Below are 53,408 nucleotides of genomic sequence, written 5' to 3' on the forward strand. Positions count from 1 at the left end.
TATAAATCTAGATTTTCTCTATGGTGCTAATATGCATGGGTGTTGAATTGTACCTGATACAAATTATATATAGGTATTGTCTAGTTGTACTAGGTATTGTTTGTATGAGTATCAATATATGCATATATATTTACACAGTTGTAATAGATACCGTTCTGTACCGTAAAAATTTCCTACAAATCAAATAGTACATGTAAACTATCAGAAGAACCGAGTTACTTGAATCTAGCTAGTTAAAAACGTACTAATTTCTTAAATAGAATGTTGTATTAAAATCTGATCTTACATATAAGAAAATGGTTTGAAGGTCACAAGTTCGATTCTTGTCAATACTCTCTTGGTCAAGTTTGTCGCACAATGGCTTCCTAGTGTGACTTATATCTCCTATGTAGTTTGTAGATCATTATACAAGAGCAATGTTTACTCAATGCGCATCTTCTCCCAAAAGGTTGATCCTCAACCTCAAGGGCCCCCACGTCCCAGTCTCACATAACATTTGGGAGGATGTAAATCACTGACGCATGGTCAAATACCGCTGCGCACAAGGAATCTGTCTATTGGGAGGATGTAAATCACTGACGCAAGGTCAAATACTGATGCGCACAAGGAATCTGTCTACTTTGGACATAATCCCCACACTGTCGTTGTTGAGGTTCAAACCTTGGTCTCTTATCTCAAATACTCAATGCACATCTTCAGATAGTAACCACCTACTTTGGACATAATCCCCACACTGTCGCTATTGAGGTTCGAACCTTGGTCTCTTATCTCAAATACTCAATGCACATCTTCAGATAGTAACCACGGGTTTCCTGATACCTAAAATAAAAAATGGTTTGATTACTTGACTTATAATACTTGTATGTAGGCAAGTAGGAATAGATTTTGGTTTCCCAAAATGAAATTGTAAGTAGGTATGGGTGTAGGGCATAGAGGTTTGAGGCTATGGCATGTCACCTTCAACATATCATCTTCCATATACAGAAAAAGAAGGCAACAGCCAAGAAAATTCATGTCTGGGCAAAATGAAGAACAGATAACATGCTCTGGCACACCAAAAAGCATAACCCCACAATCATAACTTTTTTTTTCCCTGCCAGTAGTGTTCTTTACTGGACTGTCCCCAATCTTCAATAATCCCATTCAAATCAAACCATAAACCAAAAAAGAAAAAAGGAAAAGAAAAAGAAAATAGTGTTTATTAATTGGATAAAATTTTCATTTTTCAATTGAGAAGGTGGTTAGTTCAATTGTTTAATGACTAATAACTGTTTGTAGGGTTTTTATCATTTATTTGATTCAAGAAAAAAGTTATTAGATTATAGGATAATTCATCAGACATAGAAGACTAAGTTGTATTTTAGAATATCAAACCAATTAAATATAGTCGGAAGGATCATAAGCCAAATCTATTTGGACTAGACCGGAAATCCAAGTTATGTCGATCTATGCCTACTCTACTATCATACTAACATGTCTTAAGCTCATGGCAGACATGTTGTGTCGCTTAACTGATATAAATTACTACTTGATTATCTATTTTTCAATACTATCAAAGCAAGTTGATGGGGCGGACTAATTGAAACTTGTCATTTGATGGGATGGACTTTAAAATCGGCCACATTGGCAGATCTAGAAAAAACTAACATGCCTCAAATAGGCAGAATCTTAAAAAATTAAGCATAATTAAAAATTAAAAATTAATTTTAAAAGCTGTATACTAACATAATTTAGATAATTTAAACAAACATTAATTTTTTATCTTAAAAAAAATATTACGGAGTAATATAATTTATTAAAGTCAATACTAAATTAATAACTAATAAGTTCAAATAAATAGATAATTCAAAGTTTAAAATTTCTAAACACACTTAATATTACAAATGATTTACACAATGTTGTTGGGTCATATATGTGAACTTCTATATGATATCACATATTTATGTCCCTTAATCATAAAACTTATAATACAATAACATATTGCGCTCCAAAAATTTCAGAAATATATATTTTTATCATGTATCATTTAATTGAACGGTTAAAAAAAAAAATTTATAATAATTAATTATCGATTATCATGATTATGTAAAGGAGTAAAAAGTATAATTACATAGTGTATAGTAACTCCATTATGGATGCATAATCAACTCCTTTTATCATGTATAAATACACGCTTGCATTCGTGTCCGCATGAGTAGTTTAGTGGGTCACAGTAATAAATTTTGAGAACAATGATCTAAAATTAAGTCTCACCCGTAACAGTGTGAAAGCAACAACGAGGCTCCTTATACGCAAATGCTCTATCAGACCCTTTGAGAGGTCGAAAATTCTTTGAAAGGTCGGAAATTCAACTTTTTCGGAATACCTATAAATACATGCTTGTTTTCAACCGTTGTGATTGGCTATTTTTTTAGTGTAACGTGTCGTTGACATGATTAAAATGACCAAAAAGCCCCTATCAACGGCTGTCTATCAAATGTCTGCTACTACCTACTTGTACCTTTTTCCATGCTGGAAAGCTCTCTGAGTCCCAGGACAGCAGTCGCCTCCGTGGGACGGACGATACGCCGTCGTTTGGCTCCCAGTTTATAAACAAAACGGCTCACCAACAAACATACATTCAGAATCTTCGGTTTCCGAGTCAACTCAACTCAACTCCCTCCCATTTCTATTCTATCTATCTCTCTTTCCGCCTTCTCTGACTGAGTCAACTCGTTCCCTTCTTATCTTTTACAATACACTCGGGAGTCGTCTCCGGGGATCGGGTATCAGGATAGGTTGTAGTGAAATTCAAGCTCAGTATAGCTCCAAGGTCATCGGATCTGAATTTTGTGCGGTTCCGGTTCCGTTCCCGGCGGCCGGTGAACTGAAAATGCGGAGGATTGTTTAGCGGTTTGGTAGTGGCTTATTCTGGGAGTTTGGTAGTTTTTTTATGGTGTATATAATTGTATAGTTAGTGAATTCAGCTCGCGAAGATGATGATATCAAGGGGGTTGTTTGGGTGGTCGCCGCCCCACATACAGCCGTTGACGCCTGTTTCGGAGGTGTCGGAGCCGCCGGAATCACCTTCGCCGTACTTGGAAGCCAGCGGCGATGTGGTCCCGGCTGAGATGGATGAGGAAATTGATGCTGAGACTGAGGAGATTGAACCCCCGCCGGCCGCCGTGCCGTTCTCGCAGCTGTTTGCATGTGCTGACCGCCTCGATTGGTTCCTCATGGCTATTGGATCTCTTTCCGCAGCTGCCCATGGCACGGCTCTGGTCATTTACTTGCATTACTTTGCTAAGATTATTCAGTTGCTAAAGCACAGTTCAGAGCCGCCTGATGAGTTGTTCCACAGATTTACTGAGGTACCTAGTGTTAAATGTTTTTGGTTTTATTAGTGATTTTGTAATTTTTTTTTTACATTGAAAAATTGAAATATCTAGGGGAGTTGAGGAGTTGTATTCTATAACCCATAGTAATTTCTATTTGGAGTAAAACTCTACTGCCTAGAAGGAAGATTGAGCCTTTCCTTGTTTGAAGCATTTATAGGGCTTAGATTATAGTAACATAATTGATCATTTGAATCTCATTTTAAGTACATGTTACTTGATATTGCATTGCTAATGTTGCAAAAATGATTGAAAAATTGCTTTTGGTTTTTGCCCTCCACATTACTGAGAGAGCCTGGGGTTGGTAGTTCAAAGAGATAAGGTTTCCTTTAATGAATTTTCTGAGGGTAGAAATAGGTCTATTTAGCTTAATTTTATTGGAAAACAATATGCTAAAGCAGAAGGGGCACTGATGTTATTTTCCTCAAATAATTTCTTCTAGACTTCTACTACTTGGGCTCTATTGACTTTGGTCTTCCATGGTTTTTCTGTTGCATGCTTCTTGAATCAATAAAATTCTGCAACACAAATAAAAATCATTATATATTTGGGATTACAGAATAGTTCCGAGTTTTCATTATTTGCATCTATTGCATTTATTATGAGGAAGGGGAGCTTGTACATTATGTATTTATATATTTATTTGTTTGTTTTGGGTAAAACTGTAAAAGACCTGATATCTCCAGAATCTCTGCGTAAGTATTTGTTTTATATTATAACAGGATTTTATTTGTACTTAAATCAATGTTTCATAATACTAAACCTCATAAATTTCATTGGATATTTTTGTGCCCTGCCTTTGGAGTTGTTGGCATAGAATTATAATAACCTTCAAGAAAGCAAAATGATCTGAAGTTTCAATTGCGTGATGAAAAAGTTAAAGAGGAAGGCTTTATCTTTTTACAGTATTTCCCCTAGTGTTTTGAACTTGTGAACATCTATTTATACACCTTTACAAGAAAGCACAGCCACAAACATATGCATGGAAGGGAGGGGAGGAATGAGGAAACAACCCCAATCAGCCTTGGCTATCTGTAATACTTCCTCTTAAGCTGGAACATAGATATTGACCATGCCTAGCTTGTTATAAATATACTCAACCCTACGCTAAGTTTTTTTTTTTTTTTTTTTTTTTTTTTTTTTTTTTTTGGTGGGTAAAAAGGTCCACTAGTTGATCTCCACTACGTACATATGAAGTAGAATTAGTCCTTGTTGAACCTTCTCTCTCACACAACATGAAAGTGTACTTCAATGTGCTTTGTATGTTCATGGAAAACAGGATTGTTTGAGATATTAATGGCAGCCTGATTACCAGACCACAAATTTGATGGAATGTTTATTTCCACAGCAATCTCCTTTAGTGTGTTGTGTATCCATGCTAGCTCCATGGGCTTTTGGTTTGGGTGAAGAAAAATTCTAAATATGAAACAAAAACTGAAGTGCCACTACTTCTTCTTCTTTTTTTTTTTTTTTTTTTTTTTTTTGGAGATGATGGCCCATGAAATTGAACAAATTAAGTAGTACTCAACTATTCCCATTCCCCAGTCTGTGAAACGGGGCAAATAGAGGGCAGATGGAGCTTGTTTTTGGCCTGATGGTTTTCTCAGTCTATTTGCTTCACCTTTATTTTCTTCCAAGTTTATTAATTACAGATGCTATTGATTATTCTGGTTGTCTATTATGCATTTTCTATCACTAACCAAAAAATATAATTTCTACAGCTTGCTTTGACCATTGTTTATATTGCTGCTGGAGTTTTTGTTGCTGGTTGGATTGGTAAGCCCAAGATTAAGTTTCATTCTCTCTTCGAGTACACAAATTTTCAAGTTTGTTGTTGCAACTATTAGTTATTGAAATAGTCTCTTTATGATAGAGGTATCGTGCTGGATTCTTACTGGAGAGCGACAAACTGCTGTAATAAGATCAAAATATGTTCAAGTATTACTGAACCAAGACATGAGCTTCTTTGATACATATGGAAACAACGGAGATATAGTGAGCCAAGTATTAAGTGATGTGCTGCTTATTCAATCAGCTTTAAGTGAAAAAGTATGCTCAACTTCTTTAGTCTGACTTATGCAATTCACTGTTTTTTGCCTTGGTTTCTTTATGGACATTTCTTAATGATCTCATCTTTGGCTCAAATATTTCAGGTGGGGAATTATATTCATAATATGGCTACATTTTTCAGTGGTCTTGTGATTGGAATTGTTAACTGTTGGCAAATAGCTCTTTTGACTTTAGCAACTGGCCCATTTATTGTTGCAGCAGGAGGAATATCAAATATATTTCTACACAGACTTGCAGAGAATATCCAAGATGCTTATGCTGAAGCTGCTAGTATTGCTGAACAGGTTAGATGTTTAAAAATTGTGCTTAGATATATTTAAGAATGCTAATTGACGTCTATTAAATAGGTAATAAGCTGAAAGAATATTGGGATTTACCCATTTTTCAAGATATTCATCAACTGTAATATGCCTTCATGTTGTAACTTAAAAATAAAAATAAAAAATTCATCGTTAAACAATAAGAGGGGTTTGGGCTGTAGTGTGGTGGTAAGCTACATTCTTTTCCAGAAAGTAGACTTTCAAATCCCACCACCCCAATCCCCCATCAGATGTACCAAAACAAAATTGTTTTAAAAATATACCATCTACTTTTAGGTGTTACCAAATTTACTACTCCATAATAAGACTGGACTTTATTTGTATCTTAGTCATGCTTAGGCAATGTAGGTTTCTAAATACTTAGTTGTCATGCTCGAGTGCTAATGATCCTGCTTGGCGGAAATCTGTTTATGTATTTGCAGGCTGTCTCTAATATTAGGACATTATATGCATTTACAAATGAAACATTGGCAAAATATTCATATGCAACGACTCTACAAGCTACACTTAGGTATGGTATATTAATAAGTCTTGTCCAAGGACTCGGACTCGGTTTTACATATGGGCTTGCAATTTGTTCTTGTGCCTTGCAACTCTGGGTTGGAAGGTTCCTGGTTACTAATGGAAAAGCTCACGGTGGTGAAATTGTTACTGCCCTATTTGCTGTTATCTTAAGTGGCCTGTAAGCATCACTTTCTCACTTCTTATCATTGTGTTTTCCTTTTTATTTTGACTTTAACTTTTGAAATATATAATTCTATTCTCTTACAGTGGGTTAAATCAAGCAGCTACAAACTTCTATTCATTTGAACAAGGGAGAATTGCTGCATATAGACTTTTCGAGATGATAAGCCGTTCATCCTCCAGTGTTAATAATGAAGGAATTACTCTTGCTTCTGTACAAGGAAACATCGAGTTCCGGAATGTGTACTTTAGCTACCTCTCCCGACCTGAAATTCCTATATTGAGTGGATTTTACCTCACTGTACCGGCAAAGAAGGCAGTTGCGCTTGTTGGCAGAAATGGCTCTGGTAAAAGTAGCATTATTCCACTTATGGAGCGGTTTTATGATCCTACATTAGGTATCATTCTCTGATTTGTTACTTGGTAATGATGCATTTATTCCTTATAGCTTTCTCCTTTTTACCTCCTAAATGTTTATGGTTTCTTCTATTCTTTTCCTCTGAAATTTTGTTCAGGAGAAGTACTTTTAGATGGGGAAAATATAAAAAATCTAAAGCTGGAATGGCTCAGAAGCCAAATTGGTTTAGTAACCCAGGAACCTGCCTTGCTAAGTCTCAGTATTAGAGAGAATATTGCTTATGGGAGGGATGCTTCTCTAGATCAGATTGAAGAAGCTGCTAAAATAGCACATGCTCATTCATTTATTAGCTCACTTGACAAAGGATATGACACTCAGGTATATTTGCATAGCAAGATGTCCATGTACTTTTAACTTTTAGATTCAACTAAGTGTTCTTATTATGTGTGTCAAAAAAAAAAAAGTGTTCTTATTATGAAATTCTTGCCCATTGCAGGTGGGAAGAGCTGGCCTCTCATTGACAGAAGAGCAAAAGATAAAACTTTCTGTTGCTAGGGCTGTGCTTTCAAATCCATCTATCCTCCTCCTTGATGAGGTTACTGGTGGCCTTGATTTTGAAGCTGAAAGATCAGTTCAGGAAGCTCTGGATCTCCTTATGTTAGGGCGATCAACTATCATCATAGCTAGACGGCTTAGTCTTATTAAGAATGCTGATTATATTGCCGTAATGGAGGAAGGTCAACTGGTTGAAATGGGAACACATGATGAATTGATAACATTGGATGGCCTCTATGCGGAACTTCTTAAATGTGAAGAAGCTGCAAAGCTTCCGCGCAGGTGCTGCATTTTTCTAGCTTAAACTTTATGCAATGATTAGTGTGGCTTGCAAAACTTTATTCTGTTGTCATAAATGAATTTAATATCCTGTAGAGGATGATGAGATGTCTTGCTGTTCCATTTTAACCAATGCTTTAAAACAGTTGATCATATGCCTATTTGTTGTCTTCATTCAGGATGCCAATGAGGAACTACCAGGAGGCTGCTGCTTTTCAAATTGAAAAAGATTCTCCTGCAAGTCACAGCTTCCAAGAGCCATCATCCCCTAGAATGATGAAGTCTCCATCTCTTCAAAGGACTTCTGGCCTCCATGCATTTTGTGCCTCGGATCTTCCGTTTAACTCACAAGAATCTCCTCACAATCGGAGTCCCCCACCAGAGCAAACGGCAGAAAATGGTGTGCCCTTAGATGGAGCAGACAAAGAACCATCTATGAAAAGGCAGGATAGCTTTGAAATGAGACTGCCGGAGCTACCCAAGATTGATGTCCAATCTGCCCATCGACAAACACCCACTTCTGATCCCGAATCACCTGTCTCTCCACTATTGACATCTGATCCAAAAAATGAGCGTTCTCATTCACAGACATTTAGTCGACCACTTAGTGAGTATGATGATGAACCTATGAAAACAAGAGAAGCAAAGGATATGCAGCATCGAGAGCCACCATCTTTCTGGAGGCTTGTAGAACTTAGCCTTACTGAATGGCTTTATGCTGTTTTAGGAAGCACTGGTGCTGCAATATTTGGTTCTTTTAATCCTCTGCTTGCTTACACCATTGCACTCATTATAACAGCTTATTATAGAATTGATGAGAAGCATCATACACATGAGAAACATCATATACGACATGAAGTTGACAAGTGGTGCTTAATCATTGCTTGCATGGGAATTGTAACTGTAGTTGCCAACTTTCTGCAGCACTTCTATTTTGGTATAATGGGAGAGAAAATGACAGAACGTGTTCGGAGAATGATGTTTTCTGGTAAATACTTCCCCTATACTAAACCTTTCTAGCTTATATTGTTTGTTTTACCCTTATTTAGATGTCTGTAACTGTGTTTTGATTCCTTGAAGTTCATTTATTGTGTTATGGATTCTTTATGGTTTTACCTTAACTGCTGCTCTTCTGTAAAATAAACAGCAATGCTCCGAAATGAAGTTGGATGGTTTGATGATGAGGAAAATAGTGCAGATAACCTGTCTATGCGATTGGCAAATGATGCTACATTTGTGCGTGCTGCATTCAGCAATCGTCTTTCTATATTCATACAAGACAGTGCAGCTGTAGTTGTTGCTGTTCTTATTGGTATCGTACTGGAGTGGCGGCTGGCACTTGTGGCTTTAGCAACTCTGCCTGTTCTCACCATTTCTGCTGTAGCACAGGTTTGTTTCAATTCCTAAAGACATTGCAACGCAATATGTTTTGCTACACTTAGGATGCCCCTTTCCATTTCCTGTAGGAATCATTCAATTAATGAATCAGAATTGATTTTAGCATTGAGAATTACTTGTATTTATTAGCATTGAGATGGGCACTGTATTTTTGAACTTTGAGCAAAAAGGCTGATCACAGCATGCTTACAACTTGCAGAAACTGTGGCTTGCTGGATTTTCAAAGGGAATACAGGAGATGCATAGGAAGGCTTCTCTGGTCCTGGAGGATGCAGTTAGAAATATCTACACGGTTGTAGCATTTTGTGCTGGAAATAAGGTGATGGAACTCTATAGGTTTCAGCTGTGGAAGATATTCAACAAGAGCTTCCTCCAGGGAATGGCAATTGGTTTTGGGTTTGGCTTATCACAGTTTCTGCTTTTTGGGTGCAATGCTCTTCTCCTTTGGTACACCGGTCTTTCTGTGAAGCATAGGCGCATGAATCTGCCAACGGCTATCAAGGAATATATAGTGTTTTCTTTTGCAACTTTTGCCCTTGTAGAGCCTTTTGGCTTGGCTCCCTATATCCTCAAAAGAAGAAAATCTCTGATATCAGTTTTCGAAATAATTGATCGGGTACCCAAGATTGATCCAGATGACAACTCAGCCTTGAAACCTCCAAATGTTTATGGAACCATCGAGTTAAAAAATGTTGATTTCTCTTATCCAACTAGGCCAGAAGTCCTGGTATTGAGCAATTTCAGCCTTAAAGTCAATGGAGGACAAACTGTAGCAGTGGTGGGTGTTTCAGGGTCTGGAAAGAGCACCATAATATCTTTGATTGAAAGGTTTTATGATCCAATAGCCGGTCAGGTTCTACTAGATGGTCGAGATCTAAAATCATACAACTTGAGATGGTTGAGGAATCACTTAGGTCTTGTTCAGCAGGAGCCAATCATGTTCTCAACCACCATCCGGGAAAACATCATATATGCAAGGCACAATGCTAGCGAAGCTGAAGTGAAAGAGGCAGCTAGAATAGCAAATGCTCATCATTTCATCAGCAGTTTGCCTCATGGTTATGAAACTCATGTTGGGATGAGGGGTGTGGATCTGACTCCAGGACAGAAACAAAGAATAGCTATAGCTCGTGTTGTTTTGAAGAACTCACCTGTCTACTTGCTGGACGAAGCAAGTTCATCTATTGAATCCGAGTCAAGCAGGGTGGTTCAGGAGGCTCTCGACACTCTAATAATGGGAAACAAGACGACCATTATGATTGCTCACCGAGCAGCAATGATGAAGCACGTCGACAACATTGTTGTACTCAATGGTGGGCGGATTGTAGAGGAAGGAACCCATGACTCGCTAATGGCAAAGAATGGTTTGTACGTGCGCTTGATGCAACCGCACTTTGGAAAAGGATTGCGCCCTCATAGACTTGTTTAGACCGGACTGTAAATTGTTGTCAGTGACAGACTGATAGTGATGGGCCTCTCCCATATCTCTGCAGAAGCTGCCCATTCCTTAAACTGCTGGGAAGTATGGTAAGTTCCAGTCCCCCAACACCATTACATATCTCATCCTCAGACTGGAAATAACAGACATAAATGATGGAGGCTGCTACCAGCCTACCACCTGTTCCAGATATGGCAGAAACACATATATGGGCAGTGTTGACTCGCTGGTAGTTTTGATCGATTGAGGTCGAGAAGGGGGGGTTTTGTAGCAATCGGTTAGCTGCACGAGAATAGGATTTCAGTATTAGAAGCGTATTATTCTTTGGGAGGCAGGAAGTGATATATGAAGGACAAAATCCTGTTTCTTGATGGTATATTGATTTGCTAATTACGGAGTGGATTGAGTTAGTGAGGCAATGCATGGCTGATAGTTCAATTTTCTTATATATTTTCATTCTTGTGGGTGTACTTGTTGGTGTGGGTAGTCAACTGGTTTCTTGACAGCCATAGTTGTGTACATTTTTATTAGTGTGTAGAAAGCTGGAAATACAAGTGAAGATGAAGGAAAGACATTCAGATATTGTAATCTTTCTGTACATAAATATGATTTGAGGTGATCTCTTTAATCCCATTTTGCCTTCAAATTGCAGCCACTTTGATTTATCACAACTAATTATATGATAATTATTAATACTCTTTATTATAAGAGTTAATTAAGATGGATCTACAATTAATTGCATTAATAAACTAATGTTTTTTATAAGCCTATTAAGATGGATTTATCATATCTACCAGGGGTGATTTGGTTTTATTTGATTAATTTATAATGGAATCAATTAATTTATATGTAATTAATGAATATGATTTTGTTGTCGAGTAATATCATTTTACATGTATATCGTTGAAAAAGTATGTTTGAACGGATACTATAATGTAATAGACTCAGTAGCATTAAAAAATACATCAGTTCTTATTTTGAAAAATTATTATTTTTTACTTACAATATTACATAATTTTTTTTTCTAGTTAAAAAGAAAACAATTTTTTTTCTATAATTGCAATTTGCAATACGGAGTATATATATTTTTAAAAATAATTCAAAATAGACAAATCACGTGCATTCACGCAATGGGTTATGAAAACAAGGCTCAAACCACGTGCTTACTTAGCTGACGCATGCACATTCACAGCTTTAAGCCTTTAATTTGCTTCTCTTTTTGTATTTTGATTCCCCCTTTTGCCCCCACCCCCTTCCCCCTTGTACGGTTGGTATATTACAACTTTCTATCACATAATTATTCATGTCATCATGAATAATATATATATATATATATATATATATATATATATATATATATATATATATATATATATATATATATAGATTTTGGATCCGGTGAGGTTAGCATTGGCAGGTGAGGTGGTGAGGCTCAATCTTGTACATTTATTTTCATATTTTGACGTCTCAGATTTAATGTGGTATATTGCCTTGTGCGCTGGTTTTTTGTACATGTAGGGTCATTAATGTCTTTTTCTTTGTATCTTTATTAGGCAGTATTAATTATTTACCTGATTTTATGGGCTTGTGCAAGTTAATTATGGTTCAAATCGGATGTTTTATTTTATTGCACTTTTAATTGCCGTCTATTCAACTTCTTGGCGTCTATATATTTTTAAATCAAACGGCAAAATATATTAATTAGAATCAAAGTCCAAAACAGGAACAACAAAAACAAACGGGACTCCAAAACAGTCCATACAGTCAGACTTAGACAAGGCTTCCCGAGCTAACAGATGGGCAACCTTGTTCGTAGACCGTTTAGCAAACAAAAAGCATAAATTGGTAAAAGCTTTAGCTAATTCTCTAACATCATTTAAAATAAGGTCAAACGAAGTTTGCAGCTTCTGAGTATGAATCGATGAGATAATCTTGCTGCAGTCTGTCTCAATTTGCACAGAATCCATGTTGATCTCCTTAAGCCATTTAAGATGCATTAATAAATAAAGAAATTTTGTACTTTTAAAAAAAATAAAAAATAAAAAATATGATTATTTATATTTTATTTCAATTTGAATAACATAATATTATTAATTAAGAGCAACCACAATGGTCATATATATATATATATATATATATATATATATATATATATATATTGTGTCAAATAGAAGAGAACGAAAGGGAAAAGATGGGGAGAAAAAGGAAATTTGAAAAAATAAAGACAAAAAAAGAGTTAATTTTATCATTTTTATGCGTTCAGTGTAATTAGTACGTGAAATATGATTAAGTATTTTTTTCCTTTCTTCAATTAACTTTACAAAAAAATTCACATTACTACAACATACTCATGTGACTCACCTAAAAATTTACAAAAAATTATCATTATAGTTGCTCTAATAGCCTTACTCAAGCTTTTGTATTCTAATGATGACAATAATCTATATCAAACATTCAAACCTAACACCAAAATTGATGTCTTACCTTTTTAATGTCATCATTTTTATTCTTTTCATGTCTTTCTTTCTTTGGTTTATAAAAAAACATAATCTAATTTTAATAATGTTTAATTTTTTTTAAATAATGTTTTTAATTAGAATTTAAGAAAAATACACACATAGGTTAACACTATATATATATATATATATATATATATATATATATATATATATATATATATATATAAAATAAATCACTCATTCACGAGTTTTATGATAGTTGTAATCTAAAGCTTGAATCTGGTCCTTCTTAAGGTAGAAGAGACCCGAGACATTCTATCGACATCTCCGCATGTAATTTTTATAATAATTTATTTACATGATGTATATGTAAACAATAATTTTTATTATATATCTCAATTTTTTATTTATCTTTTACTTTAGACGGAGTAACCAAATGAGTAAAGTATGATTCTTGTATTAAAAAAAAAAAGTCACGAATTCAATTTTGGTCAACACTCCCTCAAACCAACCTATCCTACGCATACTATGATTAGTTAAACATATTAAAAGCATTTGAATTTAGTAATTAATCGATCTTAGTATATCAAATGAGAAGATATTTTTACAAATAGGGAAGAACAATAGAAATTCATTTTCCCCAGTGTGATTTAATATTTGCAACAAATGGTCAACTTAGGAATCCAGGGTTGTCAGGCAGTTATTAATGTATGGCGAAGGGGACAGTTGTGTAGTGGCTGTGTTAGTTAGTGGTCGCGTTTCCCAAAGCTTCATTCTCAGCTACTCTTCACCTTTAAACTCACTCAATTTCTTCTCTCTCACCCATCCAAAATCTTGAAAATTTCGTTGCATTGCAGTGCAATCTCTCCCAAGTCCCACCCATTTGTGTTGTTTTATGTGTACGCGACAAAGAATTTACAGGAAAAAAGTGTTCTTTTTGTTACCCACAACTTCAAGAACACACTTCTCTTCACCTTTTTCCTCCATTTTCGCCCTTCCTCTCGATCTCCCCCACCGTTTTTTCTTGGATGACCGGCCAGGTATGAAAAGGGTTGTTGTGTCTCAGTTCTTACTTGCTGCCTTGATTCTTTGAGTGAGTGAAAGATAAAGATGGGTTGTTTAAATGGGTTGTGTTTTGCTTGGTGTTTGTGGTGTGGGCTTGGGGTTATATCAGTGGTTTGTGCTGCTTTTAGCCCTATTGATGGGTTCTTGATTAGCTGTGGGAAGAGTAGAGCAGTGGAGGTGGAGGATGGTAGGGTTTTTCAGCCTGATTTTGGGAATTCTAATGTGGGTTTGTCTGCAAAATCCCACATTGTGGTCTCAAATGGTGGGAAGGGCATGTCTGATCTTTATGATTCTGCTAGGGTTTTCACTGAAAGTTCTACTTACACCATTAGAACTAAGCAGGGTGGTAGGCATTGGCTAAGATTGCATTTTTTCCCTGTTGAGAACAGTGATTATGACTTGAAGTTAGCTGCTTTTTCTGTTGTGGCAAATGGGGTTACTCTGCTTCATAGATTTTCCTACTCTAAATTGCAAGAAAATGGCCCTGTAGTGAAGGAATATGTAGTTGAGATAGGTAGATTGAGTTCAGATAATTTGGAACTTATACTGTCTCCCTGGCCTGGCTCAATTGCATTTATCAATGGGATAGAAGTGGTGTCTGTGCCTAAGGGTCAGTTTGATTCTCGGGTTGTTCCAATTCCAGATGGCTCGCCCTCACCCTCGCCCTCTGTGATCCCGTCCTCGATTGCTCTCGAGACGGTTCACAGGGTGAATATGGGTGGCCCGAGTTTGACACCCAAAAACGATACGTTGTGGAGGGGTTGGCGATCGGATTATCCATTTCTTGTTAATCCGGCTGCTGCTGTGAACATGAGCACGAACCCTAGATCGGTCAGGTACCCTGCTGGGGTCTCGGTTGAGATTGCACCGAATTGGGTTTATGCCACAGCCCAAGAAATGGCAGATGCCCAAGTGGTTGACCCGAACTTCAACCTAACGTGGGCGTTTGGAGTTGATCCGGGATTCGCTTACTTCATAAGGATGCACTTCTGTGATATCGTCAGTGATGCTCTTGGTAAATTGGTTTTTAATGTTTATGTCAATGAATATATTGCTGTGGATTCTCTTGATATCTCGAGTAAGACAATGGAGTTGTCAGCAGCATACTTTATCGATTTTGTTGTCAATATTTCTGAGGGTTTGGATAAACTTTTCGTTAAAGTAGGCCCTTCGACTTCAGGGAGAGTCCAGGCCAATGCGATTCTTAATGGTTTAGAGATAATGAAGTTGAGCGATTCTAATCAATGCCTTGATGTTGGTTGTATTGGGATATCTCATAATTCGGTGGCATCTGAGCCTAAGAAGCCTGTGATGGTAGTGATTTTCGCCTGCTTAGGAAGCCTAGCGGTTTTGGTTCTCGTTTCGGTAGCTCTTTACCTCTATTCCCGAGGTTCCAAAACATCAGAGAAGGCTAAAGTGAACCAGGTTTCGTGGGTTTCATGGGTTTCGTTTCGTACAAATGTAGGAGTTTCGGAAACCAAAGTGTCAGCAGGGAGTTTTGCTTCCTCGTCGCCTTCTCCCTTGGGGCGCGTTTTCACCTTCTCTGAGATTCTTGGAGCCACGAAGAACCTCGACGAGAGTTTGGTCATAGGAGTGGGCGGTTTTGGCAAGGTTTACAAAGGAGTGCTTGAAAACGGGGTCACGGTTGCTGTAAAAAGAGGAAACCGGAAATCCCAGCAAGGACTAGTCGAGTTCAGGACAGAAATCGAGATGCTATCTAAGCTTCGCCATAGGCATCTCGTTTCCCTGATTGGCTACTGTGAAGAGCTGAACGAGATGATCCTCGTGTACGAGTTCATGGCGGGTGGACCGTTCAGGAAACACTTGTACGGGTCTGATCTTCCCCCGCTGTCCTGGAAACAAAGACTAGAAATCTGCATTGGTGCTGCTAAAGGGCTGCATTATCTTCACACCGGGGCATCAGAAACCATTATTCACCGAGATGTGAAGACAACTAACATCTTGCTAGACGAGAGCCTCAAGGCGAAAATGGCAGATTTCGGGCTGTCAAAATTCGGGCCAGCAATCGACCAAACTCACGTGAGCACAGCAGTGAAGGGAAGCTTTGGGTATCTCGACCCAGAGTACTATCGAAGGCAACAGCTCACCGAGAAGTCTGATGTTTACTCTTTCGGGGTCGTGCTCATGGAGGCTATGTGTGCTCGTCCCGCCATCAACCCCGCTCTCCCTCGAGAGCAAGTGAACATCGCGGAATGGGCAATGCAGTGGCAACAGAAGGGCCAGCTCGAGCTAATCATCGACCCCCATCTCGTAGGCAAAGTGAGCCTCGAGTCACTGAGGAAATGCGGGGAGACAGCTGAGAAATGCCTGGCGGAGTATGGGACCGAGAGGCCTTCCATGGGAGACGTTCTGTGGAATCTCGAGTATGCGCTTCAGTTGCAAGAGACGGCTTCTGGGCAATCCATTGACGACGAGAACAGCTCGAGTTACATCCCAGACATACCGTACTTGTTTCCTCGTACTGAATCTACTGATGAAATCGATGTTGTTAGCAATGGAGAATCATCTGATATATCCACTTCAACAGGAGTGTTCTCCCAGATCTTGAATCCAAAGGGAAGATGATGAGGAGGAGCAAAAGCTTATATGATCTCAGGACTTTTAACAGTTCTTGTCATCATTGAACAAATCAAATATTATTTTCTAGTTTTCAGAATAGGGATAGCAATTAAGTTTTATGGCAATATATATTCTCTCTTTTGTTTTGGTTATGACTGATATAACCAATATCTTGAATTGAAATTAAATTCTGAAATTACAAGTTGTAAGCCTATAATCGAAAGTTTATCTCATTCCTTTTTCTTTTTTTTGAGTGATAGAGGAAAATCTGTTGTCACTATTTGATGGTATGTACGGGATAAACCATGCCTTATGAAGTCCCTAGTTTAGTTCATAATCTCATAATTAATAGGCAGTATTAGAAAAAAGAGATCAATGTTTGAATCTCAACGACGTTAATGTAAGAATTATGCGCAAAATAGACAGATCCCTTGTGTGCACCGACATTTGACCATGTCTGCTGAGTCATTGAATCACTATCATTTACATCATTTCAAATGTTCTATTGAGCTTTTGGAGTTGGGGATTCAATCTTTTGGAGGAAGGAAATATAGTATGCAAGAATCAATATGACAATATCTACCTTGTGTATGGCCAAAAGAAAATAAAATGAAATAAAATAATTAGAATATGTGGCTAAGAATTTAACAAGACCACAAACTCTCAGGAGCAGCCCTAGTTTTGATGGGTCATTGTCAATATATACATCATACATTGTACAGAAATTCAATTGGTCGGTTACTAGCTGTCCAATAACCGGCGGCCGGCCGCCGGCCATACCCTACACCTCCCGCCGAATTCAAGTTTATGATTAGTTTACCTTCTCCAATTAGAAGAAGTTTCGTTATTCTTAAATAAACTCTTCAATTCAAATCTTGTAAATAGAGTAACATATTTCAGTGAGTTTAGACAAAGTTGTTCATAAATGAGCTAAATATCAACATTGTCAACCAAAGAGAGCCATATGATTGATCAGATTCCATGGGCCCACACAATCATATGGTCGGCGATCAAAGGTATGATCACCAATCATACAGCCACCCAGGGGAGGGGGGCCAGGGAAAATTTCAAATTTCCTCAAATGCTTCCAAAGATGTAATCTTTCATCTTTGGGATATAAATAGAGGGCTTCTTCTAAGCAAAGAGTTCATTCAAAGTCTAACACAAAGCTACTAAACTTTGGGCAACCTCTCCTTTCTATACACTATATTTTCATTACTTGTGTAGCTAAGAAGACCGTTGAAATGCCGATTCACCGGATTGCGATCGGAGCTCCGGCCGAGGCGAGCCACCCGGATGCCCTCAAGGCCGCCCTTGCCGAGTTCTTTTCCATGCTCATTTTTGTCTTTGCTGGTCAAGGCTCTGGCATGGCTTTCAGTAAGTTCTTTACTACTTCTTCTTGCCCAGAAACCAATTCAACTGTCCGTGAGGGTGTTTAGTAACTTTTCTAGACCAACATCTTGTATAGGCCGAATAAGTTACATTAGCAGTTTGCTTATAAGGGGTTGGATATTGATAAATTTAGAGTTTTGTTACCAGGTAAGTTGACAGATGGTGGAGCAGCAACTCCTGCAGGGTTGATAGCGGCGGCATTGGCCCACGCCTTGGCGCTTTTCGTGGCGGTGTCGGTTGGCGCCAACATCTCCGGCGGCCATGTGAACCCCGCCGTCACATTTGGGGCATTCTTGGGAGGCAACATCACTCTTCTGAGGGGGATCTTGTACTGGATAGCTCAGCTGCTTGGATCTGTTGTGGCTTGTCTCCTCCTGAAACTTGCCACTGGTGGACTGGTAAAGAAAACCCCAGAAATCCCTGCTAGCTCAGCTTTCTTGACAAATGCATTTAAGTCCTCCAACATAAACCAATTGAAGCATGTGCTAGTTGGATTCTACATTTATGTTTATATATATTATATGCTCAACACGACTCCTCACGTGTGCGGGTGGCATGACTTTTATACCAAATTGAAGCATGTGCTCCATCTTAACTAAAAGTTTAAGCTGATAGTTGGATTGCACATTTATTATATATTATATGCTCAGAAAAACCAATCTTGATTTTTGCTGCAGGAAACATCAGCATTCGCTCTGTCATCCGGTGTATCAGTCTGGAACGCGTTGATATTCGAGATTGTGATGACCTTTGGGCTGGTGTACACGGTCTACGCCACGGCTGTGGATCCAAAGAAGGGGGATTTGGGCACCATTGCCCCCATTGCAATCGGTTTCATCGTGGGCGCGAACATCTTGGCTGGCGGGGCGTTTGATGGCGCCTCCATGAACCCTGCAGTCTCCTTCGGCCCTGCAGTCGTCAGCTGGACATGGACTTGCCACTGGGTTTACTGGCTCGGCCCTCTCGTCGGTGCCGCCATTGCAGCCCTGGTTTATGACAACATCTTCATTGGCACCCATCATCATGAGCAGCTCCCTATTGCAGACTATTAATTAAGCACTGTTTTCCCCTGCAATCTTTGTTGTTTTGTTTTCCTTTCTGTTCCCCTCTGTTTTATATGGGGCATTCTGCATTGTTCTTATGAATTTGGGAAGAATAAACAATGTTTGATCATGAATATCAAAGCCTATGATGATGCATTTGGACTATAATCACTAAAATGAAGACTAAACAAACCACTTGAGGAAACAAGAATTAAACTTTATTTATGTCTATTAGCACAACTACACAAGTAGATGCAGGTGCCAGGATAACCCCAGTCGAGTTGGTCAGACAGTTGGCTCCTGAATCCTGACCTTCTCGATCTGAGCCAGTCAACTATGAACAGCCTAAAGTGATTTTCGAGCTGTTATATAGCAGAGTTACCAGCTTCAAACGAGTTGATTTCGCGGGTTGAGATGGGCCCGAAGAGGATGTTTCATGACAAAGGTGAACTCTTGCTTCTCTGCAAGATCAACATCATCTCCTTCAACACCCTTCCATTCGAAAAACCAAACCAGATTAGCCACAAAGAACTCTAAATGCAGCAGAGCCAAAGCCAAGCCGGGGCAAATTCTCCTCCCGGCACCAAAAGGCATCATTTTGATCTCTCTGCTTCCAGTTATATCAAATGCTTCTTCACTAAAGAATCTCTCGGGCTTAAACTCCATCGGATCGTCCCACACCTTCGGGTCCCATCCCAGATCCGCCACCATGAAATTAATCACTGCGTTCTTGGGGATTACATAGCCTTCGAGTTCAACTTCCTCGGTCACCGAGTGTGGCAGCACGAAATGCGCCGGAGGGTGGCGTCTCAGCCCTTCCAAAACCACCGCTTTTAAGTACGGCATTCTTTGCAAATCCTCCTCTTTCACCCCCTCCTCCGGCGGTGCTCCGATCACTCCCAGGATTTCTGAATAGAGTTTTGCTTGAATTGATGGGTGCTTCACTAAATTCGCCATGATCCATTGCAGCGCGGTGGAGGTTGTATCCGTGCCGGCGTTGAGAAATTCCCCGCAAAGGGCCACCATTTCGCCATAGCTGAGCTTCCGTTTCTCCTCCGGCAACTCTAGCTTTATCAGTGTATCTACATAAGCCAAGACTAAATCTTTTTCGTTTCCCCGTTCTTTGGCCTCGATTCTGGCTTTGATGAAAGGGGTTAGAGTGTTTTCCCGATCAAGGGCGACTTGTTTCAACTCTTTCCAGCGTTTCCGGAACACAATCTTTCCAATACTGGGCCAGAAATTCAGGATATTAAATCGGGGAAAACTGAGAATGAATTTTCTCTGTATTTCCCCGATTTTTCTAATCTTCTCTTCTTCCAGCTTATCCCCAAAGCACATCAAAACCAGCAAGCAAAACATGGCGTACTGGAAATGATCAATCACCTTAACACCCGACTCAGAGCCGTCGTTACGGAGTTTTCCGACGAGAACTCCGAGAACCCATTGCCGGGCGTTCGAGTAAGCCTTAACCCGAGAAGGGTGGAGAATCTCCGACGTAAGATTCCGGCGGAGGAGGCGCCAGGTAGGGCCGTACGCGGCGGAGCTGATATTCCGCTGATTACAATTCAGCAGCCTAGTCGCCGGCGCCGAAACCGGCCGGTCGGAGAAAACGGCGCCGTTCTGGACAAGAGCTTTATGAGCGAGAGAATGGTTGGCGATAAATATCGCGAGGCGAGAGCCGACTCGGAGGGAGATGAGAGGGCCGTACTTGGATTTGAGGTCCCGGAGAATGGGTTCCAGGAAGAAGGAGCGTCGCATCCATAGGAAGTTTCCGATCAATGGAAAGGTAAAGGGTCCCGGCGGGAGCCTCTTACCGGAGAAGAAAAACGCGACGAGAGATTTAAGGAAGAAGACGACAAAGAGGGTGCATAGGAGTGTGAATAACCAATTTTCCATTTTTGTCTAAAACGTAACTATCAATCTCTCGCTATGGTCGGAGTAGTGGATAAACTTGTCCCGTCAGTTATACTATTTATAGATGTGTAACGGCGGAGACGTCACTACTGACGCACCTACAAATAAAATTATTGAGTTTAGGCACCACACGTGAACACTTTTGAATTTTGATATCAACGTTTTTTTAAAATCTCATTTTCAATTGCAATTAAAGCTAATTAATTTACTCTCTCTTACAAGGTAAGATATTTGATCCCAACAATGTAACATTGAGACTTAAAAGAGTTGAAGAGATGTCAAAATTAAAATTGTAAACTTATTTGAAAATTAAAATTGTCGAAAAATTGTTGACGATCTTCTGATCTTCGAACTTATTAAATAACTAGCTCTTACATGCTAAGGTTATGAATTTATTTCAAATTGTCTTCATGCCACCCTTCCCTAATCATACTCAAATTGCCTTGCCTAATTCTAATCACACTCAAATTGCCTTGCCTAATTCTAATCATAATCAAATTACCAACTTCCATTTTTGTTTATATTCGATGCTTTCAAGTGATTGGACCTCAATTTTCAAGTAAATTTTTACATTAAAAATCATACTATATCTAATATACATATATTCAATTTTTTTTAATAGTTGGGCCCCCCAAATTTTGGGGGCCCTATTAAGTAGCCATGGGAAGAGCAATCGTTATATCCTACACCACGGCGCACATAGCACTGTGCGTCGCGCGCCTCCCAAAACGACGTTGTTTTGGGGTAGTGTTGGGAGGCGCAGTAGGAAGTTGCTGAGATTATGTGTATTTGTTCACAACGTTATGTGTATTGGTTCATACAGTTATGTGTATTTTTTATACAATTATGTACATTCTTTTTATACAATTATGTACATCCGAATCAGAAAATTTGTGTGTATTATGTTAAGAGTTGATGTGTATTATGTTAAAAGTTTATGTTTATTATGTATTATGTTAGATTATGTGTATTATCTTTTAAAAAGAGTATGTATATTTTGTTACATAATTATGTACATTCATGTATAACATTATGTGTATTCTAGTATAACATTATGTACATTCTTGAACAGCGGATTTTTTTTTTAAGAAAAAACTACTGCCATTTACTGGGGCGGGAAATTTCAAAAAATAATAATAATTAAAACGACATCGTTTTGCATCTGGGTGCATAGTGCAACGCGCGCCGTGGTGTAGGATATAAATTGCCTGGGAAGAGATGCTCATTCTTAAAAGATCACATGTTCAAATTACATCATATATGTGTATTTATATTCATTTTGTCGTAAATTTTTGCTTCTATATGTTCATAAAAACAAAACGTAATAATGTCTATAAATATTACACTATAGGAATATCATGTTTAATAACATCTACATAAACATTAAATTACAAGTACACTATATCTATTTACATTTATTATGTAGTATGTTCATAATGTTCCTTTTATATGTTATAAAACATAGCTTAATTTACATAAAATCACATTAGATGTGCATCTTGTTTAATAACATTTATTCTTCTTAAAGATTGAACCCCAACTCTATGGGCTCCCCACATCCCGGCCCGACAGAACATTTGGGATGATGTAAATCATGGTGACTCAACTGAACATGAATCACAAAGGCTAGACCTTTGCTCACCGCGCACAAGGAACCCCCCTCAACATTTATCATTTGCTATATTCACAACACTAAACTACACGTACATCATATGTAATAAGTTTATAATGTCCATTCTATATGTTTATAAAAATAAAATTTCTTGTATATTATGTAAATATTACACTAAAGTAATGACTTTATGTGTGTGTGTATATATATATATATATATATATATATATATATATATATATATTTTTATACATTAATTTTATTTGTACAAAAAGATAAAAGAAAAATAAATTAAGGAGAAAAAAATATGTGTTAGGTGCATGTTGCTACATTCGCCCTGGTCCAGGATATGATTATTGTCGGGACTGCATGTGGTTTTTATTTTCCAAAAAAATTATAAAGTAAAATGACATTCCCCCCTCACCCCGAATTATATGTTTATAGTACATTTTCTCCTTAAATTATTTATGTAAGTTTATTAGTCCCCTCAATTATGCTAAAAGTGACCGTTCACCCCCCTCCCCCCCCCCCCCCTCCCTCCCTCCCTCCCTTCCCAATATATTAAATTGAAATCTCTACCCTTAAAGTAAACATTTTGGCCCTGTTTGGTAAAAAGTTGGCCTATAGGCCAATTTTGATTTATTTGACCACTATTAATTGTTTATTTATTTTTCTTCTCCAACAAATTATTCTTTTCAAATGGTTGAACCCCAAATATTGAATTCTGGATCTGAATCATAACCGAAAACTTTTAATTAGATTGCTATAGTGTTCGGTTCAGTTCGAATCGAACCGTGGTCATCCATACGTATACACAATAATTTGTTGGAGAAGAAAAATAAATAAAATGTTTACTTTATGGGTAAAAATGTCAATTTAATATATCAGGGAGAAACCGAATAATTGAGAAGACTAATATACTTACATGAATAATTTAGAAGAAAAAAGTGTTATAAGTATATAATTCAGAAGAAAAAAATGTCATTTTCCCTTAAAGTTAATATGTCATAGTAATGATCTAATGTATATAGCTGGCATTTCACGGATTGCTGTTCATCTGAAAGTAGATTGAAGTTTTTGTTAATTTTTTGAATAATTTAATTACTTGTCTTATTTCTTATTAGCCTAACTATATCAAACCATATCAAACCAACTCATTAAGGATATGTCTAGCTTCTATAAGGATATAAATTTTGAATAATTTAATTACTTGTCTTATTTGTTATTAGCCTAACCATATCAAACCAACTCATTAAGGATATGTCTAGCTCCTATAAAGATAACTTTTAACTTGTGCTGAAGTCCGCTTTACATCAATTCCTAACATTACAAGAGTCATCTTTAGTGGAACGATATCTAAACTGTATACTCTATGATTTAATATTTGATAGATGTGTAAAAACTGTCCTTATCAAGCAACTATTAGGTACAACTTATTTAAGTTGATCAGATAGTTGGCTTGGTAACATGAGGTTGCAGTTTTGAGCCAATCAAGTATAAATAACTTAAATTTATTTATTTAGTGCACTTTAAAGAACAGTGTCACGCAACTTACATAGCATCTGCAGAGAAAATCCAAAGAGTTTGATGATAACTTAATCAGCAGAGTTACCAGGTTGATTTCGCGGGTAGAGATGGGCGCGGAGAGGATGTTTCATGACAGTGGTGAACACTTGCTTCTCTGAAAGATCAACATCATCTCCTTCAACACCCTTCCATTCGAAAACCCAAACCAGATTAGCCACAAAGTACTCTAAATGCAGCAGAGACAAAGCCAAGCCTGGGCAAATTCTCCTCCCTGCACCGAAAGGCATCATCTTGATTTCTCTGTTTCCACTTATATCAAATGCTTCTCGCCCGGACAAGAATCTCTCCGGCTTAAACTCCATGGGATCCTCCCACACCCCCGGGTCCCATCCCAGATCAGCCACCGTGAAATGAATCACTGAATTCTTGGGGATTACATAGCCTTCCAGTTCAACTTCCTCTGTTACAGTGTGTGGCTGCAGGAAATGTGCCGGAGGGTGGCGTCTCAGCCCTTCCAAAACCACCGCTTTTAAGTATGGCATTCTCTGCAAATCCTCCTCTTTCACCCCCTCCGGCGGTGTTCCGGAAACTCCCACGATTTCTTCGTAGAGTTTAGCTTGAATAGATGGGTGTTTCACTAAATTAGCCATGATCCATTGCAGCGCAGTGGAGGTTGAATCCGTGCCGACGTTGAGAAATTCCCAGCAAAGGGTCGCCATTTCGCCATAGCTGAGCTTCCGTTTCTCCTCCGGCAACTCTAGTTTTATCAGTGTATCTACATAAGCCAACACTTCATCTCGTTGTTTGGCCTCAATTCGGGCTTTGATGAAAGGGGCCAAAGTGTTTTCACGATCACGGGCTAGTTCTTCCAATTCTTTCCAGCGATTCCGGAACAGAATCTTCCCAATACTAGCTGGCCAGGAATTGAGGATACTAAATCGGGAAAAACTGAGAATAATTTTTCTCTGTATTTCCTCGATTTGTCTAATCTGCTGTTCTTCCAGCTTATCTCCAAAGCACATCAAAACCAGCAAGCAGAACATGGCGTACTGGAAATGATCAATCACCTTAACGCCCGACTCAGAGCCGTCGTTAACGAGTTTTCTGACGAGAACTCCGAGAACCCATTGCCGGGCGTTCGAGTAAGCCTTAACCCGAGAAGGGTGGAGAATCTCCGACGTAAGATTCCGGCGCAGGAGGCGCCAGGTAGGGCCGTAGGCGGCGGAGCTGATATTACGCTGATTACTACTGAGCAGCCTAATCACAGGCGCCGACACCGGCCGGTCGGAAAACACGGCGCCGTTCTGGACAAGAGCTTGATGAGCGAGAGAATGGTTTGCGATGAATATCTCCGGGCGAGCGCCGGGTCGGAGGGTGATGAGAGGACCGTACTTGGATTTGAGGTCCCGGAGAATGGGTTCCAGGCGGAATGTGCGTCGCAGCCATGGGACGTTTTCGATCAACGGAACGGTAAAGGGTCCCGGCGGCAACCTCTTGTTGGGTTTACCGGAGAAGAATAGAGCGAAAAGAGATCTGAGGAAGAAGACGACAATGAGGGAATAGAGGAGTGTGCATTGCCAGTGTTCCATTGTCTCTGAAAACATGAATCACGCTTCAATGTTTTCTTTTGTTAACATGAGGGTATTTAATTTTGTCATTTTGGCACTGTTAACGTGGTAGGCAAAACTCATTTAGATGTCCCTAACTGTAAAATGATTTTTTGGTGGGTTTAACTTGGTATGCAAAAGTCATTTTGATGTCTCTAATTGTGGTCCAGTGGTATCCGGTTGCTCTCCTATGCGGGAGGTGTAGGGTTTAAATCTCAGTGTATTGTAAAGAAAGGGTATTTCCTTTCTTTTTAATAAAAAAAAATAGGCAAAGTATCAAATAGGTCCATCTATTACTGCTAAGTGCTCAATTCTCACCACGAATTAAATTAAGTGTCAAATAAGTCCATCTACCAGCTAAATTTGTTCGATTGACTTTTTTTGGCATGTTGCCTATTCAATTATTTATATATATATATATATTATATATATATATATATATATATATATATATATAATAATAATAATAATAATAATAATAATAATAATAATAATTAAAAATACTTTGGTGATACTAATTTTGTCGGGCTAATCTTAATTCCATAAGACTCTATTTCTAGAGCCACTCTAGAGGAAATCGCGAGTTGTGCAATCAGTTCAACAGTTAGACCATTGTCTTCATGTATGCACAAGAGATTCAATTTATACCTTACATCATCTCGAGCCTTTTTCTCATTCATGTTTCTAGTGACATCAAGTTAGACGTCAAACAACTTCTCTTTTCTTTTATTGTCAATCGTTGTACTCTCACCGTCCCATTTTTATGTGATTGATTCGATGACACTTTAGATCAAACGCTTATCATTAGCGATGCACGTACAATTAAAATTATTAAGCATACTATACTCACAAAATTGAACGCAAATTCCATGTTGCAGGATGCATATCACATTAAACATTTAAACTAAAGTAGTGTAGGGAGTTTTGAATGATGGTAAAGTATCATCTTGTACTTGAAGAATACGAATACAAATCATTTATAATTATCCAACATTATTTCTAATGTTTTATTTATTTGAATATTTTTATATAATTTATACCTAAATAAACATATTAAATAATATATTGAAAAATATGGCGTATATAGTGCAATTTTATAGCATGATTACAATAATATTTGATGGAAAGCTAGACATAAATGAATGGTACTAATCATGTATATGCCTGCACTCGTGTTGCTAATGAAATTTCAGGGCTCAACATCTCTATCCAACAAGATAATAAAAGGGCAAATTACGGTACTTCAACAACTCATTAGATAGGAAGACCAGTGTCAAGTGCTCATTTGGTGAAACTCTCATACTGCAACTGCTAGAACTTGATGATTATGTGTCACTGTCTACAATCTACAATCCAAAAAAATTAATTGAATTATTTGTGCGTACGGTAATATAAAACCCTTATACGTGTGAATCAATGTTGTCCTTAGTTGGGTTGTCCCCCTTTTAAAAAAAAATGCTAAAAGAGGTGTACATGATGTTTATAATAATGTACATTACATTTTTTATGAAAAAAAATAAATCCTCCTATCATAATTCTGTTAACTAATAGTATTGCAAAATAGAGACTGTTGGGTTGCACTTCCATATGGAAGGGAGTGGGTTCGAGTCTCAGTGGAGGCGCCATTTACTCTTTGTGTTTCAGTCAGTTGGTTGAGAAAGTAGTTTATGAACAGATGAGACGCTGGAGCTTGATCAAATATTTTGGCCTGGATGATCAATCAAGAGTGATTTGTCTGTATATTTCTATTAGATGTTTAATGAAGGCTCAATATATATATATATATATATATATATATATATATATATATATATATATATATATATATAGAGCGATCCAGCTTATATAATCAGCCCAATCAAAATTTTGAAGATATAATTAAGGAATGATGAATTGGAGCAAATTAAAATGGCATGAAGCTGCATGTATTTCTTGCCCAATTTATTGATGGTGCAGTGTTTTAATCATATCTCGGCCAGTGATGTAAAACTCGGCCGCCTAGCCGCCTAGGCGCCCGCCTAGGCGCTAGGCGGCCACTTACCTTGGAGTTTTGGCCTATAGGCGGCCAAAACTCGGTCGGCCGCCTAGGCGGCCGCCTAGGCGGCCTGGGCGGCCGCTAGGCGGCCTAGGCGGCCTGGGCGGCCGCTAGGCGGCCTAGGCGGTCAAACTCGGCCGAGTCGGTCAACTCGGCCAACTCGGCCGAGTCGACCGATTTCGTCCGATTTTGACCGTTTTTGACCAATTTTGACCGATTTTGTCTGATTTTGACTGATTTTGACCGATGTCGTCTTTCATTAATTATTGATTTTAATATTATTATGACATTATGACTTATAAATTATCATTATTTCATTTATTTAGATGTGTTATTTGAGTGAACGTTGAAAACAACCTCATTATAATTGTCGAACTACAAGTCTGTCACTATTTTTTTTAATTTTTTTGGTGCCCGCCTAGCCCCGCCTAGAATCCGCCTAGGCGCCGCCTAGACCGCCTAGGCGCTAGGCGCTGCCCGGCCGCCCGACTAGCGCCTAGCGCCTACTGCAACCTTGATCTCGGCACAAGAATGTCCAAATCAAATGATTCATAAACCAGTAGAAAGATAACTCAAAGGGCTAGAACTTTTATGAAGACTATCAAGCTTGATTTGGATGTTACCTTGGTAAAAAATGGCATGGAAGGCAATAATACCTAAATTTTTACAAGGTAATGTTATTAACTTTGGAGAATATATTACATAAGCTTGAAGACAACTTAGGAGTTGGTGGCAAATTATGGAAAAGAATTGAAAATATATTTATAGATAAATTATTAAAGTGGATGGAAAATAATTTCTTTTTATTACTCTGAACTTTAAGTTATTTACAAGATTGGACCTTAAATCTCAACTATAAATACATAGCCATCTACTATTCTCATCAATATCAAAATCACTCAAACTTTCCCTCTTATAGCTATTATTATTCTCCTAGCAAGTGAGAAACTCTTTATAGTTTCCTCTTTACTACATAGAAAGAGATTGTAATATTCTCCTTATAGTGAAAATACCTTCTTCTTTGCCCGTAGTTTTTATCATTTTGGGGTTTCCACATAAAATCTTCGTCTTCTTTATTATTATCCCCTCATATTATCAATTAATATTTTGTTCATGTTGTGTAAGTGATAATCCATCTTGGTAGAATGACCTTACATGTCTAGAAAAAATCTTTGTTTGAGACTTGATATTTAAGTAGTCCATTTATGACTCACCTCTTTTCTCTAATTATTTTACTGGTGCATGCGCATTGTTCATAAAGTCATTATTATTCCATTATTATACGATATTGTTCAAACATACCATGCATTATTCATTGGATATACAGTAATGCTGGTCTACTGTTGAATATCTTGTAGTCATGAAACCAACAAAGATATAAATGGTTAAAATATTAATTCGATCGATCCTTATATTTTTTTGTCCAATCAATTTGTCATATCATATTTCATTAGTTAATTCTATAAGTTTATATATCATATACTAATTTCATTTAATTTATTAGATTATATATTATCAATGCTTTTTTGTTTACTTAATTTAGCCTTTTTTTTAAATAATAATCCTGCCACTTAAATCATGCATGATTCACTGCATGTAAATTCAATTGACAAGTAGTCTAAATCCATGGAGACAATTTTTTAAAAATTATTTTTCTTACCTCTTCTATTTCTTTTTATACTCTTTTGTAGTCTTGAAATGTATTTTATGGGGTTTTTATTTATTTTTTTTTTTAGAAAAGCATGGCGATATTACTTTAGTAACGTAACATACTAAAACACAAAAAGTCAAAGCCTCCATACTGAGGTTCAAACTTGAGACCTCTTAATAAGGGGTGACTACGGTTCGGTTCAAACCGGAATCGTGCATTGTACAACTGAAACCGAAACCAATAAAGTTCCGGTTAAGGTTTGTTAAAATAAAAAAAAGAGTTTTTTTTTTTTTTTTTTTTTTTTTTAGATTTTTTTTTTAAAAAAAACTGTGCATTTATTCTATTTCCAAACCAAGAGTCTACAAGCATACGCCATAGCCCCAAAAGTGGACTATGGCTCAAAACAAGTCTTTGGCCATTTCGGCCATAACAAAACAAAACAACCATCTAAATAAATACAAGAGGTGGCCCTAAAGTGACCACCCCCATCAAAGTGTAGAACTCCCAACCATCTAAGTCTACTATATCAAAATCATAGGGCCAAAATGGCTCACAAAGAGATCAAAAGGTAAGTTCAAGCCTTGAAAGCCCAAACCTCACCAACTCATTCACAAACCTCGTCTGTAAAAGGCTCCCCGTCCCACACAAGTGATGGGAATGGTGCCTAAGCTCATGGAGATCCAACTATCCTATCCTATCCCTACTACCCTTAAGTCAAAGACCCATCCCCACCGGCACGGCGTACCGTGTTTTAGTCCGGGGGGACTTTACGGGTCCCGGCTTAAGCGGTAGCACTCACCTCCTTCCACCCTCGTGCCCAAGACCAACCCCCCTCGGCATAGCGCACTATGTTTTACCCGGGGAGACTTTTGAGGTCCCGACAGGAGCAATGGATCCCTTCCCACCACCCTTAGGCCAAGGGCCGACTCCCACGGCACGGCGTACCGTGTTTTAGGCCCGGGGAGCCTTTGCAGCCCTGACCTAAGCAATGGGTATCCACCATCTCACCCCTCCCTTCTCTTTTGCCAGCAAAATTGCTTTTTTCTTCTGTTGTGTTGTTTTTTTTTTTTTTTTTCCGAAATCCACTATTCTTTTCCTTTCCCTCAAATCCCCTTATTTCGCCCTCCTCCAAATTTCCTTACATTTCTCTCTGATTCTTTTAAACCTATGGATCCCCTCAAGCTAAAAGCACTCCCAACTCCGAGTGTATGCCATACTTGGAGCCAATCAAGACCCCCATTCATAACACAGGCCAGAATGGACTTCCAAGGCTAAAAAACTACCTAAGAATCTCTTCTAAAGCCATTTTTCCTTTAAGATACAAGATATGCACACAAAAGGGGGGTCGGGAGTTCTTAAAGCAAAGTAAGGCAAGGGGGTCTTCTTCTTCAAGCTTCCACCTACCTGCAAAAAAAGCTAATGGCTTCATCTCTACATTAACGTAGATCCACCAAACAACATCTGCACAGTATTCAACTGCCAGTTCCCACCCAAGCTGAATGCCCTCAGAAGCTGCCTCAGCTAGCAGCCCATCATTGGGCCAAAGGGAGCATAAATCTCAGCTAAGTAGCCTCATAGATCCATACTCCCTTAACAATCATATTCAAGGTCCAATACCTCAGCTAGCTAGCTTCATAGGTAGGGATACAAGCCATCCAGAACATGCCTCAGCTGCCTCAGCTTCACTGGCCTGTTCCCCCACTTATCCTCTTTAGTTTCCTCCCCAACAACGGGCAGAACTGGGCTCAGCAACCTCAGCATCATAGCCCAGTTCCCCCTTGCACATTCCCCCCCTAAGCTATTTGCAGTTAAGCTTAACCTAGCAGGACCAATCTCAGCAATTGCTTCACTGATAGATCCCCTAGGGCCTAGAACATCAGATTGCAGGCTTCATAAGCCAAGTGGAAAGAGCAGAAATGGCCTCAGCCAGCAGCACTGGCCACTTCCCCCTCTCACCCTTTATGCTTCCCAGGCCATATACCCTGCCAAGAACTCAGAAGCTGCTATGGTCCTAAGGCAGAACAAGCTTCAGTCATGAGACCTCACCAGCTTGTTCCCCCCAGCCCACTCTCCCCTCAAGACCAGCTGAGGATCATTGGGGCAACATATGTTAAGTCTTATCTCTCTCAAAACCTTCCTTATGCACCCTCTCTTCCACTCTTTTCACACTCATTCTTTTCCTCTCTTATTTCCTTTCTTATCACTTCACCATCTCTCTTTTTCCTTTTTTCCTTATTCTCACAGCTTCCTTCCTTATAGCAGCCTTCCCACAGAATCTCTTAACTCCAAGTTAAAGGCCAAGGCCCCCACACCCTCAGATTTCTTCACTGGGAGTGGGATCACTTGGGCTTGATCCTCCCCTGCAACACTCTTCCTTTTTCTCTATTCTTTGGATGTGAGGGCAGCTCATAACCCCTCCAAAAGCCCTTATTCCCTTGTTCCAACCAAGATGCCAGGATCCCACATCTTAGATCCCAACCAAGACCCTTGTGTGGATATCATCTAATACTATCCATCCCAGGCAGAAAGACAAAGTGAGGCACTCCCTCTAGAGCAAGAAGAAGATCAAAGCCTCTTGGAAGCCCCTCAACTCTGTTGAAGATTATGTTAAGGTCACAGCACCTGTTGGCCAAGCTTGAAGCCACAATAAGACAAACGATTCCAGGCTTAAAGATTCTCACCAAGTTTCTCACTCTGTGAAGGGAGCCTTGGGAGCCCACCCCCCTCACATTCCAACATAGAACTTTCATCTTTTCTTCTTGGGAGAGGCCTTTTTGCCCCTCTTGTTGGGTTTCTGTTGTTGCTCCTGCACCTGGGATTGTTGCTGATTCAAATGGGATCTTGTTCTAGTGCCAACTGGTGAAACATGCAATCTATCATAATCTTTCTCTTTTTCCTTCTCCACTTCCCTCATTCTTTGCTTATTTTCCTGATTTTCCCCTTCTGATTCTTCTGAGACCCCTTTCCTTTCTGAGCCTTCATCTTCTTGTCCTTCGAATTCCCCTTCTTTGCCCTCATCTGAATCAGCCACTGATGGTCCTGGATCTATCTCATTTGAGTTAATTTGATTACCCTCTTCATCAATTTGCCCTAGTGCATGGAAGGATCCTCCCTCCACCACACTATCTTTTACTTTTCCCTTCTCTTCCTCTTCTTCATTCACTTGTACTTGGGACTGCTTCTGTGACCCCTGATCCTGCCCCTTTTCCTCTCCTTTTTTTGTAATCTCTTGCCAATCTGCCCCACCACCAACAATTTGTGGTTTCTGCCCCTATAATAACCCCCTCTTCCTCTACCCATCTCTTCCCTTACTGCAGCATAAGTGCCTTCTTGTGAGGCAATCTCAAAGCCATCTTTGTCCTTTGTTCCAGATGTACTAGCTATCCCTTTTTTTACATTCTGATTCTGTGTATTCCCAACCTGATTCTCCCCCTCTTGTTTTTCATTTTGTTTCTGATTTATCCTATTACCACTTCTACTCCTTATTCTCCCTCCAGTATTCCCTCCCTTTCCTTCAGGTCTCCCTCTCACAGTTGCAGGTTCTCTTCTACTGTTTCCAGGTCCACCCTGACCTGCCAATCTGCAAACTTCAGATGAATGTCCCTGCTTGTAGCAGGTTGTGCAATAGTGTGGCACTCTTTCATACACTACTTTTTGAAAATACCCCAAGTCCTCCTGTCCAGGGTCCTCTGAGAATCCTATGAAAATTTCATCAACTCTTGGGGCCAGCAAATCTATTTCCACCCTAGCTCTTGCATAGCTAGGTCTAGTAAAGTTTAATGTAGCATTGTCAGGGGCAAGAAATTTCCCAAGTGGTTTACAAACTTGCTTTAAAGCCTCTGTTTTAAATAAGTTCAGACTCAAAAGTGGAAATCTAACCCAAACAGAGGCCAATGATGTCTCCTTTTCTGTGCTGAATCCAACAGCCCATCTAAACACTCTCATGGGATATCTCCCTTCTATCAGAATCTGGTCTCTCATCAGGAATGCCAGGCAGTCAGCTTCTTGAGTGAAAGCCAGGGTAATGTGTCTTTGATCCATTCAACCAATCACTAAGGAGCCCTTCAAGATATAGTGTGCTGTAAAAAATTTCCTTATTTCATCTAAGGATGGCCTTCCCCAAGAGAACTTACCTATTAATAGGTAGTCCTCTATTAAATTGAGCTGTTTCACCTCCTCATTACCAAATCTAATAGCAGGCTTCCCCCTATGGGTCTTAGGAACCTTATCAGTGATAGGAACCTGTGGAAGTCCCCCAAATACATTATCATTCTTGCTCACATCTTTATTGAATAAACCTGAGAAGTTCATGGGAGCTCTCTGGTTCCAAGCATTACCTTGCACTTGACTTCTAACATTTCCTAAGTTCTTTGATGCATTTTCATAAGCACTTGGTGGGTTCTCCATTTTCTGAGCAGTTTTAGCAAAATTCGAGGGGTTACCTGGTTTCTCCTGAGCATTGCTGGTCTTTCCTGGCATTGGAGCCTTCCCAGTAGTTGCAATGAGGTTTGGTTTGTCTACAAATGAGACCCCCTTCGTTTCCAAGTCATTAGTTCTCCCTTGGTCCCTCCACTTCTCCACCATTTCTACAGTCGATTCCTTCTGGATTTGTGGCCCCTTTCCTTTGATTTTGTAGACCTCCATTGATGCCTGATGTTGACTTTTCATCATTTCCACATCCTTAGTTAAGTCGCGATCAATCTGCGATTCTGTCCGATCCGGGTCGTTCTCTTCAATGTCAAAGAGAGACTCCGGTGGCCTGGACTCAAGATTGATGGTCTCATAAGTCTTCTGCTGACCACCATTCATCAGTTCTCCTACCTCTATGTCCTCAAGACGTCGCCCAGCAGCAATCGCCTCAAGGTCGGCTCTTGGTTTCTCAGTCGCGGAGACTGTCTCCGATGTCTCTGAAGCCATCGGACCACCTTCCAATGGTGGTATCAGGGGCGGAGGCCCCTCAGGACCTGCGCCGAGGTCTAAGCTATCCAACGTCGGTGTTTACGTGATGATCGCTCGCCGGAACAGTAATCGGCGGCGGGTTTTAACGGCGGGTCGGGTCGGGTTTTCTAGTGAGAAGGCAGGGTCTAGTGAGAGCTCATTGATTTAATACGCGACTTGGTCCCTCGACTATGTCGTAATTACCAATTTGGTTCTCGACTATCATTCTTACCCAATTAAGTCCTTAATTATACAATTTTTACCCAATTTAGTCCTTTGTCAATTTGATTGTTTGTTGACTGTCAAAAGTGGAAATAAAGTTGTAATTTTACAAGTTTTCTCCTTCCTCCTCATTTAGCAGCGCCAAACCATGTAGCAATAAGCTCCGGTTGGGTTCTAAACCTGTTAGTATCGAAGTAGTGGTTATGCATCGGATAACCCATGAATTTGATTTCCAACGATTTTTTGACGAACGAAATCTGATCGGAGTGTATTGCTGCATGGTTTGGCGCTGCTAAATGGAGAGGAAGGAGAAATCTTGTAAAATTATAATTTTATCCCGACTTTTGACAGTCAACAAACAGTCAAATTAATACAGAGGACTAAATTGGGTAAGAATTGTATAGTTGATGACTTAATTGAGTAAAAGTTACATAGTTGATGACTTAATTGGGAAAGAATGGTAGTTGAGGACCAAATTGGTAATTATGACATAGTCGAGGGACCATTTTGGGTATTAACTCTAAAAAAAAAAACCAATAGTTATGCTGTGCAACCGTGTGCACCATGCATGGTGCACACAGTTGCAAAATGACGTCGTTTTGACTAAAAACGTGCGTCCCATTTATAAAAAAAAAAAAAAAATCAGTTTTGATTCCCCTCAACAGCATTATGTTGTTCATTCATTCTGGATTTTTAGTTCATTCATTGTGGATATTTAGTCCATTCATTGTGGATATTTAGTTCATTCATTCTGGATTTTTAGTTATTCATTCACTGTGGATATTTAGTTCATTCATTGTGAATATTTAGTTAATTCATTGTGGATATATAATTCAAATTATGCACAAAAAATGCTATTACCGAGAATTGAATCTGAATTTTTTTCTTTTAAATGAAACGCGCATTTTTAATCAAAACGACGTCGTTTATGCAACCGTGTGCACCATACATAGTGCACACGATTGCACAGCAAATCATAATTTGCGTAGAAAACAAACCGGAAAAAAATGCCATGCTGCAGGCCTACTGCCTCACTGCCCAATAGTTATGCTGTGCAACCGAATGTACCATGCGCATGGTGCATACGGCTCAAAACGACGTCGTTTTGATTAAAAACGCGCGTTCCACTTTAAAAAAAAAAAAAATCAGGTTCGACTCTCAGCAATAGCATTATTGTGGATATATAGTTATGAAATTGTGGATATATAGTTATGAAATTGTGGTTATATAGTTATGAATTTATGGATATTTAGTTCATTCATTGTGGATATTTAGTTCAATCATATATTGTGGATATTTAGTTCAATCATATATTGTGAATATTTAGTTCATTCATTGTGGATTTTTACTTCATTCATTCATTCATTGTGGATTTTTACTTCATTCATTCATTCATTGTGGATTTTTACTTCATTCATTCACTGTGGATATATAGTTATAAAATTGTGGATATATAGTTATGAAATTGTGGTTATATAGTTATGAATTTATGGATATTTAGTTCATTCATTGTGGATATTTAGTTCAATCATATATTGTGGATATTTAGTTCATTCATTGTGGATTTTTACTTCATTCATTCATTCATTGTGGATTGTTACTTCATTCATTCATTCATTGTGGATTTTTACTTCATTCATTCATTGTGGATATATAGTTATGAAATTGTGGATATATAGTTATGAAATTATGGTTATATAGTTATGAATTTCTGGATATATAAAAATGCTATTGCCGGGAATCGAACCTGATTTCTTCTTTAAATGGAACGTGCGTTTTTTTTAACTAAAACGGCGCCGTTTTGCAACCGTATGCACCTTGTAAGGTGCATTCGGTTGCACAGCATAATTTGCGCTCACTGCCGCATTGAGTAGTGGGCAGTGGCCCAAAGGCCGAAGAGGCAAAGATCAAACTTTGGTCTTTGCCTCTTGGGCCTTTGGTCTCATGTTTTTTTTTTTTGTTTTTGTTTTTTTTTTTTTTTTTAAATTCGGTTATAACCAGCGATTTCAATCGGAATCGGAACCCTACTATATTCATTTTATAATTGAAAAACCGTGAGTGATTGACTTGGACCACAAATAATAACAATTTGAAAGTCAAATAATTATGGGTGGCAAAACTACTATATTCAAAAGATCTCAAATGGTATTAACTCTTTTTAAATGAATCAAAGTCTGTAATATAAGTAAGGAGTGAAAATAGAATATTTTTAAATTAGATGCATGATTATGTAATTTGTATTGCATTTGAATTTGTCGTCCAAGTTGCAATTGGGTCATTGAACTAAAAAAATCATTAAATTCCCTGAACAACACAAACACATACAATTCAATTGAAAATGACCTATTTACCAAAAAATATACTGATGATTACCAAATTTAAAAATAATTTTAAATAAATTAATTATTTAATTTTTTTATTTAACCAAAAAAAAAAAAAAAAAAAAAAAAAAACTCCCTTCGCGGAGACAAAGAAGTCTTTGTCCCCCATGACCGGAGACGAAGAAGTCTTTGTCTCCATGGCCGGAGACGACCCCTTCGTCTTTGACCATAGTGACAAAAAGACCTTCGTCTCCCTAGAAGTGAAGGATCTTCGTCTCCTAAACGAAAGTGTACTAAAGAAACCATGTTTCAGCAAAAAGCTTAAATTAACATTTTAGAAACATCAGAAAACAAGAATTAAACTTAAATTATGTCTATTAGCACACTGCACAAGTAGAAGCAGATGTTAAAACTAGCAACTTTAAAGCATAACTATCTTTCTGCCAAGCACAACCAGAACAGGTGTTACTGGAGAATGCACAAAACACTATCACATAACTTATATACCATTTGGATAACTTAGCCAAATTGGTCATGCAACTATATATAAAGTTCAAATTTAACTTCCATGAAAGAGGGTTATTGGCCTTTATGACCAGAACCTGTCAACTATGAATACCTTAGATTGATTTCCAGTATTTTTTAGGACTAGAATCATAACGTGGGATCGGTACCAGGTTCAAATGAGTTTATTTCGCGGGTAGAGATGGACGCAGAGAGGATGTTTCATGACTGTGATGAACAAATGCTTCTCTGCAAGATCAACATCATCTCCTTCAACACCCTTCCATTGGAAAAGCCAAACCAGATTAGCCACAAAGTACTCTAAATGCAGCAGAGACAAAGCCAAGCCTGGGCAAATTCTCCTCCCTGCACCGAAAGGCATCATCTTGATTTCTCTGCTTCCACTTATATCAAATGCTTCTCCGCCGGACAAGAATCTCTCCGGCTTAAACTCCATTGGATCCTCCCACACCGCCGGATCCCATCCCAGATCAGCCACCGCGACATTAATCAATGTATTCTTGGGGATTACATAGCCTTCCAGTTTAACTTCCTCTGTTACAGTGTGTGGCTGCAGAAAATGTGCCGGAGGGTGGCGTCTCAGCCCTTCCAAAACCACCGCTTTTAAGTATGGCATTCTCTGCAAATCCTCCTCCGGTAAGGGACTGTCGGCGGCGGCGGAGGGCGGTGTTCCGGAAACTCCCACGATTTCTTCGTAGAGTTTAGCTTGAATAGATGGGTGTTTCACTAAATTAGCCATGATCCATTGCAGCGCAGTGGAGGTTGAATCCGTGCCGACGTTGAGAAATTCCCAGCAAAGGGTCGCCATTTCGCCATAGCTGAGCTTCCGTTTCTCCTCCGGCAACTCTAGTTTTATCAGTGTATCTACGTAAGCCAACACTTCTTCATCTTCGTTTTTTCTCTCCGCCTTTGCTCGTTCTTTGGCCGCAATTCTGGCTTTGATGAAAGGGGCCAAAGTGTTTTCACGATCACTCGCTAGCTGTTTCAATTCTTTCCAGCGGTTCCGGAACAGAATCTTCCCAATACTAGGCCAGGAATTGAGGGTACTAAATCGGGGAAAACTGAGAATAATTTTTCTCTGTATTTCCTGGATTTGTCTAATCTGCTGTTCTTCCAGCTTGTCTCCAAAGCACATCAAAACCAGCAAGCAGAACATGGCGTACTGGAAATGATCAATCACCTTAACACCCGTCTCAGAGGTGTCGTTAAGGAGTTTTCTGACAAGAACTCCGAGAACCCATTGCCGGGCGTTGGAGTAAGACTTAACCCGAGAAGGTTGGAGAATCTCCGACGTAAGATTCCGGCGCAGGAGGCGCCAGGTGGGGCCGTATGCGGCGGAGTTGATACTACGCTGATTACTATTGAGCAGTCTAAACGTAGGCGCCGATCTCGGCCGGTCCGAAAACACGGCGCCGGTCTGGACAAGAGCTTTATGAGCGAGAGAATGGTTGGCGATGAGTATCTCCGGGCGAGCGCCGACTCGGAGGGTGATGAGAGGACCGTACTTGGATTTCAGGTCCCGCAGAACGGGTTCCGGGCGGAAGGAGCGTCGCAGACATGGGATGTTTCCGATCAAGGGAACGGTAAAGGGTCCCGGCGGCAGGCTCTTGTTGGAGAAGAAAAGAGCGAAGAGAGATTTGAGGAAGAAGATCACAAAGAGGGAGCAGAGGAGACTGCATAACCAATTTTCCATTTTCTTCACTTCTCACTCTCTCTCTTTCTTCTTTTTTTTTTTCTTTGTCGAGAAGAAAATGGTATCACCTAAATAGTCTACAAATTATACATCAAACGTCATTAAACTAAAGTTGTTGCAATGGCGAAAATGTCATTGCTGATGCACCTATAGGCTCTGTTTGGTAAACCTAGCTGAAAAGCTATAAGCTATGAGCTGAAAGATGAAAAGGAGTTGAAAGCTCGGAGCTGAAACTGAAGAGCTGTTAAGCTAATTGTTATGATTGAAAGTGTTTGGTAAAATTAGCTTTTTGATAAGCTGATAAATGTAAAAAGACTAAAAAAGACATTTTCATAAAATTTAAATTAGTTTGTTTACATATTAAAATTTAACATTTTGTCTTTAAAAAAAATTAACATTTTGAAATAAAACTATTAGCATAATCATGATTTAGCATCTCTTAATGAAATAGCAATATTGTTGCAAATATAATAATAATAATAATAATAATAATAATAATAATAATAATAATAATAATAATAATAATAATATTTGCGGTGAAAGTTGCAGATAAAAGAGAAGAGAAGGTTTTAATTTGGAAGGGTAAATAATATCATTTTTTTAAAATAATAAGGATAAAGATGGAAAAAATGTTAGAGAGCTAGGAACTTATTTTAAGCTAGGAGCTTATTTTGAGAACATTACCAAACAAAGCTTATAGTTTATTAGTAGCTTAAAATAAGCTATAAACTCTGCCAAACAGAGCCATAATGTTAAAAGAAAATTTCAAAATACAAGATATATATATATATAATTGAATAAGTGAAGTATGATTCTGATATTTAAAAATTAAATGTACATTTCTTGTGAACTTTGATATATATAAAAGGAAGAAAATGTATAATACAACTTTTTTTTTACGACGCCTCCACTGAGGCTCAAACTCATAATCTTTCAAATGGAAATCCAACCCGGGTACCATTAGACCATATGTATAATACAACTTTAATAACATGAAATAAAAAAAATGTTTAATGGAAAGTCAACATAATGAATGATACCAATTTTCATTACCTTTTATAAGATTATATTTTTAGATTTAGATTTAGATTAGATGTAAATAAAATCTATCTCTAAGAGTTTCTTCTCTTCTTCTCCAATTTTCCCTTACTTGGTGATCTTTCGGTGGTTTGCAGTGGGCCTCTGGTCAAAGCTCTGATGGAGCTTTGAGCCGGTGGTGCTTTTCACACCAGATACGGCGATGCAACTTGTTGTCATTCCCACTGGTTTACTCTGGTTTCGCACTTTCATGTCATCAAACCTTTAGATCCAGATCTAAAGGTAAAGAGGTGACTTGGTTTTGTGGATCCATCAAATAAAGATCTAGAGATCTAGAAGTGGTGTAGTGCTGTTTTTCTTTAATTTTCTTTTGAGTTTTGTTATAATTTTGTGTGTTGTGCTTTTTCTCTTGTTCGTGTGACGAGTTTGTTTTTCTCTCGTTCCTTTTGCCGAGTTCTTTTTCTCTTAAGTGTGAAGCATTTAAATGGTCACAACGTATGTGAACTTTATCCTGGTGACAAAGATGACAATGAAAAAGAGTGCTTGCAGTCTAGTTTGATGGACATATTATCAATGAATGGAAGAATGAAAATAGATACTCAGGTGCAAGACTTTTCAACCAAAGTTAGTCTTGACTGCGCTTGATCAGTTCTTCAATAATATTAAAGAAGCGTTAAGTTCTTCAAATGAATTCAACTTCAAATTTGTGAAACAGTCTGCGATTCAAGTTTTCCCTAGCATTGCTAGGGATGTTGTTTCTGTCTGACTGTAAGGAATGTTGTATCATTCCATCGATCATGTTTGTAATGGTTTCAACTTATGATTAAATGAATTAACTTCTTTATTTAAAAAAAAAAATAGATGTAAACATATGGGTCATTTTTTAGCATTTGGATGAAAGAAAAAAATGAATTAACATATTGAAACGTTAAGGACATTTTGATATTTTTAATACAAAGTCATTGACTAGTTATATTTTTTATGTTTATTTTTTGAACAAATTCATAAATGAAGAGCGAAATGTCCTTGTATTTAACGAAATTTCAACAATTTTGTTGATAGAGGACCAAAATTGGTCATGTCACAATAATACTAGGACAAAAAATGGAAGTTCAAATAAAAAAAAACTAATAGTTAATTGTCACCTATAAATCTAGGACTAAAAATGGAATTAACTCAACCGATTGTATTGATGATTAAACGTGTGTGGTCGAATTATAGATAAGATTTAGATAGGTTGATTAAGTGACAAGTTGCCTTTGAAAATTATAATGAGACCTAGTCATTAAGCTAATATACACCATGGTACAATGTTTTTTTTTTGTTTTGTTTTTATTTTTATTTTTTTATTTTTTATTTATCTTTTTTAATATAATGAAATCGATCTAAATTTTTTATAAAAAAGTCTCACACTTGTATCACTAGATTGCAAATCTCAACTTATATCGCGGATTGAGGTCCACTTGAATTAGCGTTATTTTATATTAAGTCATTAACACTTTCACCAGTGCGTCATATTTAATACTTCGTAATATTCAATCATTCATCATGTATCATGCTCATAATATTTGTTCTATATGTTTATAAATTTAAATCTTAATATACATAAACACTAAACTAAACTATATGTACGTCATATCTAATTCTATTGACTTTGTAGTAGGTTGATAATGTTCCGTCTATGTATTCATAAAAACAAAATTTAAAATATATAAATTTACATAGTATCATGCTTACTAACAACTATCATGTACTATATTTATAATATTTGTTTTATGTAATCATTGATGTATATATCACCTATTCATCGATATGATCTTGATGGGTTCACCGGAAAAGAGAATAGCGAAGAGACATTTGAGGAAGAAGACGACAAAGAGGGAGCAGGGAAGTGTGCACAATAACCAGTGTTACGATGAAAAAAAAAACAACTATCATGTACTATATTTATGATACTTGTTTTTATGTAATTATTGATGTATATATCACCTATTCATCGATATGATCTTGATGGGTTCACCAGAAATATTTTTTTTTTTGAATGCTACTGACTCTATTACATTGCAGTATCTTTTTAAAGATACTTTCTCATCATATTGAAACACAAAGAATACCGTATCCACTGAAGTTCGATCTCATGACCTCTCATATGGGAGAGGTCACTACATGTCATCTGAGCACAAAGTGTCTGGCGTAATACCTATTTAATAGCTCATAAATTATAAGTGAGATATCGTTAAACGAAAGTAGCTAGAGGCAGGATGGAGCTTCGAGACGGCAATTTATATCACGGACCAGGGTTCACGTAGCATCGTAGACCCTGGATCAAAACGATGAGGTATAGAATTCACGCTCGTGAAGTACATAATTTAATAACACAAGACACATACACATGTAACATGTTATATATTTATTTATTTTTTAAAAATCTATAGGTACAAAATTTATGTTCATATGCACAGATTTTCACAACAAGACACAAAAATTCATAACATACGACACAATCAACTACTAATTTATTTTAGGTACAGAATTTATACTCTTACAGCACGTTTGGTTCACGGAATGAATTTTAAGGTAATAGGAATGCTATTTCATAAGGAATGGAATATGCAAGGAATATAATATGAATTGTATTCTATTATTTGGTTCGCAAAAGTAATAGACTTTATGAATTATGAGGTGGAGGATAGAGAAGGAGAGAATGCTTTGACTCCAGCAAGTTCATGATTTTTTGTGGCTACCAGGAGAAAGAAAAATGGAAGAAAAGGCGCAGATGTGACCATTTTCGCGCACATACAACGCTCAGTCGGGCTACAAATACGTTCTCCAGGATTTTTCCTCAATTGTGTTCCGAAAAAATAACCAAAACGCCACATATATATACTATATAAACCTCTTGTACATAGCCAATTATATTCAACACAAGACTAACTGTATAAAGTGTAAACACAAACCATATGCAGTTCTCCAACATAAACACGGTGTGTGCACATTAGAAAACATGCATAATTGGCAATACTTATAAATTGACATAAGTGGATATATATATATATATATAGTCAGGTTCTTGTGTCGCCATGCGGTCACTCACCTATAGGTACACAAAAATGCATTACAAAGGGTTCAGAAATGCACCATTATTAGGTGTAGTGCATATGCATTTTTGTTTTGGTGTCTGGTGCATTGGTGCATTTCATTTGCATTTTTACATACTTAATGGTGAATCCGCATCGAGAAATATATATATATATATATATATATATATATATATATATATATATATTCTAAGATTGAGAGGATCTTAGATGAAGTCGAGCACGAAGAGGATTCTTCATCACAACTGTGAACTCTAGTTCTTCTTCAAGATCCACTTTTTCTCCTTCCACAGATCTCCATTCGAAATACCAAACCAGATTTGCCAGAAAATACTCGAGATGCAGCATGGCCAAACCCCAGCCCGGACATATTCTCCGGCCGGCTCCAAATGGCATCATCTTGATTTCTCTGCTCCCTGTTATGTCAAACATTTCGCCGCCGGCACCTTCGTTCTCGCCGGCAGCCAAGAATCTCTCCGGCTTGAACTCCAACGGGTCATCCCACACCTTCGGGTCCAATCCCATTTCCGCCACCATGAAGTTGATCGCGGCGTTTTTGGGGATGGTGTAGCCATTCAGCTCCGCCTCCTCTGTCACCGTGTGCGGCAGCACAAAGTGGCCGGGAGGGTGGCGCCGGAGAGCTTCTAGGACCACCGCTTTCACGTACCGCATTTCCGCTAGATCTTCCTCCCGGACAATCTTCCCGCCGGGGGAGATTTGCGGCGGCGGCGGCCCCATGACGGAGGATATTTCCCGGTAGACCTTTTCTTGAATCTCCGGGTGCTTAACTAGATTCGCCATGATCCACTGCAACGCGGTGGCCGTGGTATCCGTTCCGCCGCTGAGAAACTCACTGATCAGGCTAACAATCTCCCCGTCGTTGAGCTTTCGCTTTTCCTCCGGCAACTCCAGGCTCAAGAGCGAGTCCACGTACGCCGCCACAACTTCTTCTTCACTACGCCTTTCGCCATCGCCATTCTTGGAGCGAGCTCGGGCATGAATTAGGGGCACGAAGATCCGCTCCTGTTCTTGCCGAGTTTCCATCAATTCTTTCCAGCGACCTGGAAAAATGATTCTCCCAATCCTGGGGAAGAAATTGATAAGATTGAATCGCCTGAAACCCAGAAGCAATTTCCTCTGAACTTTCTCAATTTCCTTGATTTTCCCCTCTTCCAGCTTATCCCCGAAGCACATAAGCACTAAGAGGCAAAACACCGTGTACTGAAAGTGATCTATCAACCTCACACCCTCCCCGGATTCGCCATGTTTTCCGAGCTTCTCCAAGAGTATACCCAAAGCCCAGTTGCGCGCCCTGGAGTAGGATGGTTAGCAAAGCTTTTGTATTAAGATAAACAAATTTTAAAACTCAATTAATAAACAAACAAATTATTTGTATTATTTTTATATAGTTATTCTTTTTAGTTGGTTATTATCTGCAAACTTAGATTATTCATTGTTAAGGTGTTCGCGGTGCGTTAACTAACACTAACTAACAATTAAGAAACAATAAGGGGGTGTTTGGTTGCATGGAAAAAATGTTTTCCAAGTGAAGGAAAATGATGTTTTATGTTGTTTGATTGGATGGAAATCTTTTTTCATTGGAAAACGTTTTCCTTAAGAACAAAGAAAACAAATTCCTAACTTATGCTAGGTATTTTGTTTTCCATGGAAAACTAATATGACAATTTTACCATATCATTCTTTATTAATTACTTTTATTATTATTATTATTATTATTATTATTATTATTATTATTATTATTATTATTATTATTATTGTGTAGGGTTATATTTGTTATTATACTCATTATTCCTTACCCTTCCAAACTCAACCAAAAAATGGAATTCATATTCTTAGTAATTTCTTTTCCACCAACCAAACAATGGAATTTGTTTTCTTGGAATTTATTTTCCATGGAATTTCAATTCTATTTCCCTTCAAATATTTTCCAGCGAACCAAACGAGCTGTAAGAACATAATTGTCAACAAGATAGCATAGTTGTTTGGTAAATAGTTATTAGATTTATTAGATATTAGCTGATTGGGTTAGTGAGTTTGAGTAGTTGATAATATTACTTGATTGTAAAGAGATATTTAGGGGGTGTTGACTTTTATCTTGATAGTTGTTAACTGATTTAGTTAGTGGGTTTGACTACTTGATAGCATTAGCTGATTATAGAAAAGTGTTTGGTAAATTAACTGTTAGTTGTTAATTAATTACATACAAAATGATTTTTAAAAAGTTAATTGAAAAAGTTACTTTGAACAAATTTTTGAATTTCAGCATTTTAGAATAATAAGCTGTTACAAAAGCTAATTAATTAAATACTCATATTGATTGTTTAACCAAGTCAAACAACTAAAGGTGGTCAAATAAATCAAAATTGGCTAATAGGCTAACTATTTTACTAAATATAGTCTTAATAAATTAGCTGTTAGCTGAGAGCTAATTACATACAAAATAATTTCTGTTTTTAAAATTTAAAATTTTAGAGCAACAAGCTATTAAAATAATTTTTTAAAAAATAATCAAACACTTAACTTTACCAAACAGGCCTATATTCTAAAAATCTTAACAATCGTGTTTGGTTCGTTTATCGCATACCTGGAATAAGACTTTATCCGGGAAGGGTGGAGAATCTCGGCGGTGAGGTTGCGGCGGAGGAGCCGCCACGTGGGGCCGTAAGGGGCGGAGCTGATGTTACACTGATTACTCGTCACAACTCTACTGGTGGCCGTGGCTTTGGGTCGGTCGGAGAAGACGGCGCCGTTCTGAACCAACGCCTGGTGAGCCAGACTGTGGCTGGCGACAAAGATGGCCGGATTAGGACCGATCCGGAGGGTGATAAGGGGACCATACTCGGATCTGAGCTCCCGGAGAATCTTTTCGATGTCCGATAAAGATCGCCGGAACCACTGAAGGCTTCCGATGATAGGGAGGTTAGTGGGCCCCGGAGGGAGGTTCTTGATTTTCCGGCCGGAGGGAGAAGATCGGAGCAGATTGAGGAGTGATTTGAGGGAGAAGGCGATGCAGAGAGAAGCAAGAATGATTAACCAGGTCTCCATTATCACACTGCATAGGATTTAGACCACAAGTTAATAACGTTGTCGGATAATGCACCGTGCACGCACATAATATTGGAAATAAATAATGTTTTTCGAGGTGTACATGAAAATCAATCATAATCCTTCACAAATAATATTAAATATATATAATAGTATCACTTTCAGTTAATTGACATGTATTATTACAATCGTTATGCTGTGCATCCGTATGCACCATGCATGGTGCATACGAATGCCAAAACGACGTCGTTTTATTAAAAAACGCGCGTCTCCCCTTTAAAAAAAATTCAGGTTCGATTCCCAGCAACAACATTATATTGTTCATTCATTCTGGAATTTTAGTTCATAGATTATGGAATTATATTTCATTGATTATGGAATTATAGTTCATCGATTATGGAATTGTAGTTCATCGATTCTGAAATTTTAGTTTATAGATTATGGAATTTTAGTTCATTCATTATGGAATTTTTAGTTCATAGATTGGATTATGGAATTATAGTTCATCGATTATGGAATTATAGTTCATCGATTATGGAATTATAGTTCATCGATTATAGAATTTTAGTTCATATGTTATTGCTGGGAGTCGAACCTGATTTTTTTTTTTTTAAAGGGGAGACGCGCGTTTTATTAAAACGACGTCGTTTTTGCATTCGTATGCACCATGCATGGTGCATACGGATGCACAACATAATTTGCGGTATTATTATCGTTGTTTAACATTTCACTTTCGGCCCAATATATAATGTGGATGAATGCCTTACACGAAACCTATTAATCCTCCGTAAACCGAAGGTATTTGCATGAATGGGTAACATTAGGCAAATAATATTCAGTGTTTGTTCAAACATCAAACTCAAAACCAAATATTTTATTATTGAAATATATTTTAATAAGGGAAAATGACACTTTTTCCCCTATGTTATATAGTTATAGCACTTTTCCCCCCTCAATTATTTAAGTGGCTCTTTTTCCCCCTGAAATGTTAAATGGACATATTTACCCTTAAAATAAATATTTCATTTATTTTTATTCTCCAATAAATTATTACTATAATTTGGTTCAAACCAGATACTATAGTAACCAAACCAAAATATTCCAATTACAATTTATAATCAAAACGCGATATTTAGAGTTTATTAAAATCGCGAACTGGAATGGCCGGTTCATGTTCCGAACTGAAAAAATAAAATATATTTATTGTTGAATTTAAACTATTTTAAAATAAAAAATAAAATTTTAAAATAAAGACGGTTCAAAATCGCGAACGGGATACGGAATCGCCGGTTCATGATCTAGTTTTTTTATATTCTTAAATTTAATAAATTGAAATCCAAATATTGGGTTCTAGATATGAATCAACTGAAAACTTTTAATTCGATTGCTATAGTGTCTGGTTCAGTTCGAACTGAACCGTGGTAATCGCTACATATACGCAATAATTTGTTGGAGAAGTAAAATAAATAAAATGTTTACTTTAAGGGTAGAAATGTCAATTTAATATATTAGGGGGGAAAACCACCACTTTTAAAATAATTGAGTGGGCTAATGTGCTTACATAAATAATTGAGGGGGAAAAAGTGCTATAAGTATATAACATAGGGAGAAAAAGTGCCATTTTCCCTTTTAATAAAGACAATATCTTTGTTTAAATAGTATGAATGTACAAATTCTAGTAAAAAAAAATCAATTAATCGATCTAATGATGAAAATTATTATAACTAAATTAGTTGATAATATATATATATATATATATATATATATATATATATATTCTAATTCTAGTTAACTTGTGTGCATGTGAGAATATTCTCCCCCCACCTTATAAAATTTGTCCCCAGACTCCAGCTCAATATATAAAATTGTGTCCAGGTCCAAAAGTTTTTAGGTAAAAAATGTCAGAGGTTGTTAGGTATTTCCCAATTAATTCAAATGATACTTAGCTTGAGTTGGGTTCAAAAAATTATGATATAATTCATTCCATATCCAATGTGGGAGTTAGGGCATTGAGAGGATCGAAAAGGACACCCTTTATCTTAGCATGCCAGTTATCAATTATCATGTTCACAATAAACACTAAACTATTAAAGTATCTAAGTGTGTAATTGAAAACATCTTAAGTAGCGAACCCATCACAAGATGAGTGCTTTTCTTTTCCAATGGCCTTAGAGCTCTAGTAGCGTGCTCCTGTAATTAGAGATGACAATTTATTTCGTTTTTAATGGAGATTTGTAATTCTAGTTCGACGAAAGCGGAGATAGAAAAAATATTCGGTGAATAATAACGGAACAGAAAATGCGTATAATTTTTCGTTGGAGGAGACAGGGACTAAGATACCCTCCCGTCCTCGAATAATTATTATAACTAAATAGATATATGCAATACATACATACATTTTTTGAGAGTATATATATATATATATATATATATATATATATATATATATATATATATATATTCTAATTTTTGAAAGTAAGACTTGGATTTTTAATAAATTCACTTTTAAAAATTAAAATAATTTAACACTTTGATTAGGAGTTGACGGGGAATGAGAAATCCCCATCTCTACCTAATACCCCGCGGAGACGAAAATAGGGAATACTTCCAAGTCCCCGCGGAGACGAAAATAGTGAATATTTTCAATTCCCCATTGTGGACGAGGACAAAGATGGGGTCGGGGTTGCGGGAGTATACTCTAATGGTTATCAATGAGGTTGTCACATAGGACCTTTAAGAATTGGTGGGATAATACATATGATACTGCTAATTATATGTAAGCAATATAAAATAACACGAGAGCAATTAAAGCAAGTAAAATCTTTATTGATCACGGTAAAGGCCCTAAGTACAATCTACTTGGTTGCTCTGAGTACCGACTGAGTGCGGTCGGGATTCTCTAACAACAACCTATCGATCGTCCAAAAGTCCCTTACACTGTAGCTACTGTGGGCATTTATAGCCGCTGTGCCGGGGACAAGATTCCAGCTGCTCGGCATGTCTTCCACGTAACCACCACGTGTCATCTCCCCGGGTGCCCTGTCTGTCGCCATGAAGAGCCGCCACGTGTCCTTTCGCGTCCTTGTGCCAGCTCTTTCGTCGAAGGGCTACCGCTCGGTGGTCGACACCAGCGTTCGGGCAACTTCCGGCCGTTCCCGACCGGGATCTCTATGAAAAAAGCCCGACCTGCCACCTGCAAAGATCAGAAGAGAAAGACAAAGGCAAGTCGGTCGTGGTGGAGCTTATGTCGGTCGGGATATTCCCTACCAAAAGCCCCCCAGCCCGGGCCTTTTTGATCAGTCGGGAAAAACGGGACGGGATGAAGAAGCCCAACCGTCAGGCATTAGACCGACCGGCCAGCTGTCATTCCCCTCCTCGCCACGTGTCGGCCACTGCCGGCCTCTGCGACTGCAACCGTCGCCTCGGATTCAGCGCCAGTCGTGTCACGCAAGTGGATTCATTTTCCCGCCTAAATGCTCTCCTATAAATAGGCCTTTGAGGCCCACATTTGAACTTTCCTCACTCTTGCGCATCAATCGGTACCCTCGGAGAGTCCCGAGCAGAGCACCTTAGCAAGGCAGTCGAGCAAGCAAACTTCGAACTTCGAGCTTCAATCTCCCTCCACTCGGTAAGCTCTTAATCCTTCTTCTTTACTTTAGGCTTTCAACTATAGGTAGAACGCTAGGTCAACTAACTGTCCCGGACGTCTCAAGTCCTTTACTAACCCTGACCGACCGTTAGGTAGATCGAAATGACGGACTCTGACAGTCAAAACGCCTCGATCGCGGATTATGATGAGGAGGTCGAGCATATCAGCGACGAGGAAGTGGACATTATGTCCTGCACTCCCGAAGCCAGCCCCCGAGCAACGCCAGCCCCTGAGCGAGCCGTCGAGCATAACAACGCATCAAGCTCCTCCGGGACGTCGAGCTCTAGCTCCAGCGGATCGGGGAGCTCCAGCGAAGAAGAGGAAGAGAGAACCACGTCAAGCGGGCGGGGTTTTCCGACCGAGGGCGTTAGGGAAACGCCTACCCGGGTGGTTGGGGACTACCCGGAAGCTGCTCCTCGAGGGGGTGATTGGGAAAATACCCCCGAGCAGACCGAAGAGGACCCGGCCGGGCCGGCCACACCAGCCGTCGAGCTCGAATTCTTGAACAGCGAGAGTGTCGAGCAAGAAATGAGCCTGCTGACCAAAGGCGAAGCGGCTCGGATTGCTGAAGTACTCCGGGGTCGGGTAGAATTCGACACGAGCCGGCAGCTGGGGAACGTAATTGACAGGCATCGGGGCAAGTGGATCGGGATGCATTACGACTCCCTAATGGCCCCGATTGCCATTCCCTTCCCGGCCATCTTGACGGCCTTTCTAGCGTACTATCGGGTCGTTCCGGCTCAAATCTGCCCGAACGCCCACCGGATCCTCGCCTGCTTTCCGCAGATATGCACTCGGCACGAGGCCGAGTGCACGATGGAGTTGTTCAACTTCATCTACCAGATCAAGGTTCTCCCGGACCGCTACGGGGGCGGGTTCCTGATGCTGCAATCCCGAGCAGATATGTGCGCCATCAAAAGCCTGCCTGGGAACAACAAGGGGTGGAAGAACAGAATTTTCTCCATCAAATACGACCCCTGGATCCTCCCGGTCGATCGCACTTGGAGCAGTCACTTCCGAAAGCAAGTGGTGCCGGCCGTGACTCAGGCGCTCAAGGAGACGGTCACTCGGATCTCGAGTGATATACACGAGTATTCCATCTTCCGGACAGCCGAGAGTCTCGCAGCCGCCAAGCTCCCGCCCCCCACGTACGAGCTAAGGGAGAAATATCTGCCCGTGCCGATGGGCGTGTCGCTCGTCAAGCCGTCGAAACGAAAGAAGAGAGGTTTAGCTCGAGCTGATTCTCCCGACCTAGCTTAACATCTCGATCAAACTGACCGTTTCCCTTTTTGCAGCTATGGCCGAATTCGGTGATGAAGACACCGCCCTCCCCCCGCCCGCCAAGATCTCCCTCGGCGGGAAGAAGAAGACAAAGACCAAGGCGGCCGGGGAAAAGGAGATTCCCTCCGCCCGACCCCTGAGCGCCTCGACCGTGACGACGGGCGAGGGCTTCATCGTCGAGCAGCCTGACGTCTTGGTCACCCGGGTAGAGGTCGCCCGGGGCAAGGAGAAAGTCGCCGACCAGGGCGCGACCGAGGTGGGCAGCCTGAAGCGCCGCCGTGAGCAGCGCAGCCCGAGCCCTTCGATCGGGCGAGAAAGGGACCCTGCGTCCATGCTGGCCCGGATCGGCAACGCCGCGCCAGTTAAGGAGGATCTGGGGAAGATGACCCCGACCCAAGTGGCCGAGCGGATCGGCCACGATCTGGCCGAGGTAAACTTTTCTCAACTAACAGCTTTCCTGCTCAAGTGCTTTCGATCGGGCTAATCCCGAACGTCTTTTGTTTTGCAGATTTCCCGGGCGGCCCAGCTCCTACAAGGTCGAGCCATGCTGGCCGAGGAAGCTGATCACCACAAGAAGACGGCCGCCCGTCGCTTGAAGGAGATCAAGGACCTCCAAGCCGAGCTGGAGAAGACCCAAAAGGCCCTGAAGAAGGGCGACGAGGAGCGGGTTCTTGCCGAGAAGGTCGCCAGCCGGGCGATCGGAGAAGCCAAGGAGCTGAAGGCTCAGCTCGAGAATCCGAGCGAGCTGGCGCGGGCAGCCTTCAAAGACAAGGACTTGGGCTCGGCCTTCCTCACAGCAGCCCGGGGAACAGAGATCGGGGAAGAGCTGATCGTCTCGTTCGGTCGCTGGGGCTTTACGGCCGGGAAACGGAAGATGCTTGAACGAGTCCGTTCCCGGTTGGAGCAGGCTTTAGACGGGGAAGACCTTCAGCTGGTCCTCTCGGCATTACCCCCAGACCTAGCCGATCCCGGTCCCTCTCCCTTCGCCCCAAAAGCCAAGGCGTCTGAAGCCGGGGCATCAACGGCGGTCACCTTAAGCGGGAAAGGGGCGGCTGTTAGAGCTCAGGAGACGAAAAAATAGGGTAGGCTGTCTCCTCTTCTTTTTGTAATGAACGTTGATCGGGAGCCCGGTCCCGAATTGTACCGGGCAGCTTTTGTTAGTTAATAAAATTTGTTTTTTGCTCTATCTTGCGTCGCTCGTCTCTTGTTTCCTTGCTTTCAATTTGCACACACTGATCATAATCACTCGACCACCTGGCCTTTAGACCCGGTCTCGCAATACTCGATCCGCTCAACGCCCGACCTTAAGACCTTATGGCCTGGTCGTGCGTTCGATATTTCGACGTCAAAACCCGATCTCCGGGCCTTTGTCGAAGAATTTTTGAAAACAAGCCTCTACGGTCGGAATGTAACCGAGCGACGGGCCTGCAAATACTTCCTTATCCCAGCCCCCACACTATTGTGCGCTCGAGGCACGAGTGGGTGCAATAGTGGACAGAAGTTGGACGGATCGGGGAATAATGCTGAGAGCTCCTGGCTTCCCCGATCAGTGGCATGACTTGGGTGTCCGCCAATGTGTAGCGCGTTTTGACCGGTCGATAGATTTCGCCCGGTTGATGAATGTTGAACTGATCTGCATGTAACGAGGGTGAAAGAAAATAACCGATCGGGCCGCCGCATACAAACGGTCGAGCAATCATCGATCGTATATACATTAAACTTTCCCGCTCGCAGGCGGTTGAATTAATTTTACAACCATAAATTTACATAGAAATGACGACCGGGACTAACTCGCAGGTCAAGCCCCCACTTCGTCTAGAAAATACAAAAAATAGGCTAATGCCTAAAAAGAACGAGGTGCTCGGAATTCCAAGTCCCCTCGATTAGCCGACCAGCTGTTGTCTCTAGTCGGTATGTACCCGGCCGTATGATCGCACTGATGATATACGGCCCCTCCCAGTTCTGAGCTAGCTTTCCGCCCTCTAGAGGTTGGCTGGCCTCCCTTCGTCGTAGAACGTAGTCTCCGACTTGAAAATAACGAGGGTTGACCCGAACATCTTTAGAACTCTTGACGCGCTTCTGATACTCGGCTATGCGTCGAGCGGCTAGCTCTCTTTTTTCTTCGACCCCATCGAGATCCACCCCCATGGCATGTTCATTTTCCTCGGCGTTGTAGGTTCTCTCTCGGTCGGTCGGGATCCAAGCCTCGATCGGGA

The 53,408-nt window shown here is 39.3% G+C and overlaps 8 protein-coding genes across 8 annotated transcripts; 3 read left to right on the plus strand and 5 right to left on the minus strand.

Annotated features, from left to right (window-relative positions):
* The first annotated feature begins 2,524 nt into the window (after nt 1–2,524).
* On the plus strand, nt 2,525–11,127 carry LOC109186364 (ABC transporter B family member 20-like). The gene is made up of 11 exons (XM_019336311.1): nt 2,525–3,350; nt 5,096–5,150; nt 5,248–5,423; nt 5,528–5,728; nt 6,187–6,446; nt 6,536–6,846; nt 6,964–7,184; nt 7,303–7,643; nt 7,820–8,628; nt 8,788–9,029; nt 9,238–11,127. Exons 1-11 carry the CDS (start codon nt 2,976–2,978, stop codon nt 10,465–10,467), a joined length of 4,221 nt encoding a protein of 1,406 aa, XP_019191856.1. The 5' UTR covers nt 2,525–2,975; the 3' UTR covers nt 10,468–11,127.
* Nucleotides 11,128–13,598: 2,471 nt separating this feature from the next.
* Nucleotides 13,599–16,797, plus strand: LOC109186365 (receptor-like protein kinase THESEUS 1). Its single transcript, XM_019336312.1, has one exon. The coding sequence runs from the start codon at nt 14,046–14,048 to the stop codon at nt 16,584–16,586; it is 2,541 nt and encodes an 846-aa protein (XP_019191857.1). The 5' UTR covers nt 13,599–14,045; the 3' UTR covers nt 16,587–16,797.
* Nucleotides 16,798–17,625: 828 nt separating this feature from the next.
* On the plus strand, nt 17,626–19,156 carry LOC109186368 (probable aquaporin TIP1-2). Its single transcript, XM_019336315.1, has 3 exons — nt 17,626–17,957; nt 18,120–18,370; nt 18,650–19,156. The coding sequence occupies exons 1-3, from the start codon at nt 17,825–17,827 to the stop codon at nt 19,022–19,024; spliced, it is 759 nt and encodes a 252-aa protein (XP_019191860.1). The 5' UTR covers nt 17,626–17,824; the 3' UTR covers nt 19,025–19,156.
* A 58-nt stretch (nt 19,157–19,214) lies between these two features.
* LOC109186367 (cytochrome P450 89A2-like) lies at nt 19,215–20,952 on the minus strand. The gene has a single exon (XM_019336314.1). It carries the CDS (start codon nt 20,909–20,911, stop codon nt 19,403–19,405), a length of 1,509 nt encoding a protein of 502 aa, XP_019191859.1. The 5' UTR covers nt 20,912–20,952; the 3' UTR covers nt 19,215–19,402.
* On the minus strand, nt 19,215–39,060 carry LOC109186253 (cytochrome P450 89A2-like). The gene is made up of 3 exons (XM_019336179.1): nt 37,512–39,060; nt 24,082–24,110; nt 19,215–19,378 (listed from the first exon to the last, which is right to left on the minus strand). The coding sequence occupies exon 1, from the start codon at nt 39,058–39,060 to the stop codon at nt 37,522–37,524; it is 1,539 nt and encodes a 512-aa protein (XP_019191724.1). The 3' UTR covers nt 19,215–19,378; nt 24,082–24,110; nt 37,512–37,521.
* On the minus strand, nt 24,137–25,667 carry LOC109186251 (cytochrome P450 89A2-like). Its single transcript, XM_019336177.1, has one exon. The coding sequence runs from the start codon at nt 25,655–25,657 to the stop codon at nt 24,137–24,139; it is 1,521 nt and encodes a 506-aa protein (XP_019191722.1). The 5' UTR covers nt 25,658–25,667.
* LOC109186252 (ABC transporter F family member 4-like) lies at nt 32,108–33,402 on the minus strand. Its single transcript, XM_019336178.1, has 2 exons — nt 32,658–33,402; nt 32,108–32,598 (listed from the first exon to the last, which is right to left on the minus strand). Exons 1-2 carry the CDS (start codon nt 33,400–33,402, stop codon nt 32,108–32,110), a joined length of 1,236 nt encoding a protein of 411 aa, XP_019191723.1.
* A 3,956-nt stretch (nt 39,061–43,016) lies between the features above and the next one.
* LOC109186366 (cytochrome P450 89A2-like) lies at nt 43,017–46,373 on the minus strand. The gene is made up of 2 exons (XM_019336313.1): nt 45,802–46,373; nt 43,017–44,508 (listed from the first exon to the last, which is right to left on the minus strand). Exons 1-2 carry the CDS (start codon nt 46,260–46,262, stop codon nt 43,386–43,388), a joined length of 1,584 nt encoding a protein of 527 aa, XP_019191858.1. The 5' UTR covers nt 46,263–46,373; the 3' UTR covers nt 43,017–43,385.
* Between the last annotated feature and the right edge of the window lie 7,035 nt (nt 46,374–53,408).

This window comes from Ipomoea nil, unplaced genomic scaffold (assembly GCF_001879475.1).
Source record: "Ipomoea nil cultivar Tokyo-kokei standard unplaced genomic scaffold, Asagao_1.1 scaffold1407, whole genome shotgun sequence".
NCBI lineage: Eukaryota > Viridiplantae > Streptophyta > Magnoliopsida > Solanales > Convolvulaceae > Ipomoea > Ipomoea nil.

What these genes read in the sequence shown, in the direction of transcription:
- LOC109186364 (XM_019336311.1), top strand. Translation starts at nt 2,976, where the DNA reads ATGATGATATCAAGGGGGTTGTTTGGGTGGTCGCCGCCCCACATACAG. An exon ending in TTTTGTTGCTGGTTGGATTG is followed by an intron (nt 5,151 to 5,247) that starts GTAAGCCCAAGA and finishes TCTTTATGATAG; the next exon opens with AGGTATCGTGCTGGATTCTT. An exon ending in GCTGTTATCTTAAGTGGCCT is followed by an intron (nt 6,447 to 6,535) that starts GTAAGCATCACT and finishes ATTCTCTTACAG; the next exon opens with TGGGTTAAATCAAGCAGCTA.
- LOC109186365 (XM_019336312.1), top strand. Translation starts at nt 14,046, where the DNA reads ATGGGTTGTTTAAATGGGTTGTGTTTTGCTTGGTGTTTGTGGTGTGGG.
- LOC109186368 (XM_019336315.1), top strand. Translation starts at nt 17,825, where the DNA reads ATGCCGATTCACCGGATTGCGATCGGAGCTCCGGCCGAGGCGAGCCAC. An exon ending in AGGCTCTGGCATGGCTTTCA is followed by an intron (nt 17,958 to 18,119) that starts GTAAGTTCTTTA and finishes TTTTGTTACCAG; the next exon opens with GTAAGTTGACAGATGGTGGA. An exon ending in AACTTGCCACTGGTGGACTG is followed by an intron (nt 18,371 to 18,649) that starts GTAAAGAAAACC and finishes TTTTTGCTGCAG; the next exon opens with GAAACATCAGCATTCGCTCT.
- LOC109186367 (XM_019336314.1), bottom strand. Translation starts at nt 20,911, where the DNA reads ATGGAAAATTGGTTATTCACACTCCTATGCACCCTCTTTGTCGTCTTC.
- LOC109186251 (XM_019336177.1), bottom strand. Translation starts at nt 25,657, where the DNA reads ATGGAACACTGGCAATGCACACTCCTCTATTCCCTCATTGTCGTCTTC.
- LOC109186252 (XM_019336178.1), bottom strand. Translation starts at nt 33,402, where the DNA reads ATGGATCAAAGACACATTACCCTGGCTTTCACTCAAGAAGCTGACTGC. An exon ending in TGCAGTAAGGGAAGAGATGG is followed by an intron (nt 32,599 to 32,657) that starts GTAGAGGAAGAG and finishes GTGGTGGGGCAG; the next exon opens with ATTGGCAAGAGATTACAAAA.
- LOC109186253 (XM_019336179.1), bottom strand. Translation starts at nt 39,060, where the DNA reads ATGGAAAATTGGTTATGCAGTCTCCTCTGCTCCCTCTTTGTGATCTTC.
- LOC109186366 (XM_019336313.1), bottom strand. Translation starts at nt 46,262, where the DNA reads ATGGAGACCTGGTTAATCATTCTTGCTTCTCTCTGCATCGCCTTCTCC. An exon ending in CGGATAAAGTCTTATTCCAG is followed by an intron (nt 44,509 to 45,801) that starts GTATGCGATAAA and finishes ATCCTACTCCAG; the next exon opens with GGCGCGCAACTGGGCTTTGG.